The sequence below is a fragment of the Pinus tabuliformis genome, chromosome 2_2 (genome assembly GCF_031772625.1).
Source record: "Pinus tabuliformis cultivar Carrire ecotype Pingquan chromosome 2_2, CPIR1, whole genome shotgun sequence".
Classification (NCBI taxonomy): Eukaryota; Viridiplantae; Streptophyta; class Pinopsida; order Pinales; family Pinaceae; genus Pinus; species Pinus tabuliformis.
Genome location: NC_142300.1, coordinates 870,881,134 through 870,953,222, shown reverse-complemented (window position 1 = coordinate 870,953,222; position 72,089 = coordinate 870,881,134). Strand labels below are relative to the sequence as shown.

The 72,089-nt window shown below is 36.7% G+C and overlaps 1 protein-coding gene across 1 annotated transcript; it reads left to right on the top strand.

Moving 5' to 3' along the window:
- Positions 1-25,624: 25,624 nt before the first annotated feature.
- On the top strand, positions 25,625-27,414 carry LOC149195753 (caffeic acid 3-O-methyltransferase-like). The gene is made up of 3 exons (XM_089408785.1): positions 25,625-26,418; positions 26,610-26,677; positions 26,801-27,414. Exons 1-3 carry the CDS (start codon positions 25,701-25,703, stop codon positions 27,098-27,100), a joined length of 1,086 nt encoding a protein of 361 aa, XP_089264911.1. The 5' UTR covers positions 25,625-25,700; the 3' UTR covers positions 27,101-27,414.
- The last annotated feature ends 44,675 nt before the right edge of the window (positions 27,415-72,089 follow it).

Genomic DNA, 72,089 nt, shown 5'->3' with positions numbered 1-72,089 from the left:
TGGTCATTGACCACAAACCATCGACTACGAAACAAAAATGGTGATCATTGGTGAGTGGTGAGAAATATTTAAATATTATGGTCTTGTACCATGTCACAAAGACTAGTTTTAAGCACTTTAGGTATAAATCCCATCAAATTACTAGTCCCATACATATATTAAGTTTTATTAGTAGAATGGCCCAAGGAATGAGTGACTAGGATGGGAAAGTCGATCGTAGTTGACAATAAAAACCATAGAATCATGGTAAAAAACACTTGGTAAAAGTTCCAAGTATGGGTTTTTGTGTAAAAATGTATTTGGGCATCCAAGGATTGGCGCATACAACAACATCGACTTCTGTTAAAAGAGACAAATTTTTAGATTTAATGAAAGAATTTTTAAGATAGTGGTTACACCATTTGGTTTAAATATTGATTATTCAGTTTAGCCCCTTAGGACGATCTAGTTGGAAATGGAAATGATGGATTTAGCACGTGGTTTTGATGATATGGTCACATTGCAAAAATGTAAGCCTCGGAGGGACAAGCAATTAACTAGATTGAGAAATAAGAACAAGGTTTTGCAATGTAGTTATATGGGCTAAATTGATTAGCCTCCAAGGGTGTCTACGTTGTCCCATCAACCAAATGATATTTGATCTAATCGTACTTTCTAGATGGTCAAACAAAGATTTGTATCAACCCCATCATGTAACCATTGAGCCAAACTCCAAATTTGCTCAGCTGTAATTGGATTAGATATCGATTAACATGTATAAATATGTGGTGTCAAATTTCACTTGATTTATCCATTGAATTGAAAAAGGTGAGTAATCTTGAATCGTGTGTGAAGTCACTAAAAGAGTTTTTTATGGTGTTCCTTAGGTGCAATGGAACAAAGTAAAATATTGCAATGAAGTTTATGGTAGATGTGTAACTGCAAAAAAATTTTGGAGGATGTCTCTGAAGCCACATAAAGAATCTACAATGGGAAGTAAATTATAGAAAATGAGAGAAGTACAAAACAAATTTGTTCAAATGAACACACTTTTGGATCTAAGTTTTAAAATGTTATCTACTAGGTAGGCTAGGTTGGTACTCACTTATAATGGAGTTGGTACTTCCTTCATGTTGGATCTTTTAAAACATTATGGAGTTGGTGCTTCCATTAGGTTAGAGCCTATAAATATGAGGGAGTTGGTGTTTCCTTTAGGATGAAGCCTGTTGATGCAAACGATTTATGGGGTCTGTCGTTTTCAATATTTTTACTAGTTCAATCTTGGGACCTGTAGGTTATGATTCCACAAACTCAATTCATCCTCACCTCCGCTATGAAAAATGAACAATATTGTGGTCTACATTTAACATTAATTCATCAAATAAAGTCAACATATCTATGCATCAAGTCATCAATTCATTAAACCACCATGCACACAAACAAAATTACATAAACGAGGCCTTAAAATTAATTTAATTTCTATGTTATTACATGGTGCCTCAGTGAGTCTAATATTCATTCAATTCATTGTATCTTTTCAATTACCAAAGGCTACAATTTATAAAGTAAATTACAATATTGTGGATCATTTCAAGATCCGTGATCCTCTCCGTAAAGCTCTCAACATTATCCTCTCCACAAAGCTCTCAACATGGATTTTTTTCACATAGCTCTCCACAAAGCTCTCAAGAAATTTATAAGATCCTTCGTGGATTTGATTTTTCAATCTTTTTAACAAATCCCTTGCCTTTTGATGTGAATTTTCTCATTTTTTCCTTCTAGAAGTGGTTCTTGTTAATTTTTCATAAGATGGGTAGATGCTCCTAGAACAAACTCCCACAGTACGAAAATTTATGACCTCCTGGTCACATGATTTCTAGTCTTCTCGTAACATATTCAACTCGTAAGCTGCAACACACCGCTACATTAACAAGTCTCCACCTTTCTATATGATACCTTACCAAACTTTCTCCTGCGTTTGGGCTCTTGGCATCCCCCTGGTTCTTTCCTCTAGAACTAATTGAGCACTATTTGCTCTAGGTTGCTACAAATATTCTCACCTTCCTCTGATGTCACCTGAACAGATAAAGAAAATCTCGTACCAGATATTTAATCAACTTGTACCTTCCTCCATTTCTTATCCTCCACACTATGCATAGGAATAATCTACACTCTGATACCACTTGATGCAAACGATTTATGGGGTCTGACATTTTCAATATTTTTACTAGTTCAATCTTGGGACCTGTAGGTTATCATTCCACAAAATCAACTCATCCTCACCTCTGCTACAAAAACTAAACAACCTTATGGTCTACGTGTAATGTTAATTCATCAAATAAAGTCAATGGATCTATGCATCAAGCCATCAATGCATTAAATCACCATGCACACAAATAAATTTACATAAACTAGGCCTTAAAATTAATTTAATTTCTATGTTATTACATGGTGCCTCGATGAGTCTAATATTCATTCAATTGACCACATCTTTTCAATGCCCAAAGGCTACAATTTATAAAGGAAATTACAATATTATGGATCATTTCAAGATCCATGATCTTCTCCATAAAGCTCTCAACATGATCCTCTCCACAAAGCTCTCAACATGGATTTTTTTCACAAATCTCTCAACAAATTTCTAAGATCCCTCATGGATTTGATTTTTCAAGCTTTTTAACAAATCCCTTGCTTTTTTATGTGAATTTTCTCATGTTTTCCTTCTAGAAATGGTTCTTGTTGGTTTTTCATAAGATAGGTAGATGTTCCTGCATCACCTGTAAAGTTTGAGGATCGGGTCCTTCCTTCAATTAGATGCTTGTAAATTTAGGATATGGGTGTTTCCTTTTGGTTATTGCTAGAGAAACTGATGTAACAATCATATTTAGATAAAAGTTTTGTGTTTTTATGCCCTTATGGGTTCCCATGTACATTTGGTGTCTTTAAGAATCTCTATGTGTTGCTTATATGATTAACTTGTGAATAAGCTAAAATAGTGATTGTATTTTATAATTATTAAAATTGGATATAATTTGAATTCACCCTCACTCAATATTATCGTGGTTTCTTACATTGCATATCCTTCATATGGCAACCTAACTTCAAAATTCAACTTTGAAACCTTGATTTATGATAGCTATAACTAGTATTAGGACTTTATTAATCCCTAGTACATATGTTAGATTTCTTGTTTCACATGACCATTTATTAAATTTACTAATACATCACCATATCATTTTATTTCTTGAAATATATCATTTCCTACACATACTTTATCAGCATTAACCTTCTCATGATAGGTTTTCAACCAATCTCTATTACAAGTCACATGAATAGATGTTGTTCAATCGATAAAGCCTGCATTACAATCATCTATTTCTTTTGTCACGGGTATATTAGAAATAAATAACTTCAAAATTTTGAGGTCATGATTTACCTCTAATTTCCTGTCATCAAAGTTGCCTTATGATCTTCTATATTTTCACACATTAAACATCCTTTCCCTACATTCATAAGCAAGAGCCACTCTTCTTTACACTAGAAGTTGTCTTTATTGGATCCTCATTTTCATAAAGCTTTATGTTACCTTTTCCTCCTTTTGTTCTTTACTCATGGGTTCCCTTCATATTATTAATTTCCATTACCCATCAAAACATTATATGAAATTTGAAATATTTTGTCGAAACTCTTCCTCCATTCCTCTTCTTCCATAAGGATTGCTTCAAGCCATCAAATGAAGGATCTTTCATTCTTTCTTCCAGACTAATGATAAATACTTGATATTCATGTAACATATCATCTAGCGTTAAAATAATTAAGTTCTTGCTAGTATCGTCAAATCTATCTTTTAGATATTTAGTTTTAGATAAATAATGAATAATATTTTTCATTTTCAAAAATATCACTCTATTTGTATTGTCATAATTAATACAAACATTTAAATGTCTTCCATGTATCACTTAATATATTGCATTCCCTTATTTTCAAAATGATAATGTCTCTCATAGAAACTTTCAAGAGATCATTTTTCTTAGTTTTTCTTTTCACTGACCTTGAACTATGGTTGGAGGAGCAGCTAATATAACTTAAATTCTAAATAGAATTTCCTATATAGTGTATCATTTAGATCAAATATTTATTTTAAACTTTCCATTCATATAATCCAACATATAATTCAACATATATAACGCATGTGTTTCATTTAAATAAAAAATTAATAAATTTGACATCGATAAATAGGAAAATAAAGAAGAGAAAATTATTTGCAATAACAATTACCTCACATTAACTAATAAATCTATCACTTCATTTGGATTTGTATTCCAACAAAAAAACCTCTTCTTCGTGGCCATGTTCAAATATCAAATCAAAAATTAAACATGTAACAAATAAATAGAATGTAGATAAAGGTAGTATGCTATTTTGTATATTATTTTTTTATATATTATTAAAAAATAAATATAAATTTATAAAAATAAATCTAGAAAATGATAGATCCCTCCAAATAAAATTTCATTTTAACATATCTATTTAACTTAATACTCTTAATACTAGTTTTTATCAATTATAGAACTTCAATATATTCTTCTTATCTTATAATTATCTACCAACCATAAATTCTATTCACACTTTAAAAATATTCTAACAACTATACATATGAAACGTTTAATACTTCACTCTCTTAAACAATTAATTTATTGGAAAAATATATTATAGTTAACGAAGATAAACTAGAAGAAGATGTAGTTTTGCAATGCAAAGTTTGAATAGAGGAAATGTATTTGAACTTATTTTATAAAAAAAAAAAATTAGTAGATTAATATTAATAAGTTTATATATATATATATATATATATGAGCGAACTAGTTACTTAGTTTATAAATAAATAAATAAATTTATAAATAAATAAATAAGTTTATAAATAAACAAATATGTTTACAAATAAATAAATAAATAAGTTTATGAGAGATTTTTTGGCGTAAATCACATGAAATTTCATTTGTGACGTGTTTCGAACCATTGGTCGCTGCATTAATCAAAGGATTAGTGAGCACACCGTTGACCTTAAACATAGGAGAACCAAGTCTTCCGCTTTAGTAGAACATGCAGAAAAAACCAAGCATCATGTTTGTATTGAGGAGGCTAGTGTTCTTGCTAGAGTTTGGCAGTTCCATCACTGGAAATTTAGGGAAGCCCTAGAGTGTTCTTGCTAGAGTTTAGGGAAGCCCTAGAGATTGAAAAAAGGTTGAGCAATCTCAATAGAGATGATGGCTGGAAGATCAGTAGTTGTTGGGTCCCAACACTCTCTTCCTAGTCGTTTTCTTCCCTTCCTTCCCTTCCCTCATTTATAACTTGTTCTTGTATCCTTTGGCCTTTGTTCTTTGAATAAGGTATTTTAATAGCATTTTATAATAAAGAAAAAATAATTACTTTAATATTGAAACTAATCTATGATTTAACAATTAAATAAACAATTAACTAAATCTAAATATTTAAATTATTATAGTTTATAATATTTATATATTTATATATTTTTTATTAAATAGTTAAGACTTTTTTAACTAACTATTATATATATATATATATATATATATATATATATAATAATTTTTTTTTATAAAATAATTATAATCTTGGTGTAATTTCATATATCCATATATAAATAGTTTCTAATATTTATATATTTCCATTAAATAGTTAAGACCTTTTTAATTGTTAATTAAAAATATATATATATATATATATATTAAAAATTTTATAAAATAGTTATAACCTCTGTGTAATTTCATATATCCATATATAAATATTTTTTAATATTTATATATTTTATAAATAGTTTCTAATATTATATTTATATAGTTTCTAATATTATATTTATATATTTTCATTAGATAGTTAAATGATAATTGTAAGGTCCTTGAGTTTTCACCGAGGCGCGGACGCATAGTGGGCGCGCGATGGGCGATGGATGAACGACGGACGTAAGGCGGGCGCAAGGTAAACGACGGGCGTGCAATGGGCGATGGGTGAACGACGTGCACAAGCTCGGGCAGGCATGCGGCTAAGTGTTGAACGAAGGCATATATACGATGATTAAAAAATATACATGGCAGCCGACTTGTGAACGATAGCTTGTGGACGTGTGTTAAGTGGTTTTGGGGGGTCGGCCATGGGGCTGCACACCCCATGTAATCCCACGTAGGTTGCATATAAGTGTAAAGAGCATGAGGCTCATTTGTTAAACGAACTCGCATCTTCTATACGCACAAGTGCAGGGGTAAAACTTGAGCAGTTTTGGATGGTGTTGCACATAACTCATGCGCACTGTCCAGAAGCAGTTTTGAGGAGTTGTCTTGTGCCAGTTGGAGTGAGGGTACGATTTACCTAGGGTTCGACAGATGTACGTGTGCAGGACTTGGTGAAGGTTATTAGTGACTCGGGTGAGCACTAATTCTTTATGCAAATGGTGTACATGTTGTAAAGGCAGTTCTATGCCTCTGTTGTAAATTATTCTAAGTATAGACTTGGAGTTTTGCCAAGTATACTTGATGATGTATTATTGAGGAAACTGTTATAATATATTGTTGGGCAGACTTTCTGGGAGTTGCCCCTCCCTTTGTACTTGCTTATTGTTGATGTTCTCGGTTTATTGTTCATGGTTAATAATTGAGAATGGTCTTCACAAAAGTATAAAGGATAAAGTTTTATTCAGTTGAAAAAACATAAGCTAAGTATGTTCATGTTGAAGTAGGCGTAGTCCACGGGTGTTAGTATTGTTAAAAAGAAAGCGCTCGGTGGTGCCGCACCTCGCTACAAGCGGTTGGAAGATCACCGCAGGTGTAGGGGCGTGACAGTTGGTATCAGAGCTCGGTCAGAGCTGGTGAGCAAAGGTTGCTTGTGGCAGTGATAAGGGTACTTGCAGGTGAAGGAAGCCGTTTCACACGAAGTGGAACAAGGGTTGGTTCAGGTTGCAGGATACTCGGTGGAATTGTTGAATGGTCGAGACTATATCACAAAGGAAGAAGAAGCTGGTCAAAATGGCAGCTAGGTCTCAAGTCGGGTCTAGTCATGATGAAAAGGATACTACTATTGGGTTCATTGAAAAGGTGGTGGAAAATATAGAGAATATGGAGATTTATTGGAAAGAAGAACTCGATGAACTCCGAACACAAAATGATGAGCTTAAGACACAAAATGAGTACACTGATCTTAGGTGTGCACAACTTGAACAAAGAATCAAAGAGGTCGAGGAATCACGAAATCAAGGTCTTGCAGAGATCGTGAACTTGAAGAAGGCTCTTGAAGATACAAAGAATGAGCTTACGATTGTGAAGAGGGCCATGGGGCATAATTCATTTGGGGGAATGCCTCATATGAAGGTCAAGGAACCGGAATCTTATGATGGAACAAGGAAGGCAACAATTCTTGGCAACTTCTTGTGGGACATGGAGCAGTACTTGGAGCGGTTGAACCTAGTTGATGGTGAGACACAATTCAAGGTAGCTACTCAATTCTTGACAAAGGATGCTAAGATGTGGTGGCGAAGGAGGGTGGACCAGATTGCCAATGGCAGTGCTGATGACATCACTTCGTGGAAAGACTTGAAGAAGGCTTTGCAGACCCACTTCAGTCCTCAGGATGACACATGGGAAGCAAGGACCAAACTCAAGTACATAAAGCAAACAGGAAGCCTACAAGCATACCAGCAAGAGTATTCAAGTGCAGCTTTGGAACTTCATGACATGGCAGAAAAAGACAAGGTGTTCAACTTCATTATGGGATTGAAACCTTGGGCACGCAACGAGGTGAGGAGACAGAAGATTAGAACACTTGAAGAAGCTTTTGCTGCAGTTGATAGGTTGGTGGATCACTTTGAGGAAACTTCTGATGACAAGAAGAAGAAGACCGAAAAGCCAAAAGAGAAGAAGGATGATGGTGCTTCAAAATCGGAGGATGGCCCGAAAATGAAGAACCCTTTGAAGTGTTGGTTATGTGCAGGACCACACACGGTGAAGAATTGTCCCTCTAAACCAAAGGTGGCTATGGTTGCACAGTCTGATGATGAGAGTAATGATGCTTCTGTGGGGATGATGCAGATACTTGGTGCTTCTGCTACTACAGAAGTAGTCTCTAAGAGAGACCCAGAAAGAAACAAGTTAGAGTATGTTCAAATGAAGGTTGGAGGTACTAGTGTACTCACTATGGTGGATAGTGGGGCTTCTCACAACTTCATGGGAGAAGATACTACAAGAAGAATTGGGCTGAAGTTTGTACCGGCAAAGGCACAAATGAAGACAGTGAATTCTCCTCCTATGGACATTCTTGGTATAGCTGAGAAAGTGGACACTACACTTGGTGAATGGACCGGAAAGGTGGACTTCACTATAGTGTGGATTGATGACTACAAAGTTGTATTGGGGGTGGAGTTTATGAAACAATTCGATGCTATGATTGTACCACATTTGAAGAAGCTCTACATTTATGATGGAAGGGAAGATGTGCCCATCGGTGTGCCTACCGTTGGTGCAACAAGACCTTATTATAAAGTGGGAGCAATGTAAATGGAGGATAAGGAAAAAGTGAACAAGTGGCTGTCCACTATTGAGGCAAAGCTTGTGGAGCAGTCAGTGGTCATCAAGACACTTTCAGATAGCATCTTGGACTTAACAAGAAGGCTAGAGCTGGTGGAAGATGATGATGATGATGATGAGGTATATGTGAGACCGGATGTCCAGAAGGAAGACCGGGTTGCTTATCTACAAAGGATGAAGATCGAAGATCCTGATAGGTGGATCGAGTTGATTAGTGAGGGAGAGCCTTCAGGCTCTACTCCCTCTACATCTTCTTAGATGAGTAAGAAGATGGGCTCATTGTTAGTTGCTCATGGCAATGAGCCCTCAAGCATATGGAGCAGGTATGATTGATGATGACATGTTGCAGATGAGATGGATGGAGTTCCATGGACCTGAGCATGGATTGTGGAGATGGATTCTTGATGAGTCAAGGATGTGACAAATGTTTGAGGAACAGCTGATGATGACATGAGGATGTTCACTCTCATGGATTGAGCGTGATGGTTGGATTAGCTACCCAACTAGTTCAGACATTGGGACGTGTAGTGTACAGAGATGTGTTGGCATTATGCTGGAGTATCATGACAGAGGTTCACATGATGACATATGGATCAAGATGACATCTGATGAAGAGCATACCGTTGAGGTGCATACCTTGGTATGGCGAACTTGGTGGCAGTTGGTCACTAAGTTGAGGCATGATGGAGATGAGGTTCTACATATGTTGCAGAGATGTTTGCCTTATGTGGAGGAGTCGACATCATGGATATTGATACTTGGAGGATGACATGTTGTCAAGGACGACAACGAATTCAGGTGGAAGAGGATGTAAGGTCCTTGAGTTTTCACCGAGGCGTGGACGCATAGTGGGCGTGCGATGGGCGATAGGTGAACGATGGACGCAAGGCGGGCGCAAGGTAAACGATGGGTGCGCAATGGGCGATGGGTGAACGACGTGCACAAGCTCGGGCAGGCATGCGACTAAGTGTTGAACGAAGGCATATATACGATGATTAAAAAATATACATGGCAGCCGACTTGTGAACGATAGCTTGTGGACGTGTGTTAAGTGGTTTTGGGGGGTCGGCCATGGGGCTGCACACCCCATGTAATCCCACGTAGGTTGCATATAAGTGTAAAGAGCATGAGGCTCATTTGTTCAACGAACTCGCATCTTCTATACGCACAAGTGCAGGGGTAAAACTTGCGCAGTTTTGGATGGTGCTGCGCATAACTCATGCGCATTGTCCAGAAGCAGTTTTGAGGAGTTGTCTTATGCCAGTTGGAGTAAGGGTACGATTTACCTAGGGTTCGACAGATGTACGTGTGCAGGACTTGGTGAAGGTTATTAGTGACTCGGGTGAGCACTAATTCTTTATGCAAATGGTGTACATGTTGTAAAGGCAGTTTTATGCCTCTGTTGTAAATTATTCTAAGTATAGACTTGGAGTTTTGCCAAGTATACTTGATGATGTATTATTGAGGAAACTGTTATAATATATTGTTGGGTAGACTTTCTGGGAGTTGCCCCTCCCTTTGTGCTTGCTTATTGTTGATGTTCTCGGTTTATTGTTCATGGTTAATAATTGAGAATGGTCTTCACTAAAGTATAAAGGATAAAGTTTTATTCAGTTGCAAAAACATAAGCTAAGTATGTTCATGTTGAAGTAGGCGTAGTCCACGGGTGTTAGTATTATTAAAAAGAAAGCGCTCGGTGGTGCTGTACCTCGCTACAAGCAGTTGGAAGATCACCGCAGGTGTAGGGGCGTGACAGTTGGTATCAGAGCTCGGTCAGAGCTGGTTTGCAAAGGTTGCTTGTGGCAGTGATAAGGGTACTTGCAGGTGAAGGAAGTCGTTTCACACGAAGTGGAACAAGGGTTGGTTCAGGTTGCAGGATACTTGGTGGAATTGTTGAATGGTCGAGACTAGATCACAAAGGAAGAAGAAGCTGGTCGAAATGGCAGCTGGGTCTCAAGCCGGGTCTAGTCATGATGAAAAGGATACTACTATTGGGTTCATTGAAAAGGTGGTGGAAAAGATAGAGAATATGGAGATTTCTTGGAAAGAAGAACTCGATGAACTCCGAACACAGAATGATGAGCTTAAGACACAAAATGAGTACACTGATCTTAGGTGTGCACAACTTGAACAAAGAATCAAAGAGGTCGAGGAATCAAGAAATCAAGGTCTTGCAGAGATCGTGAACTTGAAGAAGACTCTTGAAGATACAAAGAATGAGCTTACGATTGTGAAGAGGGCCATGGGGCATAATTCATTTGGGGGAATGCCTCATATGAAGGTCAAGGAACCGGAATCTTATGATGGAACAAGGAAGGCAGCAATTCTTGGCAACTTCTTGTGGGACGTGGAGCAGTACTTGGAGCGGTTGAACCTGGTTGATGGTGAGACACAAGTCAAGGTAGCTACTCAGTTCTTGACAAAGGATGCTAAGATGTGGTGGCGAAGGAGGGTGGACCAGATTGCCAATGGCAGTGCTGATGACATCACTTCATGGAAGGACCCGAAGAAGCCTTTGCAGACCCACTTCAGTCCTCAGGATGACACATGGGAAGCAAGGACCAAACTCAAGTACATAAAGCAAACAGGAAGCCTACAAGCATACCAGCAAGAGTATTCAAGTGCAGCTTTGGAACTTCATGACATGGCAGAAAAAGACAAGGTGTTCAACTTCATTATGGGATTGAAACCTTGGGCACGCAACGAGGTGAGGAGACAGAAGATTAGAACACTTGAAGAAGCTTTTGCTGCAGTTGATAGGTTGGTGGATAACTTTGAGGAAACTTCTGATAACAAGAAGAAGAAGACCGAAAAGCCAAAAGAGAAGAAGGATGATGGTGCTTCAAAATCGGAGGATGGCCCGAAAATGAAGAACCCTTTGAAGTGTTGGTTATGTGCAGGACCACACACGGTGAAGAATTGTCCCTCTAAACCAAAGGTGGCTACGGTTGCATAGTCAGATGATGAGAGTAATGATGCTTCTGTGGGGATGATGCAGATACTTGGTGCTTCTGCTACTACAGAAGTAGTCTCTAAGAGAGACCCAGAAAGAAACAAGTTAGAGTATGTTCAGATGAAGGTTGGAGGTACTAGTGTACTCACTATGGTGGATAGTGGGGCTTCTCACAACTTCATGGGAGAAGATACTGCAAGAAGAATTGGGCTGAAGTTTGTACCGGCAAAGGCACAAATGAAGACAGTGAATTCTCCTCCTATGGACATTCTTGGTATAGATGAGAAAGTGGACACTACACATGGTGAATGGACCGGAAAGGTGGACTTCACTATAGTGTGGATTGATGACTACGAAGCTGTATTGGGGGTGGAGTTTATGAAACAATTCGATGCTATGATTGTACCACATTTGAAGAAGCTCTACATTTATGATGGAAGGGAAGATGTGCCCATCGGTGTGCCTACCGTTGGTGCAACAAGACCTTATTATAAAGTGGGAGCAATGCAAACGGAGGATAAGGAAAAAGTGAACAAGCAGCTGTCCACTATTGAGGCAAAGCTTGTGGAGCAGTCAGTGGTCATCAAGACACTTTCAGATAGCATCTTGGACTTAACAAGAAGGCTAGAGCTGGTGGAAGATGATGATGATGATGATGAGGTATATGTGAGACCGGATGTCCAGAAGGAAGATCGGGTTGCTTATCTACAAAGGATGGAGATCGAAGATCCTGATAGGTGGATCGAGTTGATTAGTGAGGGAGAGCCTTCAGGCTCTACTCCCTCTACATCTTCTTAGATGAGTAAGAATATGGGCTCATTGTTAGCTGCTCATGGCAATGAGCCCTCAAGCATATGGAGCAGGTATGATTGATGATGACATGTTGCAGATGAGATGGATGGAGTTCCATGGACCTGAGCATGGATTTTGGAGATGGATTCTTGATGAGTCAAGGATGTGACAAATGTTTGAGGAACAACTGATGATGACATGAGGATGTTCACTCTCATGGATTGAGCGTGATGGTTGGATCAGCTACCCAACTAGTTCAGACATGGGGACGTGTAGTGTACAGAGATGTGTTGGCATTATGCTGGAGTATCATGACAGAGGTTCACTTGATGACATATGGATCAAGATGACATCTGATGAAGAGCATACCGTTGAGGTGCATACCTTGGTATGGCGAACTTGGTGGCAGTTGGTCACTAAGTTGAGGCATGATGCAGATGAGGTTCATGTTGCAAAGATGTTTGCCTTATGTGGAGGAGTCGACATCATGGATATTGATACTTGGAGGATGACATGTTGTCGAGGACGACAACGACTTCAGGTGGAAGAGGATGTAAGGTCCTTGAGTTTTCACCGAGGCGTGGACCCATAGTGGGCGCGCGATGGGCGATGGGTGAACGACGGACGCAAGGCGGGCGCAAGGTAAACGATGGGTGCGCAATGGGCGATGGGTGAACGACGTGCACAAGCTCGGGCAGGCATGCGACTAAGTGTTGAACGAAGGCATATATACGATGATTAAAAAATATACATGGCAACCGACTTGTGAACGATAGCTTGTGGACGTGTGTTAAGTGGCTTTTGGGGGTCGGCCATGGGGCTGCACACCCCATGTAATCCCATGTAGGTTGCATATAAGTGTAAAGAGCATGAGGCTCATTTGTTCAACGAACTCGCATCTTCTATACGCACAAGTGCAGGGGTAAAACTTGCGCAGTTTTGGATGGTGCTGCGCATAACTCATGCGCACTGTCCAGAAGCAGTTTTGAGGAGTTGTCTTGTGCCAGTTGGAGTGAGGGTACGGTTTACCCAGGGTTCGACAGATGTACGTGTGCAGGACTTGGTGAAGGTTATTAGTGACTCGGGTGAGCACGAATTCTTTATGAAAATGGTGTACATGTTGTAAAGGCAGTTCTATGCCTCTGTTGTAAATTATTCTAAGTATAGACTTGGAGTTTTGCCAAGTATGCTTGATGATGTATTATTGAGGAAACTGTTATAATATATTGTTGGGCAGACTTTTTGGGAGTTGCCCCTCCCTTTGTACTTGCTTATTGTTGATGTTCTTGGTTTATTGTTCATGGTTAATAATTGAGAATGGTCTTCACTAAAGTATAAAGGATAATGTTTTATTCAGTTGCAAAAATATAAGCTAAGTATGTTCATGTTGAAGTAGGTGTAGTCCACGGGCATTAGTATTGTTAAAAAGAAAGCGCTCGGTGGTGCCGCACCTCGCTACAAGTGGTTGGAAGATCACCATAGGTGTAGGGGCGTGACAATAATAGTTTCAATAATATAAATGGTTTCTAATATTTATAATATTTATATATTTTCATTAAATAGTTAAGACCTTTCTAACTATTAATTTAATTTTATATATCTATCTATATATATATATATATATATATATATATATATATATATATATATATTAAAAGCTCTGTGGAATATATCTCTTTGACTTCTAATTTAATAATTAGATAACTAACTAACATTTTAATTTTCAATTGTTGAATTGAGGCTTCTATGATCCATATTATTTGTAAGTAGAACTTCGGTGTAAATCACATAAGGAGAGACATTTGTCGACGCGTATCGAACCAACCAGTGGGGCTCATCGTCAGGACAAGTTGAAGAAACAGATCCAGCTATGCATGCTAAATCGTCTGAGCAGAGCCTCCAACGGCTAATTTTGACTTAGAGACAGCAGTCAAAAAGTCAAAATGATAATTAAGGGGAGTTATTTAGATTGAATAAAAGAAATAATTATATATATTGATTCTGTTATTAGTTTAATAAGAATAGTGACTTCTATGGGAATTAGTTAGAATTAAGGACCTGACTTTTATATATATATATATATATATATGGTAGTTAGTTATAATAACTATATATTTAAATATATATATAAATAAAAATAATAAAAGTTAGTTGAAAGGTATAATATAAAATGTAAATTAAGGGGAAAGGGTCAATATATAAAAATATATAAGGTAGGCTAGTTAGTTATAATAACTAGAAACCTTTAAAAGAAATAATTTTAAATGGTGATAACTTCTTGGTTGGTTAAAATTTTATATAAATTTAATGGAAATTAGTTAGATAAAGGACCTTACTTTCATAAATATATTTATAAGGTAATTTAAGGTGATAGTTGGTTATAGTAATTATATAGTCATAATCTGCTAAAATAAGATGGATAGCTAACTAAAAATAAAATCGACTAAAACTAATTAAGAACGTGAAAAAAAAAAATTAATAAATAAATAATAATAATAATAATAATAATAATAAATTAAAATAATTAATTAATTAATAATAATAATATATAATAGTTACGATCATATTTATATACTAGTTATGATTAAATTAATATCTATCAGGAAGAAGTAAAAAGCAAGAGCGCCTAACATAAAAAAAAAGAAGGAGAAGGACCAGAAAAGGCCTAAAACAATAAGGACAAACCCTAACGAAAGCAAAGAAGATGAAAAAGGAGGGAGGAAGAGAAATAATAGGAAGAAAGGGCAGGGATCCAAGATCTACTGATCTTCCAGCCGTCATCTCTATTGAGATTGATTGGCCTTCTTTCAATCTCAATAGCTTCCCTGAATTTACGATGATGGAACTGAGCAACTTTGGTGACAACCTTGGCCTCCTCTATACACACTTGATGCTTGGTCTTCTCAACATGCTCTGCCAATGATGAAGATTTGGATCTCCCATGTCTTAGGTCGGCTGCATGTTCGCTGATCCTCTGATGGATGGAGCGCCCTGTTTCCCCAATATAGGGGGTCCCACAAGAACAAGGGATCAAGTAGACACCCTTCATGCCCTTAGGGTTAATGGGATCTTTCACCGATCGGAGGGAATTGCGGATGGTGCTAAGAGGCCTAAAGGTTGAGGGAATCTCATACCTCTTAAGGATCCGAGAAATCTTGTCCGTGGTTCCTTGGACATAGGGAAGATGTACACCTAGACGACGCTCTTTAGGCTCTTTCTTAATTAACGCATTTTCAGAGGCTTTACGGAAAGCCTTCTGACCTAGGTGCCTACTATATCCATTTTCCACAAAGACATCAAGGAGATGGGATCTCCCCTTATCAAAGCTCTCACTATCAGAAATCCTAAGGGCACGAGTAGCGAGGGTGTTCAGAACACCCATCTTCTGAGCAGGGAAATGATGGGAATCTGCATGAAGATACTGCTCAGTATGCGTTTCCTTTCGGAACACAGAGTGGTAGAGATAGCCATCCTTATTCTTGGATATAAGAATATCCAGGAAAGGGAGGCAACCATTAACCTATTTTTCCATGGTGAACTTAATGGTAGAGGACTGGTTGTTGAGGTGATTAAAGAAGTGTTCCAGCTCCTCTGGGCCATGGGACCAGATGACATTAGTGGCATCTACATACCTTTTCCAAAGCTTGGGAAGGAGACGAGCCGAGGCTAAAGCTTTGGCTTCGAAATATTCCATAAAAAGATTTGCAACAATAGGAGAAAGAGGGGAACACATGGAAACACCACAAGTCTGTTCAAAGAACTCACCCTCGAAACAGAAGAAAGTGGAAGTGAGACAGATCTCCACCAGATGCGCAGTATCGGGATCTGTTAGGCGAAAGATCACTTCCAAGGCCTCCTTTATAGGGATGCAAGTATAAAGGGAGACCACATCAAAGCTGACGAGAATGTCCTCAGGGTTAAGCTTAATATCCTTAAGCTCATTAACAAAGGATGCAGAGTCTTTCACGAAGGAATCAGTGCGGCCAACTAGGGGCTTAAGTTTGAGGGCAAGGAACTTAGCCAGAAGATAGGTTGGACCACCAATGGTGTTGACGATAGGCCTTAGAGGAGCCCCTTCCTTGTGAATCTTCGGTAACCCATAAATCCTAGGAGCAATGGGATTGCTTTCAATGAGCTTGTGGCACAAGTAACTCACCGAGTTATTCGATTTGATGGCGAGAGCCACTGTCCTAGAAGTCTTCTTCAGAGGGTTCTTAGGCAGTTTTTTATAACTGCCACTATTGTGAAGATGATCTAACATCTTCCTACGGTAATCATCCTTTTTAAGGATGACCATAGCTCCACCTTTATCTGCCTTCAGAACTACAATATCTTTGTTCTGATTCAAGGATTTTAGGGCAGAGAATTCCTCATTGCTGAGGTTCTTCCAAGGGGGCTTAGCCTTTCTAAGGATGACAGCACAATCTTGCTTAATAGTGTCCTTGATCTTATCCGGAAGATCTCTAATTCCGTACTCCACGTCGCAAATAATGTCATCCACCGGGATATTTCTAGGGGCAAGGGAAAAGTTTAAACCCTTGCTTAAAAGGCTAAAAACAGAAGAGGAGAAAGAAAAGCTAGATAGGTTAATAACTTTATTATTCCTGGAAGAAGGGGTAAGAGTAATAGGATTCACACCAAAAACCTTATTGTTTCGGATGTCAGAATCATGGGTGTTAATGCTAATAAATTCCTTGTCATCATGGGGTAAATTATTATTATTATCATAAAAATTGATATTATTATAGTTATTATTATTAGAACAAAAATTATCTACAATGCTATTATTATACTAGCATGCTATTATTATAATAATAATAGCATGCTATTATTATTATAGTTATTATAATAATAACTATAATAAATTATAATAATAATAGCATGCTATTATTATAATAATAATAGCATGCTGTTATTCTAATAATAATAGCATGCTGTTATTATTATAATAATAGCATGCTGTTATTATTATAATAATAGCATGTTGTTATTATTATAATAATAGCAAGCTGTTATTATTATAATAATAGCATGTTGTTATTATTATAATAATAGCATGTTATTATTATAATAATAGCATGTTATTATTATTATAATAATAGCATAATTTTTGTTTTAATAATAATAATAACTATAATAATATCAATTTTTATGATAATAATAATAATTTACCCCATGATGACAAGGAATTTCTTAGCATTAACAGCCATGATTCTGACATCCGAAACAATAAGGTTTTTGGTGTGAATCCTATTACTCTTCCCCCTTCTTCCAGGAATAATAAAGTTATTAACTTATCTAGCTTTTCTTTCTCCCCTTCTGTTTTTAGCCTTTTAAGCAAGGGTTTAAACTTTGCCCTTGCCCCTAGAAATATCCCGGTGGATGACATTATTTGTGACGTGGAGTACGGATTAGAGATCTTCCGGATAAGATCAAGGACACTATTAGGCAGGATTGTGCTGTCGTCCTTAGAAAGGCTAAGCCCCCTCGGAAGAACCTCAGCAATGAGGAATTCTCTGCCCTAAAATCCTTGAATCAGAACAAAGATATTGTAGTTCTGAAGGCAGACAAAGGAGGAGCTACGGTCATCCTTAACAAGGATGATTACCGTAGGAAGATGTTAGATCATCTTCACAATAGTGGCAGTTATAAAAAACTGCCCAAGAACCCTCTGAAGAAGATTTCTAGGACAGTGGCTCTCGCCATCAAATCGAATAACTCGGTGAGTTCCTTGTGCCACAAGCTCATTGAAAGCAATCCCATTGCTCCTAGGATCTATGGGTTACCGAAGATTCACAAGGAAGGGGCTCCTCTGAGGCCTATCGTCAACACCATTGGTGGTCCAACCTATCTTCTAGCTAAGTTCCTTGCCCTCAAACTTAAGCCCCTGGTTGGCCGCACTAATTCCTTCGTGAAAGACTCTGCATCCTTTGTTAAGGAGCTTAAGGATATTAAGCTTAACCCTGAGGACATTCTCGTCAACTTTGATGCGGTCTCCCTTTATACTTGCATCCCTATAAAGGAGGCCTTGGAAGTGATCTTTCGCCTAACAGATCCCGATACTGCACATCTGGTGGAGATCTGTCTCACTTCCACTTTCTTCTGTTTCGAGGGTGAGTTCTTTGAATAGACTTGTGGTGTTGCCATGGGTTCCCCTCTTTCCCCTATTGTTGCAAATCTTTTTATGGAAGATTTCGAAGCCAAAGCTTTAGCCTCGGCTCGTCTCCTTCCCAAGATTTGGAAAAGGTATGTAGATGACACTAATGTCATTTGGTCCCATGGCCCAGAGGAGCTGGAACACTTCTTTAATCACGTCAACAACCAGTCCTCTGCCATTAAGTTCACCATGGAAAAAGAGGTTAATGGTTGCCTCCCTTTCCTGGATATTCTTATATCCAAGAATAAGGATGGCTATCTCTCCCACTCTGTGTTCCGAAAGAAAACGCATACTGAGCAGTATCTTCATGTAGATTCCCATCATTTCCCTGCTCAGAAGATGGGTGTTCTTAACACCCTCGCTACTAATGCCCTTAGGATTTCTGATAGTGAGAGTTTTGATAAGGAGAGATCCCATCTCCTTGATGTCTTTGTGGAAAATGGATATAGTAGGCACCTAGGTCAGAAGGCTTTCCGTAAAGCCTCTGAAAATGCATTAATTAAGAAAGAGCCTAAAGAGCGTCGTCTAGGTGTACATCTTCCCTATGTCCAAGGAACCACGGACAAGATTGCTCGGATCCTTAAGAGGTATGAGATTCCCTCAACCTTTAGGCCTCTCAGCACCATCCGCAATTCCCTCCGATCGGTGAAAGATCCCATGAACCTTAAGGACATGAAGGGTGTCTACTTGATCCCTTGTTCTTGTGGGACCCCCTATATTGGGGAAACAGGGCGCTCCATCCATTAGAGGATCAGCGAACATGCAGCCGACCTAGGACATGGGAGATCCAAATCTTCAGCATTGGCAGAGCATGTTGAGAAGACCAAGCATCAGGTGTGTATAGAGGAGGCCAAGGTTGTCGCCAAAGTTGCTCAGTTCCATCATCGTAAATTCAGGGAAGCTATTGAGATTGAAAGAAGGCCAATCAATCTCAATAGAGATGACGGCTGAAAGATCAGTAGATGTTGCATACCCGCCCTTTCTTCCTAGTATTTCTCTTCCTCCCTCCTTTTTCATCTTCTTTGCTTTCGTTAGGGTTTGTCCTTATTGTTTTAGGCCTTTTCCGGTCCTTCTCCTTCTTTTTTATGTTAGGCGCTCTTGCTTTTTACTTCTTCCTGATAGATATTAATTTGATCATAACTATTATATAAATATGATCGTAACTATTATATATTATTATTATTAATTAATTAATTAATTAATTATTATTATTATTATTTTATTTTTATTTTTTATTTTTTTTCACGTTCTTAATTAGTTTTAGTCAGTTTTATTTTTAGTTAGTTATCCATCTTATTTTAGCAGATTAGGACTATATAATTACTATAACCATCTATCACCTTAAATTACCTTATAAATATATTTATGAAAGTAAGGTCCTTTATCTAACTAATTTCCATTAATTCTATATAAAATTTTGACCAACCAATAAGTTATCACCATATAAAATTATTTTTTAAAAAGTTTCTAGTTATTTTAACTAACTAGCCTACCTTATATATATATATTTATATTTTGACCTTTCCCCCTTAATTTTATTTTTCAACTAACTTTTATTATTTTTATTTATATATATATATATTTATATATAGTTATTATAACTAACTACCATATATATATATATATATATATATATATATATATATATATATATATATATATATATATATATATATCTATATATATATATATATATATCTATATATATATATATATATATATATATATATATCTATATATATATATATATATCTATATATATATATATATATATATATATATATATATATATAAAATTCAGGTCCTTAATTCTAACTAATTCCCATAGAAGTCACTATTCTTATTAAACTAATAACAGAATCAATATATATAATTATTTCTTTTATTTAATCTAAATAACTCCCCTTAATTATCATTTTGACTTTTTGACTGCTGTCCCTAAGTCAAAATTAGCCGTTGGTTAAGATAGCCGTTGGAGGCTCTGCTCAGACTATTTAGCATGCATAGCTGGATCTGTTTCTTCAACTTGTCCTGACGATGAGCCACACTAGTTGGTTCGAAACGCGTGGACAAATGTCTCTCCTTATGTGATTTACGTCGAAGTTCTACTTACAAATTTTAATTTTCAGTTAAATTAACTTTTTAATTAAGTATGGTTATGCCCCAGGTCCAGTCCAACTAACCGTTTCTTAGTCAAATTTAGTCGTTAATATAGCTGTTGGAGGTTCTGCTCTGATTATTTAACATGTGAAGCTGGATCTGATTCTTCAACTTGTCCTGACGATGAACCACACTGGTTGGTTCGAAATGCGTCACAAATGAAATTTCATGTGATTTACGCCAAAAAATCTCTCATAAATTTGATATGGATCACAGAAGCCTCAATTCAACAAATAAATAGGTTTATAAATAAATAAGTAAATAAGTAAGTAAATAAGTAAATAAATAAGTAAATACGTAAATAAATAAATAAATAATAAATTAATTAATGTGATAAATAAATAATTTTATAAATAAATAAATATTTAAATAAATAAATAATTTTATAAATAAATGAGATAATAATTTTATAACATTTAAATAGTGTAATATGAATTTAATATATTTTATTTAGGAGTTTAGCTGTGATATTTTTACTAGTGATGTAAATGAGTTTATTATTAATTTAGATTTATATGGTTTGTTTTCTTTATTTTAGAATCAAAATTTCGAAGAAATTAACTTGAAAAGTGGTTTTATCATTATATAGTAGTGTGCAAAGTTCATACCTAAAACTTTTTAAAATAATGTTTAGATTTTAAATATTTGGTAGGGCTATACACTTACATAGCTTTCTAAGAGAGCAATAAGTGTGTCAAACGTATTTTATAGGAAATATTATGCTTTCTGCCTTACATAACTTTCTAAGAGAGCAATAAGTGTGTCAAACTTAATTTATATGAAATATTATGCTTTTTACTTATTGTGTTGACCACTATAAAATGAATGAAATGATGTCATATTATCTCTATTAATCCTACATATGGGGTCAGCTATATGTAAACATATATTTAATGATGATGATGATGGTAGTTAATGTGCACTAAGACCAAACATTGGTCTATTGGACCTAAAGAAACAAATTATTTATTTTTATTTAAGATTTTATTCCTATGCTCAAAAAGCTTGGAGAGAAGCCTCCCGAGCTCACTATAATTTTGACATTGTAAAAGACTAGGAAGGTCAATACAAAGATTGTGAAACTGAGATCTAATGTGGTTGTACGGGGGGCACTCTAAGAGGAAGTGGTTTTCATCCTCCATGTTCCTATATCTTTTCCATCCATGGCGTTTTAGGAACACTCTAAGAGGAAGTGGTTTTCATCCTCCATGTTCTTATATCTTTTCCATCCATGGCATTTTAGGAACTGTCCAACTAACTGTTTCACTATGGAGCTCGTGAGAATTAGTTCTAATCTTTGCTATATTAATTTTTTTCTTTGAACTAATTAAAATAGAGAGATACTTTTGATTTTCTAGAGTAGAGTTGATGACCTTCTTATAATAACTTAATTTTATTTATATAAAATATAAAATATACTTTAAAATTTTAACTTTAATTTTATAAATATATCTTTTTATATTGTATTTATATTTAATTAAAAAAAAATTAAAAAAAATATTCATTTTATTTTTAAAAATTCATAATTTATAAATTTTATTAGAAAAATGAATTTATTAGTTTATATATACAAAATAAAATACTAAATTTTAACATTTATTATTATGTAATTTATTTTTTTAAAATCAGAATTTATAATTTTTATTAAAATTGTGAATTTATTAGTTTAAATACACAAAATAAAATACTAAATTTAACATTTATTATTAGATAAGTTATAATATCAAATTTTGTATAAAAATATAAAAGGATTCATTTTTTAAAATTTTAATTATAATATTTTATTAATAATAATATTATAATTTAAATACTTAAAAATAAAAATAAAGTTAAAATTGATATAGTTTAAATATATAAAATTAAATTTATAAATATGAATTAGATTAAATATTGTTTATTAGATTCGATAGGAGAGGATAAGTATAGTATATTATATACGTATTAACAACTGTGGTTTCCCGGCACTCACTTAAGAGCTCAAGTCACCCGGAGAAGGGCATTGAAAGGAGAATGATTGATAGAGAACCGACCGACCGACTAAAGTCGATGAGAGTACCGCCGGGAGAGTGGTTCAACATGGGCTTTTTTCCTTGCTCGGGCTATCAATTCTCCGCAGAAGCTACTAGTAGGTAAGCTTGAAAGGTTGAGTAAAGAAAGGTCCGAAGGTCTTGCGCTTCCGAGAGCAAGGAATGGATGAAACTCGCCCAACATTGTGATGAGGTGTTTATTAAGATATTTTTAGATATTAAATTATAAATTAGATTTTTTTGAGTATTATTCTTGACCATGACCAATTGTAATCACCCATATCAAATTTAATAAAAATTAATAACTATCAAAATCTCACCTACCACACTTTATATGACTAGATTTTTAATACCTAAATTTCGAAAGTTACCTTAACCAAACACCTGACTTTCTATTCTAATTGTCTTCCTATTTCTAATATTCTTTTATCATTTTTTTTTCAATTTTATAAACTTGGTTATTTTATTGATATATATATTTCATTTTATTTTATATATCACTTGGTTATTTTATTGATAAATATATTTCTACGTCACGGTTTTCAATATTGATTTCACTTGGTTATTTTATTGATACATATATTTCAAGTCACTGTTTTCAATATTTATTTTCAATGACTTTCAGTGCTCGGAGAAAATACTTGGTTAATACATATATTAACCAATTGTTTATAACGCGATTTTTTGAAAGTATAACGCGATTTTTTGAAAGTTTTTTTTGGCGGGTTTTTTCGGTCTAAATTCGGCAAGAATTTATTGGAATCACAAGTTTGATAGCTAGTTTCTGCATAATAAAAGCGTCCCAGGGGTTTTTCAGGTGGTGAATCCAAATATGCAGTTAAAAAACCATTTTAACTGCAACAAATCAAAATTTAACCTCAATTTCTTCCGCCGGATTCCATCACCAGAATCTCCAAAAAATCACATTATAGACAACTCCATATATTACGCGCCACTGTTTTCAACATTAATAAACTTGGTTATTTTATTGATACATATATTTCAAGTCACTGTTTTCGATATTGATTTTCAATGACTTTTAGTGCTCGGAGAAAATACTTGGTTAATACATATATTTCAAGCCACGGTTTTCAACATTAATGAACTTTCAATGACTTTGAATGCTTCGAGAAAATACTTGGTTATACATATATTTCAAGCTACGGTTTTCAATATTAATAGACTTTCAATGAGTGCTTAGTATATCGACAAAATCCGAACAACCTGAAAGACAAGTTTGGGTTGAATTTGTTCATGATATGGGGCGGAAATTCATTCATGGTTTTCGCTACTCGAATTTTCAATGTTCGAGTTATGGCATCGAAGTTAGAGTTTAAAATACTAATAAATTTGGGAGTTGTATTTTAGAGTTTAAAATACTAATAAATTTGGGAGTTGTATTTTAGAGTCTAAAATATTAATAAATTTGGGAGTTGTATTTAGTGTGATTTTTGGATTTTTGGGTGTTGTGACTTAAAAAAATTGAGGTAAAATTTTTATTTCTGTTATTTAAATTGATTTTTTCATTGTATATAAATTCAATACCCTGAAAAACCTTTTTGGATTGTGCAGAAATTACCATCAAATTCGTGATAACTCGCACTAAAAACCATAGTTACCAAGTTGGTATCGGCGATTAATTTGGAAAATTCCAATTCGGTACGGTGCTACATTTTTGTCAAAGTCACCACTAACAATGGCCATATGCAAGGTATACCATAAATAGATCTGAAGTTTGATATATACAAATCTACATGGTTGACTAAATATATAAGAACAAGTTTGGAACTGGGCAACCCTAGTGGAAAATTGAAATAATATAGAAAAGCAAAGCTAATGCTAAAATCAATTACCTTTTATAAATTTTCTTATAAGAATTAGCAAATTGGTATTTGTTGTATTCAAGCCTCTATAATCACATAATGAATTAAGCAAGTTGGTATTTCTTATTGGAAAAAATTGCCGATTTTTATAGGAAAAAAAATAAAATCCTTAATTTCTATCTTACCAAATTGATAATTCTTATTGGAAAAAAATAAATATATATAGAGAGAGAAAATAAAAAAAATAATAATTTCTATGTTAGAAAATTTTATAAAATGACAAATTGTAATTAAGAAAAAGATCATTCTTATTTTATAAAAAATTATAAAATAGTAAATTGGTTGCAAATCAATAACTCTTATATAAAACATAAAAACAGTAACTTCTATTTTGGAAAAAAATCAATTTATATAAATTTTATATTTTCATTAAAATTTTCAATATAATGATTATTTATTTAAATTTATAAAAAATTATATATATATTTAAGTATTTGTAAGAGGAGTTGTCTATAATGCGACTTTTTGGAGATTTCGGTGATGGAATACAGCCGAAGAAATTGAGGTTAAATCTTGATTTGTTGCAATTACAATGGTTTTTTAACTGCATATTTGGATTCAGCACCGTGGAAAACCCCTGGGACGCTTTCATTGTGCATAAACTAGCTATCAAACTTGCGATTCCAATAAATTCCTGCCGGATTTCGACCGAAAAAACCCGCCAAAAAAACTTTCAAAAAGTCGTGTTATAGACAACTGCTTTGTAAGATGTATAAGTTCGAATTTAGCGGATTTCGACCGAAAAAACCCGCCAAAAAAACTTTCAAAAAGTCGTGTTATAGACAACTGCTTTGTAAGATGTATAAGTTCGAATTTTTAATGCTAAAATCGAGATAAATTTCCAGATAAATTTTTAGTGGTCCACTGTTTTAGTTTGTCATATAGATGTCATAAACATGTCATAAATAATGATGTCATTATGATGTCATTTTAAATACTAAATCGTCACCTTCATTTTAAATTGAGTAACGGTGTTCAATAATCACTTGAATTTTGAACCACAATCCAATGTGCGACGCAGAAGATTACACGATGCCACCACCCTAATATATATTTGCCATCCCTGTTCGTTTGCATTACACGTCTCCCGCCAGGTAAGTGAAAGGAATATTGGATATCCAAACCGTGGACAAGGAAGGTCTGCTAGAGGTTTGCGATATGGATATTAAAGCAGTGGAGGGCGAAGAGGTGCTCCAGGGTTCGGCCCTAAGCATGGCATTCTCCATAGTAAACCCCTTTCTCCTAAAATGTGCCCTTCGTCTTAAAATCCCTGACATTATCTGGAAAGCCGGCCATGATGTTGCTCTCTCCATCCACCAGATCGCCGCCCAACTCCCCTCTGAAGCTCCCGACCTGGACGCTCTTTCCCGCATTCTTACGTACCTTTCCACAATGGGAATCTTGCGGGCGATCAAGCCAACGGAGGAAATTAATGCGCCCATGAACATGAAATACGCCCTTACCAATCTCGCCAAAACCTACTTCATCTCCCAGGATATTAGTTCGCGAAGCCTAGTTCCCTTCGTTCTTTTGCAGACACACCCAGTTTACGTGACCGCCTGGGACCATATTCACGAACGTGTGCTTCATGGCGGCGATAATTTCAAGAATTCCAGTGGCAATGGTCAAGAATTCTGGAATTTCACAGCCAGCAATCCAGAGTTCAACGCCATCTTCAACGCAGGCATGGTATCCGTCACAAAGGCCACTATGGCAGAGATCTTAGCTGTTTATGATGGTTTCAAAGACATCAACACACTGGTCGACTTGGGCGGAGGGCACGGGGAAGCGTTGAGTCTGATAATTGATGCGTACCCTCATATCCGCGCAATCAATTTTGATCTTCCTCAAGTTATCGCAACTGCACCAAGTCTCCCGGTATTTCTAATTCCCTTTCGCTGCCTCATATTTAGTGGAAGCCCATAAATATTAGTTTTCCCACTTATTATTATATGAATGTATATAAATATTTATATCTAAATCAACCCCCTCCTCCTCATTATTATCATTAGGAGGAGGATACGGTGTTCCTTATATATATATTCGTTGATCCTCTTCTTATTCACTCAGGTGTACAACACATTAGCGGAAGCCTGTTTGAGACCGCACCCTCTGCAGATGCGATTTTTATAAAGGTGAGTAATACTGTTCGGGGTTGTGATGGATTTTGTTTCTACGTTAATTATTTGATAATATTTCTATGCAATACATTAGTACTTTATTTAATTATAAGTTTATTGTGGATTTGTCAATTAAAGAATTTTCTACATATCTGGGACGACCAAGACTGCATCAAGCTACTGAACAACTGCTACCAGGCGGTTCCTGACAAAGGAAAATTGATAATAGCAGAGGCTGTCTTGGATTTAACTGAAGGTTCTGACATGATGGGATCTGCCAGTGTTCTCGATGCTCTGATGTTGAATCTTTCACCGGGAGGTAGAGAGAGGACCCGAAAACAATGGAATGAACTGCTCAAAGCAGCTAGTTTTTCTCTCTCTAAAATCGTGGGGAGGAAGGGCAACTTAACTAAAGTTATTGAAGCTATCAAGTGCTAAAACAATGGAATGAACTGCTCAAAGCAGCTGGTTTTTCTCTCTCTAAAATCGTGGGGAGGAAGGGCAACTTAACTAAAGTTATTGAAGCTATCAAGTGCTAAATGCATAGCTATATATTGAAGCTATCAAGTGCTAAATGCTTAGCTATATTCCTACTGTGTTTCTCAACCGAAATAGATGAAGAAGTTAATCTCTTATCACATATTAATTTCTTGCATTTTTGATATAATTATGTCACTTAGGAATAATCACGTTGTCTCCACCAGAAGTCATGATGTAATCACATAATATCTGAGGTTTAATCTATTATATTATTAACATAATTAAGCTACTTGTGTATATTAGTGGTTTAATCTGAGGTTTCGACCTTAGGGTGTAACGTTTATAATGTAAATGTGTATCTTCAACTATGGTTACACCACTATTACACAATCAACCTATTTCACAAGGCTGATCATAAATATTTTATCAGTGTAGTCCATGTACTACGCGGTATTCTATTTCGGTTTAGAAACGAACGACCTACTTCCCAACGCACAGGATAAATATTTTATCCGTGCAGTCCATGCACTAAGTGGTATTCTCTTTTGTTTGGAAAGATATCTCTCTCATATATATATAACCAAAATATAGTAAGTTCTGAAAATAATCTTATAAAATAAATTGCACTGGTAATATCACTCGACATCATTTGTATAATGCACTAAGTATTCTCTTTCACTTTAAAAGATATCTCATATGTTCACTTTAAAAGATATCTCATATGAAATATGAAATATATATAGTAATAAAATTAGTTACTTATGATGATGATAATGGTGGTGGTTAACGTCCAATGAGACCAAATAATGGTCTATCTGACCTAAAGAAACAAATTATCTATTTTGATTTAAGATTTTATTCCTATGCTCAAAAAGCTTGGATAGAAGCCTCCGGAGCTCATTATAATTTTGACATTGTAAAAGGCTATGAAAGTCAGTATTGTAGCAATATATTAAGCAATATATTAAGTTTAAAATATAATCTTATAAAATAAAATAAAATAAAATTATATATATATATATATATATATGTATGTTAATGTTAGTTTTATAAAAAGCAGTTTAAAATATAATCTTATAAATAAAATAAATTATATATATATATATATATATATATATTGCAAATTGATATATTGTATAAATTTTTGGTGGGTAGTAATTACTACTAAGTTGACATATTTACACTTTTACTCTTATATATTAAAGAATTATTAATAGTAACTATATTTATTTCCATTGTATTTCTATTCATTTTTTATGGAAATACTTGCTTAAATTATGGTGGGCCATATAGGTTATTTATGTGAGTATATCTTATTTTCAAGGATAATATTGCAACTATATCTAGAAATTATGACAAAGAAATCTGAGGCACTTATCTACATGGCATAAAGCTATACCTTGAACATTATGGTCTAATCAAATGTTTGAAAAATATTTTTTCAATAATATTAAAAAATAAATAATTATTTTTCAAAGTTAAACATTATATCATAGATTCATCAATTCTAAACTAATAGTGATCAACACCCAAATCTAGGGACTAATAATAACAGTAATTTATTCAAATATATTATGAATTTTTCACTAAAACATAATAATGAGTGAATTAATTTATGAATATCTTAAAACAAAAACAAATTATGAAGAATAGTTCAAAGTAATAAATATTGTTATTTTTTTAATAATATTGTGATATTTCAAAACATATGTGTAACATCCTTAGCTAATCTCACATAAGATTAATTTTTTTTACACAATTTATGCACATATAACTTTCCAAATTACTATACTAGATTCTTTATTTACCATTAGATAGAACCTTCATCATTACATAAAGTAACTTTAATAAAGGAATAGTAAGTTGAATGATCTTTAACAATCACTATTGTAGCGTATTAACATAAACTTTCTTGTTGGATTCCTTTAACTACATTAGTTAATCACATACTTGATAATATAAATGACATGTCATTCAAGGAAACCTAATCATAAGAATGGCACAATGGACAAACACATCATGGAAACATTGATATACATTGGAAACCCCTTAGGGTGAAAACCAGCAAACGTTTAATTTTATTATTAAATGCTCGTTAGGGTGTTCACGCCTCACTCAATGGCTTTCAAGGGAGACTGTCTCTTAACCATTGTTATAAAATCTTATAAATAAATATCATTTAAATACAACATATCTAAATAGAAGTAATTACAATCATCATGATATCATTTACCCATGAATCATCAATCCCTATGTCTTTTTGGCCTAGCTGTTCTCATTAATGAGTCATCTTGCAGTTGGCATTGCTCAATCTGCATGGATCTTTTATCAGTCACAATGTTAAACATAAACCATCCTTTGCATATGTCAACATCCCCCCCTATCATTTCTATTATCAATAACTTTAATATCATGATTAGTTAAAGTATTAATCTACCAATAAGCAATCCTTATCAGTGATGTTTCAAAATCTATTTGTGTACATATATAAAATATAAACTAGTATCTTGTCATGTCTTCTTCAACATCACTGTGCACACATTAATAAAAACATATAACTATCAAACACATCTATAGATAAATGACACTTTAATTGTTATTCCACATGCACTTGTGTCCACATTCTTTTCCAAATAATAACCATTATTTTGTACTTATTTTTTTAAAGGTATATAGCACACTAGATATGACTTTTCATGCGAATACATAAACTTTTCATACTAGTTGTTATTCCTGCATGCAAATACATAATATTTTCTCAAAACAAAACTAACCTAATCTCACATGCAAATGTGTAACCTTTTCAAAAGAAGAGCTAACATCATTCTATATGCAAATGCATAATTTTTTCTAATAAAGCCTAGCATAACCTTGTTTGCAAATGCATAATATTTCCTAAAAAAGACTAGCATAACATTGTTTGCAAATGCATAATCTTTCGAAGGGATGCTAACATAATCTTGTATGTAATTGCATAATATTTCTAAAATAAATTAACATGATAGTCATTCTTCCCATGCATGCAAACTACATTTCTCCACAGGAGATCTTTTATCACCTAGATTGACCTCAGGCTAAAGGGAGGCAACGCCAGGGTAACCACAAACCAAGCTTAGCCAAGTAGCTAGCCCTACTAGGCCGGGAGAGGGCTCTCTCCATAAGGATCTCAGTCAAGATGACTGGATCAGGTAGAGGATTTTAGGCTAGGTATAGTACCTCGAAAGTTTTAATTGGATTTTGTAGAGGTTTTTCCAGATCAGAAGGAGCTGGGAAATTTAGGTCTGGGAAATTAGGTCAGAAATGCAGGGTGTTCTATGGGGAAAGGTAGGCATAAGCTTTAGCACTCTAGGGCTTGATGAGTTGAGATGTTTAAGACTGGTGAGAAGCTAAGAAGGGCATGTGACAATCATGGATCCTTCCTGGACTACAGAAAACATGAAACGGTGAATGGTTTCCTAAGGCAGAGCACTGATGCAATGAATTCTGCCTATCAAACTTGAAAACATTCAACTAGAAGCAATGAAATGATGGATGGCATACATAAAACATATAAACATATAATCACAGAAGAAGAAACTTTACTAAAACTCCATACCACAGGGATCCCATAAAAATAGCTACAATTCTTATTAATTTTCTGCCAAACTACTTACAAAGGTGTACAATCAAGCTCTGAGCATCCACACTGAGTCCAACCTGTAAAATGACTGAGAAACTACATGATATAGGCCTCAAAACAACTAATCCTAGCCTCAGGGGTCGAATCCATGAGAGGAGGAGCAATTGCACAAAAGACTAAACTGATAACTAAAGATTAGGGTGGTCAAACTGACTCATCCCTAATATGAAGCAAACTAATTCATTACATGCCACTTAGGCCATTCATCTAATGTATCTACCCTAGGTAACAAAAACACACTTTAATTACATCATCATTATGAATTACATCAATGAAAAATCAAAATCCCATAGGTGAAAAGTATTTTCTGAGAGAAATAGTGAAAAATTTGGCTACCTATCAAATGCGCAGTGCCAGTGTCAAACACGCAGCACCTGAAGGAAGTGCGCAACGTCATCTTCAGGGTGAACTTTGACTGCCTTCCTAATGTCCAAATCTAGCTCAGCATAGCTCATTGGAAAGCTTATCGTGTCTAGTTTCCAAAAATGACCCTAGTTTCCAAATTGAGCTTTATTTTCCCCTCCAAAACTACAATCTCCCAATATTTCTCAAATGCACAGCGCCTGGCTCAGAAAATAGGCAGAAACATGATTTTTAGGTGGTTTTTTTCCTTTCCGACCTAGTAGTTTTGAATTTAAAATCTGGAACCATGGTTTTCTTGAGTGTAAATGGTCTTTTGAATCCAATGATGGTGGCCGTTCCTCCAAAATATGCCCCAAAAAAGTGCAGCATTGCGCGTTTGACCAAGGGACTAATACAAAAATTACCTGAAGAAAATAGGAAATGCTAAAAGCAAAAAACTGAGTTTAAGGTCTTCAAAAATGGTTAACATAGCTTACGTTAAATATGACTAAGCATGGAGTGAAGCCTCAACCAATAGGTCAAGATTTTCCTTCTCCTTCTAATGAGTTAAGGCCTCAATTTTTGCATGAGCCCTTTCAAGCTTGGCTCTAGTAATTTTGTTTCTCTTGGCATAGTATTTGGCCATTCTTCTTTGAACCTTCGTATCTCTATTAGCTTTAGCTAACAGGTCTTGAAGATGAGTGTTAGCCCTCTCAAGCCAATATTCCTGGTTCTCATTCACCATTATGCCAAATTGTTCATTTAAGGTGAGTTGGTTGGCAAGTTGAGCTTCTTTTTCTCTTTCAAGCTCCAAAGCTCACTTTAGGCCTCTATTCCTAGGCCTCCTCCTAGGCATTTTTTCCTCCATGGGCTCACCATAGTCACCATAGGCTTCCTCAAGTTCGATTTTAGTCTTTTCAGCTTCCCTTTTAGGTTTGATGAGCTCAACTTCCATAAGCTCATGCTTGGTCTCCATTTGCCTATTTTCCTGTTCATAATAAGATATAATGTATTTTGCTCTTTGTAATTTCACCTGCAACTCACCTATCAATGCTTCTTGCTCTTTGAGGATCATTTTGGTGTTTTCCTTTTCATATTCCTCATCTAAGTCCACTAAGTCAAAATCTTGCTCAGTTTCATGGGGGTCTTCTTCCTGTTTTTGCATTTCTGTTTCAACCATTTTTTCCTTTCCTTTCTGTACCTGCTTTGCTGATGAAGAGAGCAAGGCCCCTCCCACAATCTGTGGGGCAAACACTTGCCTATTTCCTCTCTGATAGGTGTGCACCATAGTACCTAAATTAGTCCCTCTAGGCTTGTTGCTTTGACCCTGATCACTTTGTTCTTTGTCACTATCCTCTTTCCTGTCAGATGAAAGAATAGGTCCATGGAATGGTTATAATGGGGGTGATGGTGGATGAGATGATGATGGAATGCCTTGAACATTTTGAGTGGAAACTTGAGTGAAAATGGGGTTAGTTATAATTGTACTCCATGTAATGTTAAGTTCTTTAAGGTGATAAAGAACTATGATCTTTATGAGGGAATGGTGAAATAAGCTTTTCATTTGATCTTTGTATTCTCTTTTTTGGGAAATTTAAACGATCTTTTCAACACTCCTGAAAATATAGTAGGGTATATTGAGCATTTTAACCCTATTGAAATGCATAAGTAACTGGATGTGTTAAGAATAGGCCCTAGAGAATCTACCCTCACATGAAAAGTACTTTATTATAATCCTCATCATAGGTGCATATCTATCAAGGAGGTATGAGAAAGGGAAATAGCCTTCTTTTTCACTTCTGTACCTAGGTTTGATGTATGGTTCATAAAAATGTTCTTCTATTTCACCCTACTTGAACCATTTTCCCCCAACTTCTGGAATCGCAGTGATAGCTAATATGATGGCAGCAGACAATGTGAAGGTTATGCCTACAAGAGTGACTTGGTTATCTTGAATTTTGGTTATGAAAAGCCTAGTCAACTCAGGGTGGTACTGGACTGCTTGGACCTGCTCACAAAACTCAAAACACCCTAACCATTTGAAGGATGTCACTGTCATAGGAGAAGCTAGGAGCTCTTTGAGATCTGTGGGCTCAAACCTATGGATTTTCCCTCCTTTATGTGGCCTTCTCTGCTCTATGTTTCCCTCTCTGTCTGGCCCCTGTTCTTCACTATGTGGCCTATATCCTTCATTAGCCATGGTGTCTTTGTTATGAAACCCTAAGTAAATGGTAGGGGAATGCAAGTGTTTAGGAAGGAAAAAAGAAAAGGGAAAGGTAGATGGGAGTCCGATGGGTGTAGGGATAGAGGTCTCTGAAAGGGGATATAGGGTATTGATTAGGTATTTTTGGGAAATGGGAAGCTTATTTGCAAAAATTAGGGTTTAGGAGAAAAGCTAGGGTTTTGAATGTGAGACTAACACCAATCTTGATTTCATTCTTTAGACATTGAGGAAATGTAATGCCCCACTTAAATCTTATCCTACAAATTTTGTTAATATTTACATTATCTGAAAATATTGAGAAATATTGGTCTAATATAAATTTATGATTTCCATTATTCAAATTCCCCACTTACCTTCTCAAATTGAATATTATGTGGGATATGGTCTCCTTTCATTATTTCAAAATATATGTATTCATGTCACATTCCCCAATGCACCCTCACATTTACTTGGGAGAAGACATAGTCCTCTCCATCTTATCATCAATATATATTTATTCATTTCACATACCCCAATGTACCCTCACATTTACTTGGGAGAAGACATAGTCCTCTCCATCTTATCATCAATATATGTTTATTCATTTCACATTCCCCAATGTACCCTCACATTTACTTGGGAGAAGACATAGTCCTCTCCATCGTATCAACAATATATATTTATTCATTTCACATTCCCCAATGTACCCTCACATTTACTAAGGAGAAGACATGGTCCTCTCCATGTAATTACACTTCACATTCCCAAATGTACTTTTCAGATTTACTTGGGAGAAGACATGATCCTTTCCCATTAAATTCTCAATTTTATATTCATGTCACAATTCCAAATGTACTCCTAGCTTACTTGGGAGAAGAGAAGTCAACTAAGGATGGATGAGAAGTTGACATTAATGAGAGGTGGTTGAGGAAAGAGGGTATAAAAAGGGAAGGGGGAAGGAAGAAAAGGAGGGAGTTGGAGTCTTGCTTAGGATGGTGGGGGTTGGTTGTGATTGTTTGGCCTTGTTATGATTTTTGGGAGACCTTTGAAACCTGTGGAGGTTTCTTGGGTTTGAGAGGAGGAAAGTATCATTATCTAGTTTTTCACATTCTTCTTGAGGACACACTATATCTAGTGGGACTTGGGCACGGAGGGCTAGGAAACCTTTGGAGGTTTCCTGGGCTAGGAATTTATTTCCTAGTTGGCTGGGAGGTAAATCTGGTTGGGTTGATCAGAAGGACCATTCAGCTGGAGCTATAAGACAAAGGTATCATCATCAACGCCGGAACAGGTATTTTTCCCCGGACTACTCTTGTCAAGTTGATATCAATAAAATTCTCACCTTAACTTATGTTGCTTATGATTAAATGATAAGATGTTAAATGTTTAAAGCTATGTGAGAATACCAACAAGTTCTTTTATTTTTAACTTTTAAACCAGCGGAAAATAGATCTATTAGTGTATAATAGGTTGAGGCTCTCATAATAGGAAACAGGCCCTTACAGGAAATAACTTTGAGCAGAGGGAAAATGATGTTTTGAAGAGGATACTTACTTGTTTTAAGACTGAGGAGGTATTAGGAACGTTGAATAATGAATATGGGCAAAACTGGCCAAACACGCGATGCCTAGAGGAAGTGCGCAACGCTTCTAGGGAGAGTGCAACGCCTGAAGGGAGTGCGTAGCACCAAGAGGAAATGCACAGCACCTCCACTGTTTCTATTGATTTGTGTAAAAAACACTATCGGGGTTTGCTCAATGCGGGGTAAAAGGGAAATAAAGAAGATATGAAGGCAAGAAGATATTTATACACCCTTGAATTTAATCTTTAGCTCCTCAAACCCCCTTTTCTAATGTTTTTTTTGTCACTTTCACCTTTAAACTTTTCTTTAATTCCTTTTCTTCTTTATGTCTTTGCAGTTGGATAAATGCTCAATTTGACTTGAATTTTGCAGTGTTTGTTTGTCTTGCAACAAGGAGAAATGCTCTAGTACAGCTGAGATCCATTATTACATACGAGAACTTAAAATTACATATGAAATACAAGTAAACTTAAAATAATCCGTTTTCACTTCAAAAACATGTTTTTGAGGTGAAAATTACATTAGGTTAAAAACAATAATAACTCAGTAGCTTATGACTTACAAATCATCATGCTCATTTTATCAGTCATCCTCATACCCTTGCTGACCTTTATTTACCTTTTAACATCAAACTTTTGATCTTGGTGGTGAAACCCTAAGACCTAATGAAATCATGACTAAAGATTGATTATGAAACCATCACTGAAGACAATCTGAAGAAGGATAAAAAAGTATACTCTATGAGGGAAAAATTTAGATTTTTTGAAGAGAAAACAACCATCAGTGGATCAATATATCATGACCTAATGGAATGATGCAAAATTTTCAGTATGGGGCCCCTAAAATGAAAATGGAAAGAGTGAATTTTGATCCCTAATGGAAGTATGCAGATACTAACACTAACATTGGCCTTATTGGGGATGGTAGCTCCTTGGAGGTGAACACCGTAGACCAAGTGCCTCATCCATTGGTTAATACGGTCAAAACCAAAAAAAAAGTGAAAATTGACTTAATACAACTGAACACTGACTCTCAACCAAACTGACTCAAAACTTGACTATAAACCAAATTGACCAAACTTGACACTAATCATTTAAACTTTATAGCCTTCACTTCGAGCCCCAAACTCAAATGACAGTGTACTTGAAAACTTGCAAGGAAAATCAAATTGGTATATACAGTTAAGGTGCAGTAACTTCAGGAAACAACCTCAAAAGTAGTAATGCTTCAAGAGCCTACCATTCACTAGCCCTCCTAAACAATCCTGACCATCCATTTCCTTTAACAAAAAGGCGTTTTCTCCTCGATAGGCTGAGATTTTGTATGGTCCTTTCCATAGATTTTCAAACTTACCATGCTTTCCCTTTTCCTCAATCCGTGTATCCCATTGCAGCACGACATCCTCCAGCTGAAACTTTTCTGCTTTTGTTTTGCGGTCATAGATTTTCTTTATCTTCTCTTGCAACCGAAAAGTGTTTTCTCAAACCTCTTCTCTTATTTGTTGAAGGTGAATCATTTGATTAATTTTGCGCTGAATATCATCCTCTTCGCTGCCAGCTTCCTGTAGTAGTCTCATGACTGAGACTGCAAGTGATGTAGGAAATACTGTATTAGTACCATAAACCAACTCAAAAGGTGACATACATATGGATTTCTCACTGCTCACTCTGTCGGCCCACAAGGAATTAACAAGATTTTTATGCTAATTCTTCTTATTTGTCTCCAACATTTTCTTGATTATAGCCCCGCAGGTAGTATCCTGTGGAATGACCCAATGTAATATTGTACTTGTTGCAAAAATCCACCATATTCTTGGACTTAAATACTTCTGCATTATCTGTTATGATCTTGTGAGGACAACCAAAACAAGACAAGAGATTAGATTCTAAAAATTGGATATTTGTCGTATCTATGGCCTACCTTGTTGGAACAGACTCAATCCACTTGGTGAAGTAACCGGTAGTTGTCAAGATCCATTGGTGTTGTGCTGATGATATAGGATGGATTTCCCCTATGAAATCAAGTCCCCACTGCTAGAAAGGTGAATTTACTTCAACTAGTTTCAAAGGAAGAGGAAGCAACTTCCTTTTTCCTTGAAAAAGTTGGCAATCATGTCATCTCATCACTGTCTTATACAAATCTGAAAATAAAGTTGGCCAATAAGATCCTTCTCTCAACACTTTGTTAGCTATTGTTTTCAGAAACAAATGACCGCCACAATCACCTCTATGAAAATCATGCATTACCTTCTAAACTTCTTCTTCAACCAAACAATTAAGAAGAACCCCTCCCGGATCTTTCCAATAAAGAGCACTATTTAAAATGTAGAATTTTGCAAATTTGAGTTTTAGTGATCTACCTTTACTTATTGACATTCCAGGAGGTGGCGAAAGACGCTAAAGAACATAAACTATATCAGAATACCATGGTGATTGGAGAAACATTTTTGAGACTTGAATGAGTGAGCCACCATCTTCATCCTCCGACATTGCTGCAATGAGATTTATTTCTAGAGCATGTAGATTTCATTCTACCATCACTTTTTCCAAACCTTGTACCTTGATCAGTTTAGCGGGTTTAATCTCTAGATCATATTCCAACATTGCTGCTATCCACTTACCTCTTCTTCCCTCTGGATCAATTTGCATCAGAACATCCTTTACTGCTGCATTAGGAACATATGTTATGGTATGTGAATGCAGAATGTACACTCTAAAATCCTTCAATGCTTTTATGAGAGGCAGTGCTTGCTTTTCAATGATATTATACCACAAGGCGGCATCTCAAATAGTCCTACTGAAAAAAGAAAAAAAACAATGGGTTACCTCATCTAATCTCGCTTTTGCATCAATATTGTAATAATGGTGTGCTCGGATGCAAATGAAAATATAATGAAATCATGAGTGTAATCAGGACTAATCAAGACAAGGGCTGTGGTCAAAGCAAACTTTACCAAATTGAATGACTTCATGCCATCCTTGGTCCATTTCACAGTGCTGTCCTTTTTCAACATATTAGTCATTTCATGTAAATGTTCAGCCAAATTGGGTATAAATCTGCGTAAGAAATTCATCTTACAATTAAAAGCCTGAATCTCCTTTTTGTTGGGAGGAAAGTCTATATGCTGAATTACCTCCACCCTTGAAGGATCAATGCGGATACCATCTTTAGAAATGATATGACCAAGGAGTTTACCCTTGTCCATGGCAAAACGACTCTTCTTGGGGTTGAGATAAATCCCGAAATTTCTACATTTCTGAAAGACAATCCTTAAGTGGTGCAAGTATTCATCATCAAAACCAGAAAATACCGTCAAATCATCTAAATAAAAAACCAAGAAAACATCCTTCTCATTAGCAAAAGTGATGTCCATCGCTTGTTGGAAAGTGGCTCCGACATTATTTAATCCGAATGGCATTTTGGCATACTGAAAAGTTCCCCAAGGTGTTGTGAAGGCAGTTTTGTCTTGGTCTTTTTCATGCACCAAGATCTAATTATAGCCTGAGTAACCATCGAGTAGTGACATCCATGATGCTCCATCTACTGTTTCTAGAACATGGTCCATCTTTGGAAGTAGGTAATTATCCTTTAAGGATACTTTGTTGAGGTTCCGGAAATCTATGCACAACCTTATTTCTCCAGTATTCTTTCATACTGGGACCAAATTCGAAATCCAATCAGAAAATCTAATTGGAACAATCATTCCAGCTTTGAACAATCTATTCACCTCTTTCTTGATGGATGGTAGCAGCTTTGGATTGACCCTTCTCAAATTTTGTCTGAAAGGCTTTTGATCTGGCTTGATAGGAATAGTATGCTAAATTATATCCTTGTCATACAGCTTCAAATCTGAATAATCCCACAGAAACACATCAAAAAATTCAGAAATTAATCTAACATATTGAGCCTTTGCCTCGGGAGATAATGCTTTTGATAGCTTTACAAGTTTGGGCTTTTCAGTTGTTCCAATATTGACATCTTCAACTCCTTTGTTGGTAGGAACTAAGCTCAGTTTTCTTGCAACATCATCCTGATCAAAAAGATCCTCTAAAGGTATGAGACCTCTAGGAAATGTTATCCTTCGACTATAATACCTCCATCTGATTCACCTCAATCTCTTTTTCATCGGTATCACAATCATCATCAATGGAAGCATTATTGAACTTTCCTTCATTCTGCAAAAAGGCATTGATTTCATTATCATCCCAAAACACCTACCAATACCTTAAATTATTCGGCACAGCAAGCCGGTGTTTGACATGAATTTCAAACTTGTTGCTCGAGTTCATTGGGATCTTCAAATTGTTTTCTGCAGTGGCGAGTGAATCTGCAATAATGTTTTGAGTCTAGGGTACTGTTGTCAAGGTATATTCAGGAAACATTCTTAAAATATCTAGGACTACATTTCTGTAGGCTCTCATCTACGGATGTTTTGCTTGATACTCTCCCTTTACATGTTTGATCACTAGCTCTGAATCACCATTGACAAGAATCCTTTTTGCATTCAGTTTCTTCAAAATTTCAAGACCTGTAATCAAAGCCTCATACTCTGCTTCATTGTTATAGAAATCAAAAGCCAACTTGTAAGAACATACTCTAACATTAATTGGGACTTTGGTAGGCTAGAAAGCAGGGTTGTGAATTCAAACTCCTATATGAGCACCGTCCTTACCCACAGTGCCATCGAACTCCATGCTCCAAAGGTCAGCTTCATCTTCTAGATGTTGAAATTTTATTTCCATCTCTACCTTACCTTGGCTAATTACTTCATTTTTCTACTCTTCACTGACCTTTTGCTACTGTGTAGACTGCTCAGAAGAACTTGGTACTTTTTATTTTTCTTGATTAAGGACTGCCCTAAAAATTTTCAGAAATTTGTGGTACATTATCTACTTCTACAATCTGAATATCTACATCATTTAATCCACTTTCAGAGTACAAAAAAAATGATTCTAAATCAGTATGCACAGCATTATTGGATTATTCACAGGCTTCTCTTTACTAGTGATCATGTATTTCATTTTCTTCCCCCAGTATAACTTTCTCAATTGACCGAAAACGGGAATGGTAGCATAAGAGAAGTCAAGGTGTAAAGTTCCCTTGAGTTTAGCACCCAACGATCTAGACAAGAGCATACCGAATCAAGGTGGAATATTAGCAACAACCACATCCATCAAAACATTTTTGGCTGGGATTTCATCTAAAGATGCTACCAGATCTTTGATAAGACCAATGCAATGAACTCTACCAGAGTCAAAGGAGTACAAATCGTGATATTTCTAGGTAATATCCAGGCCCAAATTCTCCATAATGGCTTTAGGAATCAAATTATGAGAAGCTCTGGAATCAAACATGGCATTATGTAGAATGTACTCATGCAATCTAAGACTCAAATAAAAGGGAGGAACTTCACTATGTTCAGGCTGACCTTCTAGGGCTTGACCAAAAATGTGTTCAGGATGATCATGTTCGACATTTACCATGTTTGACAAAGGTTCTATTTGAAAATTCTAGATATATGGCGTTTATAATTGCTATTCTTTACTAGCTCAGTCAAAGGAATGGACACATTTAATTTAGAAATTTCACTTTCTAAATTAAAGGATGAAACTTTTTCTACCTCTTTGATAGTAATGTCCTTCTTCTCTACTTTCTCTTTCGCTACATTTTGCTAATTTTTCTTCTCATTTGAAATGATATTTGTTGATGGTACTTTGCTGGAACTCTGATCAGCAGGCTCTTTCCGTTTCTTCTGAATGTTTGAGGAGTAATTCTTTGATTGCAGATCCTTTCTTTTCTGAATGGGATTGATCGGTACATCTCTGCTCCTCAAAGAATACTACCTCTATTGTGTTGTCAAATCCTTCATATAACCTCAATGATAATCATCAGACTCAGCCTCCAAAACTGCATCTTTTGCTAATATGTAATCTTCATCCCTTTGAATGTCTGGAAACTCTGCATATTCTTCGTCTTCCGTCAGAAAAATGGCCATACCATCGAAAGTGAAAAAATGGTTTGCTTCAATTACTGGATCATCGTCATCTTCTTCTTACATTCCCTAAACATAATTCTGCTGTAAAGGATTTATGATCTACTGTTGTTCTGTTGGTTGGTCTAGTGCCTTTTGTTCCCTCTGCTTGATCTGGAATTGGGGCTATTGTTGTCCTCTAAAATTTGGATTCTTGATTGGTGTTTCAGGTCTATCTGTGATCATCAGTCGGTCAACCATCCTCTCCACTGTTCGGATCAAAGTATCCATCTTGACATCTGAGGTAGATGCTTCCTCCTTTATGGTCACTCTCTTTTCAGATCTCATTCTTGCTCTTTTGGCCAGGAGATTTGATTCTACACTTACAACATTATTTTGCATGTCTTCTAGTGTGGTGGGATCATGTTCCCATAATTGATATTCCATATCAGTATCAAAACCGTCTGGAAACTTGAGTAAAGCTAACCCCTCTAGTGGTATAATTTTGGTCGGAATAGCATTATATATTGCGTTAAACCTCACGCAATAATCTTGCACACTTTCACTGACATTTCCTTTGATATTTTCATACTCAGACAAAATTTGGAGTGGATTCTTCCTTACCTCCCATCGATCCAAGAATTTCCTATGTAGGATTGGGAAAGTGATGATAGAGGTTGCAGTTAAAGCTCTGAACCATTTTCGAACTTCACCTCCAAAGCTTTGGACAAACAATCTCATAGTCACATCTTCTATCTCTACCTCATGAAGGTCAAAGAAGTCATTCATTTTATCAACATGTTGTTGAGTTGTAATGTTTTGAGTGGCGTCAAAAAGAGGTACTTTACTTTGCTAATTAGCAGGCATAGCACCAAGATTCTGAGGTAAAACAAGGGGTACATACCGGGCCGCCATGACTCAAGGTGGATTTAAGACAACGATTGGACTACTAGGAGTTGATGGAGTAGTTGATGGAGAAGTAGGAGTAATAGGTGTTTGATAGGATATGATAGGTTGAAGGGGAAGTGCAGGTATAAACGGAGGTTGGGAATGAACTTCAGAGGTTGATGGGAATAATGATGAACTGAGGGTAGTGGACGCTAGTTCAGAAAACTTAGGGATATTAGCAGTAGTAAGGGACGATTGAGGAGAATTTAGGATATACTCATCAATTGACCAGTTTGCCTTTTGAATTTCGAGATCTGAAATAAAATATGGGTCTAGAACTATATCGTCAAGTGCACTTTTAGATTTGGCTCTAAATAGAGAAAGGTCAAATGACAAATCAAAAGGGAGATATTCTAAGAAAAACCACTCATCTAGGAAGGAATCTACTTTTATCGAAGGTGTGAAGATAACTGTACTTTCTTGTCTTTTAAGTCTTCTTGAAATCAAGTTAGGATTATCCACTACTAGGGCCGAATTTGGATCTGGATTGGCCCTATTGTACTTTCTCGAATCCAGTGTGCTCAAATTTCGAAGTTTTCTATATTGCTTTAAAACTTTCTATTTCAGCCTAGTATATTCTAAAACTCATAATCTAAAATTCAAGAATTTAAATGAAAGATATTATCGGGGTGATTAGTCTTTCATCCCCAGTATGGTCGCCACTATGTTATCACCTAGATTGACCTTAGGCTGAAGGTAGGCAATGCCAAGGTAACCACAAACCAAGCTTAGCCAAGTAGCTAGCCCTACTAGGCCGGGAGAGGGCTCTCTCCATAAGGATCTCAGTCAAGATGACTAGATCAAGTAAAGGATTTTAGGCTAGGCATAGTAGCTTGAAAATTTTGATTGGATTTTGTAGAGGTTTTGCCGAATGCGGAGGAGCTGGGCAATTAGATCTGGGAAATTAGGTCAGAAATGCAAGGTGTTCTATGGGGCAAGGTAGGCATAGGCTTTAGAACTCTAGGGCTTGATGAGGTGAGATGTTTAAGGCTAGTGAGAAGGTAAGAAGGGCATGTGACAATCATGGATCCTTCTTGGACTGCAGAAAACATGAAACGGTAAATGGTTTCCCAAGGCAGAGCACTGATGTAATGAATTATGCCTATCAAACTTGAAAACATTCAACTAGAAGCAATGAAATGATTGATGGCATAGATAAAACATATAAACATATAATCACAGAAGAAGAAACTGTACTAAAACTCCATACCACGGGGATCCCATAAAAATAGCTACAATTCTAATTAATTTCCTGCAAAACTGCTTACAAAGGTGTACAAACAAGCTTTGAGCATCCACACTGAGTCCAACTTGTAAAATGACTAAGAAACTACATGATATAGGCCTCAAGACAACTAATCCTAGCCTCAGGGGTCGAATCCATGAGAGGAGGAGCAGTTGCACAAAAGATTGAACTGATAGCTAAAGACTAGGTTCGACAAACTGACTCATCCCTAATATGAAGTAAATTATCTCATTACATGCCACTTAGGCCATTCATCTGATGTATCTACCCTAGGTAACAAAAACACACTTTAATTAAATAATCATTATAAATTACATCAGTGAAAAATCAAAATCCTATAGGTGAAAAGTATTTTTTGAGAGACAGTGAAAAAATTGGATGCCTATCAAATGCGAAGCACCAGTTTCAAATGCGTAGCGCCTGAAGGAAGTGTGCAGCGCCATCTTCAGGGTGAGTTTTTATAGCCTTCCTGGTGTCCAAATCTAGCTCAAGATAGCTCATTGGAAAGCTTATCCTGTCTAGTTTCCAAAAATGCCCATAGATTCCAAATTGAGCTTGATTTCCCCCTACAAAACTGCAATCTCCCAAGACTACTAAAACGTGAAGTGCCTTGCTTAGAAAATAGGCAAAAACATGATTTTTAGGTGGTTTTTTGCCTTTTCCACCTAGTAGTTTTGACTTTCAAATCTGGAAGCATGGCTTTCTTAAGTGTAAATGGTCTTATGAATCCAATGATGGTGGCCATTCCTCCAAAAGATGCCCCAAAAATGTGCAAAACGCCCTAGGTGCTGCGCATTTGACCTAGGGACTCATACAAAAATTACCTGAAGAAAATAGGAAATGCTAAAAGCAAAAAGCTACGTTTAGGTTCTTAAAAAATGGTTGACATAGCTGATGTTAAAGGTGACTAAGCATGGAATGAAGCCTCCACCAATAGGTCAAGCTTGTCCTTCTCCTTCTGATGAGTTAAGGCCTCAATTTTTGCAAGAGCCCTTTCGAGCTTGGCTATAGCAATTTTGTTTCTCATGGCATAGTATTTGTCCATTCTTCTTTGAACCTTCATATCTCTATTAGCTTTAGCTAACAGGTCCTCAAGATGAGTGTTAGCCCTCTCAAGCCAATATTCTCGGTTCTCATTCAGCATTATGCCAAATTGTTCATTTAAGGTGGTTGGTTGGCAAGTTGAGCTTCTTTTTCTCTTTCAAGCTCCAAAGCTCGCATTAGGCCTGTAGTCCTAGGCATCCTCCTGGGAATTTTTTCCTCCATGAGCTCAGAATAGTCACCACAGGCTTCCACAAGTTAGATTTTAGTTTTTTAAGCTTCCCTTTTAGCTTTGATGAGCTGAACTTCCATAAGCTCATGCTTGGTCTCCATTTGCCTATTTTCCTGTTCATAATAAGATATAATGTATTTTTCTCTTTGTAGTTTCACCTGCAACTCACCTATTAATTATTCTTGCTCTTTGAGGATCATTTTGGTGTTTTCCTTTTCATCTTCCTCAGCTAAGTCCACTAAGTCAAAATCTTTCTCAGTTTCATGGGAGTCTTCTTCCTATTTTTGCATTTCTGTTTCAACCATTTTTTCCTTTCCTTTCTGTACCTGGTTCATTGATGAAGAGAGAAATGCCCCTCCCACCATCTGTGGGGAAAACACTTGCCTATTTCCTCTCTGATAGGTGTGAACCATAGTACCTAAATTAGTCCCCCCGGGCTTGCTGCTTTGACCTTGATCACTTTGTTCTTTGTCATTGTCCTCTTTCCTATCAGATGAAAGAATAGGTCCATGGAATGGTGATAATGGGGGTGATGGTGGATGAGATGATGATGGAATGCCTTGAACATTTTGAGTGGAAAATTGAGTGAAAATGGGGTTAGCTATAAATGTACTCCATGCAATGTTAAGTTCTTTAAGGTGATAAACAACTATGATCTTTATGAGGGAATGGTGAAATAAGATTTCATTTGATCTTTGTATTCTCTTTATTGGGCAATGTAAGCCATATTCTCAACACTCCTAAAAAGATAGTAGGGTATATTGAGCATTTTAACCCTAGTCAAATGCATAAGTAACCAGATGTGGTAAGAATAGACCCTAGAGAATCTACCCTCACATGAAAAATACTTCATTATAATCATCATTATAGGTGCATATCCGTCAAGGAGGTATGAGAAAGGGAAATAGCCTTTTCTTTCACTTTTGTACCTAGGTTTGATGTATGGTTCATAAAAATGTGCTTCTATTTCACCTTGCGTGAAACATTTTTTCCTAACTTCTGGAATCCCGGTGGCAGCTGATATGATGGCAACAAACAATGTGAAGGTTATCCCTACAAGAGTGACTTTTTTATCTTGAATTTTGGTTATGAAAAGCCTAGTCAACTCAAGGTGGTACTGGACTGCTTGTACCTACTCACAAAACTCAAAACACCCTAACCATTTGAAGGATGTCACTATCATAAGAGAAGTTAGGAGCTCTTTGAGATCTATGGGCTCAAACCTGTGGATTTTCCCTCCTTTATGTGGCCTTCTCTGCTCTATGTTTCCCTCTCTGTCTGATCCCTCTTCTTCACTATGTGGCCTATATCCTTCATTAGCCATGGTGTCTTTGTTATGAAACCCTAAGTAAATGGTAGGGGAATGCAAGTGTTTAGGAAGGAAAAAAGAAAAGGGAAAGGTAGATGGGAGTCTGATGGGTGTAGGGATAGAGGTCTCTAAAAGGGGATATAGGGTATTGATTAGGTATTTTTGGGAAATGGGAAGCTTGTTTGCAAAAATTAGGGTTTAGGAGAAAAACTAGGGTTTTGAATGTGAGACTAACACCAATCTTGATTTCATTCTTCAGACATTGAGGAAATAACTTTGAGGAGAGGGAAAATGATGTTTTGAAGAGGATACTTACTTGCTTTAAGGCTGAGGAGGTATTAGGAACACTGGAGAAGGAATATGGTGCAGCTGAGATCCATTGTTACATATAGGAACTTAAAATTACATATGAAATACAAATAAACTTAAAATACTCCATTTTCACCTCAAAAACATGTTTTTGAGGTGAAAATTACATTAGGTTAAAAAAAATAATAACTCAGTAGCTTATGACTTACAAACTATCATGCTTGTTTTATCAGTCATCCTCATACCCTTGCTGACCTTAAGGCTGAGGAGGTATTAGGAACACTGAAGAATGAATCTAGTGCAGCTGAGATCCATTGTTACATATAGGAACTTAAAATTATATATGAAATACAAATAAACTTAAAATACTCCATTTTCACCTCAAAAACATGTTTTTGAGGTAAAAATTACATTAGGTTAAAAAAAAAAAATAACTCAATAGCTTATGACTTACAAATCATTATGCTTGTTTTAGCAGTCATCCTCATACCCTTGCTGACCTTTATTTACCTTTTGACATCAAACTTTCGACCTTGGTGGTGAAATGCTAAGACCTAATGAAATCATGACTGCAAATTGATTATGAAACCATAATTGAAGACAATCTGAAGAAGGATCAGCAAGTATACTCTATGAGGGAAAAATTTAGATTTTCTGAAGAGAAAAGAACCATCAATGGATTAGTATATCAAGACCTAATGGAATGATGCAAAATTTTCAGTATGGGACCCCTAAAATGAAAATGGAAAGAGTGAATTTTGATCCCTGATTGAAGCATGCACATACTGACACTAACATTGGCCTTAATGGAGATGGCAACTCCTTGGGGGTGTCAAGAGCACCGTAGACCAAGCGCCTCATCCATTGGGGAATACGGTCAAAACCAAAAAAAAAGTGAAAAGTGACTCAATACAATTGAACGCTGACTCTCAACCAAATTGACTCAAAACTTGACTACAAACCAAATCGACCAAACTTGACACTAATCATTTAAACTTTATAGCCTTCACTTCAGGCCCCAAGCTCAAATGACAGTGTACTTGAAAACTTGCAAGGAAAATCCAATTGGTATATACAATGAAGGTTTAGTAACTTTAGGAAACAACCTCGAAAGTAGTAATGCTTCAAGAGCCTACCATTCACTGGCCCTCATGAACGATCCTGACCATCCATTTCCTTTAACAAAAAGGCATTATGTCCTCAATATGCTGAGATTTTGTATGGTCCTTTCCATAGATTGTCAAACTTACCATGCTTTCCCTTTTCCTCATTCCACACATCCCACTGCAGCACTACATCCTCCAACTAAAACTTTTCTACTTTGGTTTTGCAGTCATAGATCTGCTTTATCTTCTCTTGCAACCGGAAAGTGTTTTCGCAAACCTCTTCTCTTGTTTGTTGAAGGTGAATCATTTGATTAATTCTACGTTGAATATCATCCTCTTCGATGCCAGCTTCCTGTAGTAGTCTCATGATCGAGACTGCAAGTGATGTAGGAAATACTGTATCAGTACCATAAACCAACTCATAAGGTGACATACCCATCGATTTCTTACTACTCACTCTGTCAACCCACAAGGAATTAACAATATTTTAATGCCAATTCTTCTTATCCATCTCCAACATTTTCTTGATTATATTCACCTAGGACTTATTTGATGACTTGGCCAATCCATTGCCCTGCAGGTAGTATGCTATGGAATGACCCAATGTAATTTTGTACTTTTTGCAAAACTACACCATCTCCTTAGACTTAAATATTGCTGCATTATGTGTTATGATCTTGTGAGGACAACCAAAACGAGACAAGATATTAGATTCTAAAAATTGGATAATTACCGTATCTGTGGCCTGCCTTGTCAGAATGGCCTCAATCCACTTGGTGAAGTAATCGGTAGCTGTCAAGATCTATCGGTGTTGTGCTAATGATATAGAATGGATTTCCCCTATGAAATAAAGTCCCCACTACTGGAAAGGTGCATTTACTTCAACTGGTTTCAAAGGAAGTGGAAGCAACTTCCTTTTTCCTTGAAAAACTTGGCATTCATGGCAGCTCATCACTGCCTTATACAAATTTTAAAATAAAGTCAGCCAATAATATCCTGATCTCAACACTTTGTTAGCTGTTGTTTTCCAAAACAAATGACTGCCACAATCACCTCTATGAAAATCATGCATTACCTGCTAAGCTTCATCTTCAACCAAACAATTAAGAAGAACCCCTCCCATATCTTTCCAATAAACATCACTCTTTAAAATGCAAAATTTTGTAGATTTTAGTTTTAGTGATCTACCTTTACTTCTTGACATTCTAGGAGGTGGTGAAAGATGTTGAAGAACATAAACTATATCAGAATACCATGGTGATTGGAGAAACATTTCTAAGACTTGAATGAGTGAGCCACCATCTTCATCCTCTGACATTTCTGTAATGAGATTTATGTCTAGAGCATGCAGATCTCATTCTGCCATCAGTTTTGCCAAACCTTGTCCCTTGATTAGTTTAGTGGGTTTAATCTCTAGATCATATTCCAACATTGTTGCTATCCACTTACCTCTTCTTCCCTCCAGTTCAGTTTTCATTAGAACATCCTTTACTGCTGCATTAGGAACATATGCTATGGTATGTGAATGTAGAATGTACACTCTGAAATCCTTCAATGCTTTTAAAAGAGCTAGCGCTTGTTTTTCAATGATATTATATTGCAAGGCAGCATGAATAGTCCTACTAAAAAAAGCAATCGGTTGCTCCATCTGATCTCAGTTTGCATCAATACCGCAACCATGGTGTGCTCAGATGAAAATGAAAATATAATGAAATCATGAGTGTAATCAGGACTAATCAAGACTGGGGCTATGGTCAAAGCATACTTTACCAAATTGAATGACTTCATGGCATCCTTGGTCCATTTCATAGTGCTGTCCTTTTTCAACATATAAGTCATTTCATGTAAATGTTCAGCCAAATTGTGTATAAATCTGCGTAAGAAATTCATCTTACCATTGAAATCTTGAATCTCCTTTTTGTTGTGTGGAAAGTCTATATGCTGAATTGCCTCCACCCCTGAAGGATCAATGTGGATACCGTCTTTAGAAATGATATGACCAAGGATTTTACCCTCATCCATGGCAAAATGACTCTTCTTGGGGTTGAGAGAAATCCCAAACTTTCTACATTTCTGAAAGATGATCCTTAAGTGGTGCAAGTGTTCATCATCAGAACTAGAAAATACCATAAAATCATCTAAATAAAAAAACCAAGAAAACATCCTTCTCATTAGCAAAATCGATGTCCATCGCTCACTGGAAAGTGGCTTCGACATTCTTCAATCCGAATGGCATTTTGGCATACTGAAAAGTTCTCCAAGGTGTTGTGAAGGAAGTTTTTTCTTGGTCTTCTTCATGCACCAAGATCTGATTATAGCCCAAGTAACCATCGAGTAGTGACATCCGTGATGCTCCAACTACTCTTTGCAGAATATGGTTCATCTTTGGAAGCGGGTAATTATCCTTTAAGGATACTTTGTTGAGGTTCTAGAAATCTATGCACAACCTTATTTCTCTAGTCTTCTTTCATACCGAGACCAAATTCGAAATCCAAGAAGAAAATCTAATTGGAACAATGATGCTAGCTTTGAACAATTTGTTCACCTCTTTCTCGATGGATGGAAGCAGCTTTGGATTGATCCTTCTCAACTTCTATCTGAAAGGCTTTTCATCCGCCTTGACAGGAATAGTATGCTGAATTATATCCTTGTCATCCATCTTCAAATACGAATAATCCCATGCAAACACATCAAAAAATTCAGAAAGTAATCTAACATACTAGGCCTTTACCTCAGGAGACAATGCTTTTGATAGCTTTACAAGCTCGGGCTTGTCAACTGTTCCGAGATTGACATCTTCAACTCCTTTGTTGGTAGGAACCAAGCTCAGTTTTCTTGCAACATCATCCTGATCAAAAAGCTCCTCTAAAGGTATGAGACCTCTAGGAATAATGTTATCCTTCAGCTGTAATACCTCTATTTGATTCACCTCAATATCTTGTTCATCGGTATCACAATCATCATCAATGGAAGCATTCTTGAACTTTCCTTCATTCTGCAAAAAGGCATTGTGTTGTGGGGAAAAGTATCCGACTCGGAATGACCCTATCCCTACTCTAAGGGTGATAGTTCCTTAGCAACAACTGAAAGTAAAGCTTTGATATTTTTCCTTTATGAAAGTACAGAGAAGGAAGAAAAGATTGACCAACCGATATCCTTCGCTTTTGTCGATCTTGTCTTCTCTCTTCGTCCCTTGCTCCCAGCTCCTTGTTCTCTTGCCGGCCCAGCTACACAAAGATCCTGCACAAACAAGAAAGGGAAACTACAAGAAACATGTACTCATAACTGATGCATGGATTAGAGTGAATCAGATATACAAGTAAATACAATACATCAATGCAATACAAGTATATAGGAGAACACTCAAAGCTTTATTGATAGAAGTAAAAGGTTCTGAGAAGGTTACAACCATGAATGGCTCCAATCCAGTAGCACCTCCCTAGCAGCAAGAAATCTCCTCTTCCCCTCTATAAAAGCAATCACCCAATAGCTCTAACTGTAAACCAACAGCACTTCCTCGCTTTGCACAAAATTCCAGCCTCCTTAGACCTCATAGAAGAGCTCTATATATAGGAGATTTGGAGAAAGGATGAGTCAGCTTGAGGTTGGCATAAAGCTGACTAGTGTCCTCTCCCACTTTAGTTAAACTTCAGTTCTTGAGTCCACTTGGAGATCCTTGCTTACACATGGAGATCAAGTACCTCTTACTCATCACAGGGCGAATCCCTTGAACCAAGTGTCAGTTTGGAAGCTTCCTGGGCAATTGACACCTTGCAGAATGACTATGCCACTTGGCCAATCTCGCCCAGCGCAGGTAGCCTTCATTGGAGTTGACTTTCAGCGCAGGTACAAGGAGGAGCAGTTGACATTCAGCGCAGTTGCTCAGTGGAGCAGCTGACATGATCCAAAAATAGCCTGTTTTTGAGTGTTTTCAGGTGGAGAACTGATGGGAAGTGCTGTGGTTTGCTGACCTTGTTCTTCTAGGGGTAAGAACAACATGTTTAGGGACTGAGGATCCCTGTAATTATTGACATTTCATGCTCCATGCTGCGAGGCACAAAAATGTCTATAACAGTTGCCCCCTAAAGTATGAGGTCGTTTATCGGGTGAAATGCTTTATCCAGAGGGTCCGAAGTTCATTCAAGTGCTGAGAGGTGCCCTGTAATACAATACAATACAATACATTATTTTTCATTTTGTTTTCATGATCTAGCTGAGGCGGGCATTCCCATGCTCAGCTTTATATATACATTTTGGTACATAGAACAGACGATCGTCTGATGGTAGACTGATAATTCTCTGTTGAAATTATCATCCTTTGAATAGGATGATCGTCTGCTGCAATGATGTACATGACAAATGCTTTTATATTTCCTGAATATATATCGCAACCCGGATGGATGAAACTAGATCCGGGGTCTTCAAACTCGTTCGATCTTCACTCTAAGTACAAGTCGATCCATGTGAGAATTTCGCTGAAGTCGAACATGGAAAGACATCGCTTGATTACCGGTCAATGATGAAAACCGTTAACAAGCGCGAGAGGAATCACCGATAATGATAATGACCCTCAAGGTACCGCAGTACAATTCACGTGGCGTGAATAAAGGACTTGGCGTCGAACGCCACGCAAAATCTTCTGGTCGAAGGTCATTGATGTATACCTGTCACCGGAAGTGAGAAACTTGCCATTGAGGCATGCAAGCTTCAAAGTACTGATGGGGTTGTTCCTAGATCAACTTCTTGGATAATGAGCTGAAGTCGACAAGAAACGATCCATCAAAGGAGGGCCTTAATGAATCCCACATCAATGACACGGAATGGAGCTAATTATTTTAGTGGAGGTGAAAACAAACTGTGACATATGATTCAGGGTGGCGATCATGAATGGATGAAGGATAATGTATGGCAGTGGATGGGACACGGTTGACACTTTCAGAATGACCTCTCTTGAACACATAACGACACTGATGCGATGGATCGGTAGCATTACCCCAAAATGTGGATGGTTTGGCGAAGACCATGGTGATGAGACCGGTGAATGAAACAACCCAACCCGATGTGGTACGGAGGAAAAGTGTCATGTTCAAGAGCGACTTGCTACCATTAAGCTTTGATGTTCTCCCAATTTTTCCCCAGTCATTTCTGACCATTACCCCTTTATTTTTGTCAAGCTTGAGGAGGATAACATATGCTTGTTCTATAACCTGCCCTTCGGGCAAGCCCATCGCTATGATTTAACGAGCTTAGCAATAGGGAAACTCGTTCTCGTCTAAAGACAAGTTTGTCGCTATTTAATGAATTTAACGAGTCTAACGAAAAGGATAACTCGGTCCTTTTCATTTTTAGAGAGTCTAAAAAGGTACATAAAGTCAGCTCCAGGATTCCTTTTTCGTCATCTAATCCCTTAAGTCCGAAAAAGTATAAAACAATACAGAAGGGATGAATTTTCGATTGCTTTAATGAGCCGAACAAAACAAGCGCTCGATCTTTTTGTGCAATAATCCCTCAGGTCCAAAAAGATTAAAATTTAGAGGAGGGATAGTTCTTCCGGTCGTTTTAACGAGCTGGAAGGCCAAAACTCGGCAAACTTTTCATATTTTACGAGTCAGTGAAAAGAGCTCAAAGAAGACTCGTCTTTTGAGGAACGAGTGATAAACAGGGATAGCAGCAGATTCCAGGTACAGGTTGGAATTTTCCAATCACGGCAGTGTCACAAGGATGGCTAGGTGAAATCACTCTTCGCAGCTGTTCCTCAAAATAGGTAAACACACAAATGGAAGTGAATGATCGGCCAAATGAAAAGTGGAGGTGACGGTGCACAAACACGACCAAGGCTTTTATGGCTGATGAATTTACGATCTCAAAAGTTTATTTACCAGTTCATTTTTTCTGAATGAGCTTGAACTCTAAAGGAATGCCTGCTCATAAACTTATGTTTATTTTTTAACGAGCATGAACTATGTGCTAAAACTGCTCGGATCTTGCGTTTATTTTTTAACGAGCATGAACTATGTGCTAAAACTGCTCGATATACCAGTCATAGAATAAGAACGCCTCCTGTGAGATAGCTATTTTTTAAGGAGCTTTATCTCACAAAGCTATGCTCCAATTTTGGCAAGTTTTTACCTTTGCCCCACAGACTTTCTTCATGCAAGGTCGGAATCGGCTAATCCTACGAGTTTAAAGGGTTAGACCTACAGGTTTAAAGGGAGGACCTAAAAATTTAAAAAAAATAAATAGCCGTCCCTCGCTCACATTCCAAAAGTTTGCATGCCCCCAGGTATAGGATAGAATTTCGAGGCTGCCCCTCCTCTCCCCTACCTCTGCTTTTCTTTGGGTGTTCACAGCTACTTGTCATCTTGCCAATCTAATGTTAACGATACTAGTGTTCTCGTTATTTTAAGGGGTCTTACGCGGTACTCAGTCTTCCCGTCGGCCCGACTTTTAACGAACAACTATTTGTGACAAGAGAAGAACACTACTCAAAGACAAAACATTGGTATTATTGAGGGAGGCTTGTCTCTTTCTTATTATCCGAAGAGGGTTCTATTTGCTGCCGCAAATCAATCTCTTTCTTCGGCGATGTCTATCATTGGGTTACTCAAAGATGGTTACCCTCTGTCACAACAATAGAATCTCTTTCTTTGGAGGCTGCCCCTACTTATCCTTCAAAACATTTGTTTTAATGGGTGAGGCTTTCTTTTCCCCAAAGATGATTACTACTTGTTGCAATAAGGGAATTGCTACTTGGGCATTGCCCACCTTTTTAGACAAAGGTGAATGACTCTTTTGCCAAACACATAACTTTAACAAAAGAATACTATTCCAGAACAACCCCTCTTCCATCCACGGATGGGGTACGGACTAGTCATATTCTTCTGCGGAAATTCTACCTTATACCCAGGGTTTCTTCTGCCCGAAGCAGACCAGGGTGCATGCCCCCTGGGTTCCAGTCTTTCTTTCCGAATCACTCGCATTCATCGGGAAGGAGGACTGGGGTTGGAGGTGAATCTTGAGTGAACAGACCATTTAGGAATGGTATTTGACTATTTGCGATGCGAGATCCCGGAAATGAAAGTTGGTCTACGAGCTTGACCACCCTTCCTTCGTGTGGAAAACACATTACTCTAAAGAGTGAGGAGACTATCGCTCCCATGAAATAAATATAGTCACGTCCAAGGAGTAGGTTATAATCCAAGGGTCCCTGGACGACCATCATGTTCAAATTGACAGTCTTCCCTTTCAATGTGACAGGCACATTGGGGAGGATTCCTAATGGTCGACTGGTTCCTTTATCAAAACCTGAGAGATTTCTTAACTCAGGTAAAAGCGCCGGGGAACCCAGTGCTTTCCAAGAAACAGAGGAAAGGATACTCACAGACACCCCCTCATCAATGATAGTACCAGCCATAATCATTCTATAGATCTGGACAATGATTCTGAATGGTATATTGGCTGGTAACCGGGGTCTGCCTAGTTGATTCCAATCAAAGGATACAACCAGCTTGCTTGGTGGTGGGACCGAATATACGGCCGGGTATGACCCTGATGATGTTCCTTCCTGCGATAAAGGAATGGGCGCATTGCCCTGACGCTCATCGGAGTCGGTGCTAATGAAAAGAACCTGGATGGTGTCATCCTTATTCTCTTCAGTGAGGGTGTCGCATGAAGATGACTCTTCGGCGACGGTGTCATTTGAAGATGGGTCTTCAATGATAGAGTCATTGGACGATGAAACCTCTGAAGGAAGAACCGGGTCAACTGCCGTTTCGACCTTTAGACTTTCGTCTGGTCTGGATTCAGTAGGTTCATTCTCAATGACCGACACTTCAGCTGACCACTTGGGCGGGTCAGCTGGATTTTCAACTATCAAGGGATTAGGCGCGAGTTTTTGGTATCCAGGAGGAAGTCGTAATGGTGAAACCGGACGATCTTCCAAAACTCTCTTTGCCTCATCTAAGAATGGACATTTTTGGATGGCATGCTTGCCTTCACACAATACACAGGGAGATCTTGATCTCCCTCTTCGTCCTTCACTCTCGCTAGTTGATGGACTGCAATCAACATGACTATCAGAGGTTGATGTTACCGGATTGTGAAACCTTGGGGACCAGTCCCTTAGTATCCGGGGAATACAAGGACAATCACGATGGAAGTGGGTCCCTTTGCAAATGACACATGGCGATTTAGGCCCGGTCGGTGCAGTGTGTGGGTTTTTGTCAGCTGTCTTCTGCTTGCCCCCAGTCGCCTTCGCCATAGGCTCCTTCTGCTTCTTTTCTTTCTTCTTCTTTTCCTTCTTCTCCTTGGGAGGCTGACTTTTGCCAGCTCTACCTCGCGAAGATGAAGGATCAGAGGAAGTATTGTAAGAAGTGGAAGGCTGGTGGGTAGTTCTAGACTGTTCTGACTGTTGATTCGACTGCTCAGGATTAGTGGCGATTTGGACTACATTAGTTGAAAAGAGCCATACAGGGAGGCCGATTGTCAATCCTGGAAGTGACAATGTTGCCATATGAGGCGCACCAACATCTCCCCAAGAGGAGAAGAGATTTGGACTTCCGCCAAGGTTGCCTCCTTGGTTGGTGGGCTCCATACTTTTCAACTGAAAGATCAACGTGGGAATAACAGGTGATTTTGTTCCGCTTTAAAATAAATTTTATTAACGACGCTTTTAGACACAAACTTGCTTTTTCATGTTTTAAGAGTCAAGAAAAAGCTAAAGATGACTCTAGTCGCCTTCGATGTATTAACGAGCCCGAAGTGACAAATGCTCGGTTGGACTTTTTCAGTTATAGAGTTTGAAAAAGGCCAAAAGAAACTGCTCTAGAGTTCTAGGCAGAGGGTGTGCCAAACTTTTCGCGAAACCACAGAATACGTTTTACGGTACGGGTGGTCGATCTTCGTGAATGCTGTGTTCACTGCATCGTGATCAGTAGGGCGGTCGACACGGCTTCCTATGGATAAAGGATGATTGCCTATACGGGTCTCCCAAGATATACTCGACGGTACGTGGGAGCACAAGTCCGTATTAGTGCCACCGACTCTCAGGAGGAATCACCCACCTTCGTAGAGATCGACAGTCACTATGTTTAACGACGCCGGAACACATCTCTACCTAGACCTCTAGATGTTTGCGTTATGTTACAAAGCGTTGTTATGTAAATTGGATTTATTTTAATGTTGATCTTGCTTAGCAGTTTGCCTTTAAGGATCACCACGAGATGTATATATACAACTTCCTAAATGCAATCTAAGATGAGAAGCAAAACTTTTCAATCTTTCAACTTTGAAAACCTTAATCTACTGAGGGAAAAGAAAGACATCAACTTTTCTCACAGATCATAGAACACACACTAAATGCACTTTTTCCTAAATCAAAATGCAAACTGTCAATAATGCACATGCACAATGCAGATATTTCTTTTCTTTATCCTTAATGTTGATGTAAGACAAAAAGGAAACTGTTGTATAACTTTGAATCTAATTTCAAGCGAAAGTAAACAAGCTTGTCCAAAATCAAAAGACACCTTAAGATCGACTTGTTTAGACACTGGAAATGTATAGATTCAAACCACAAAATGAAAAACAAACAAACTCAAACAGCCATGAACAGTAATAAAACTAGCTCTTAAGATCACAAAGACACTTTTACAGTTCAGGATCTAAGAGGCCACAGCTATACTGGTTTGCTTTTCACAATGGGAAACTGTAACTGAAACAAGAAATACTGAAAGAACAATCACAGTTTCATCACACAACTGAGACGGAATAATGTCAAGGAAAGTTGGTTTACAGCAAGTACAAATGACAAGCAATCAGCAGCAAAATAACAGTGAAAACAGGGCCAAGACTCAGTGGAAACCTCAGCAAGACACTGGCTAACTGGTCCAGCGCAGGCTCTGGTCTGTCAAACTGACTTTCAGCGCAGTTCCCGAAGGGAGTACCTGCGCTGAAATGCAGACTGCCTTTGGACAGCCTGCACTGAGACACGAGAGTTGCGTTTACAAGGATTTCCGGGTCATAAAAAGCTCAAAAATTCACTGTTTTTGCTAAAATAAAAAGCTATAGGTCAAGTACAAGCTAAGGGATGATCAAGAGGATGAAAAGCTATCACAAAGAGCACAAGAGTCTTTTGTATATCAGCTCTTCAAATCATGAATCTGCTCAGAAAATGAGCAAGAGTAGCAGCCCCTCTACTTCGCTTTTGATATAGTCAAAAGATTTTCGATTCGGTACTCTTTGGTTCAGGAAATGAATAGAAAATATACTACAAATACAACAAGATACTAGCTCCCCAGTGGAGTCACCAGTTTGTTGTGGGGAAAAGTATCCGACTCGGAATGACCCTATCCCTACTCTAAGGGTGATAGTTCCTTAGCAACAACTGAAAGTAAAGCTTTGATATTTTTCCTTTATGAAAGTACAGAGAAGGAAGAAAAGATTGACCAACCGATATCCTTCGCTTTTGTCGATCTTGTCTTCTCTCTTCGTCCCTTGCTCCCAGCTCCTTGTTCTCTTGCCGGCCCAGCTACACAAAGATCCTGCACAAACAAGAAAGGGAAACTACAAGAAACATGTACTCATAACTGATGCATGGATTAGAGTGAATCAGATATACAAGTAAATACAATACATCAATGCAATACAAGTATATAGGAGAACACTCAAAGCTTTATTGATAGAAGTAAAAGGTTCTGAGAAGGTTACAACCATGAATGGCTCCAATCCAGCAGCACCTCCCCAGCAGCAAGAAATCTCCTCTTCCCCTCTATAAAAGCAATCACCCAATAGCTCTAACTGTAAACCAACAGCACTTCCTTGCTTTGCACAAAATTCCAGCCTCCTTAGACCTCATAGAAGAGCTCTATATATAGGAGATTTGGAGAAACGATGAGTCAGCTTGAGGCTGGCATAAAGCTGACTAGTGTCCTCTCCCACTTTAGTTAAACTTTAGTTCTTGAGTCCACTTGGAGATCCTTGCTTACACATGGAGATCAAGTACCTCTTACTCATCACAGGGCGAATCCCTTGAACCAAGTGTCAGTTTGGAAGCTTCCTGGGCAATTGACACCTTGCAGAATGACTGTGCCACTTGGCCAATCTCGCCCAGCGCAGGTAGCCTTCATTGGAGTTGACTTTCAGCACAGGTACAAGGAGGAGCAGTTGACATTCAGCGCAGTTGCTCAGTGGAGCAGCTGACATGATCCAAAAATAGCCTGTTTTTGAGTGTTTTCAGGTGGAGAACTGATGGGAAGTGCTGTGGTTTGCTGACCTTGTTATTCTAGGGGTAAGAACAACATGTTTAGGGACTGAGGATCCCTGTAATTATTGACATTTCATGCTCCATGCTGCGAGGCACAAAAATTTCTATAACACATTGATTTCATTATCATCCCAAAACACTTTCCAATACCTTGAATTATCCAAAACAGCAGACTAGTGTTTGACATGAATTTCAAACTTGTTGTTGTAGTTCATTGGGATCTTCAAATTGCTGACCGCAATGGTGAGTGAGTCTGCAATAATGTTTTGAGTCGGGGGTAATGTTGTCAAGGTATATTCATGAAACATTCTCAAAATATCTAGGACTGCATTTCTGTAGGCTCCCATCTACAGATGCTTTTCTTGATACTCTCCCTTTACGTGTTTGACAACTAGCTCTGAATCACCATAGACATAAATACTTTTTGCATTCAGTTTCTTCAAAATTTTAAGACTTGTAATCAAAGCCTCATGCTCCACTTCATTGTTAGAGGAATCAAAAGCCAACTTGTAAGAACATACTCTAACATTACTTGGGACTTTGGTAGGCTGGAAAGTTGCGAATCCAAATTCCTATACCAGCACCGTCCTTACCCACAGTGCCATCGAAGTCCATGCTCCAAAGGCCGGCTTCATTTTCTAGATGCTGAAATTTTGTTTCCCTCTCTACCTTACCTTAGCTGATTACTTCATTTTTCTGCTCTTCACTGACCTTTTGCTGCTGTGTAGACTGCTCTGAAGAATTTGCTACATTTTATTTTTCATGATTAAGGACTGCCCTAAAATTTTCAGAAATTTTTGGTACATCATCTACTTCTACAATATGAATATCTATCATTTAATTCACTATCAGAGTACAAAACAAATTATTATAAATCCGTATGTGCAACATTTATTGGATGATTCACAGGCTTCTCTTTACTAGTTATCATGTATTCCATTTTCTTCTCCCAGTATAACTTTCTCAATTGACCGAAAACAAGAACGGTAGCATAACAGAAGTCAAGTTGTAAAGTGCCCTTGAGTTTAGCACCCCACGATCTAGACAAGAGCATACCAAAGCGAGGTGGAATATCAGCAACAACCACATCCATCAAAACATTTTTGGCTAGGATTTGATCTAAAGACACTACCAGATCTTTGATAAGACCAATGCAATGAACTCTACTGGAGTCAAAGGAGTACAAATCATGATATTTCTAGGTAATATCCAGGCCCAAATTCTCCATAATGGCTTTAGGCATCAAATTATGAGAAGCTTCGGAATCAAACATGGCATTATGTAGAATGTACTCATACAATCTAAGACTCAGATAAAAGGGAGAGACTTCACTATCTTTAGGCTGACCTTCTAGGGATGGACCAAAAATGAGCTCAAGATGATCATCTTCGACATTTACCATGTCTGACAAAGGGTCTATTTGCAAAATTTTAGATACATGGCATTTCTAATTTCTATTCTTTACCAGCTCAGTCAAAGTAATGGACCAATTTCACTTTCTAAATTAAAGGATGAAACTTTTTCTACCTCTTTGACAGTAATTTCCTTCTTCTCTACTTGCTCTTTCACTACCTTTTGCTGATTGTTTTTCTCGTTTGCAATGATATTTGCTGATGGTACTTTGATAGAACTTGGATCAGCAGGCTCTTTTCCTTTCTTCTGAATTTTTTAGGAGTCATTCTTTGATTGCAGATCCTTTCTTTTCTGAATGGGATTGATTGGTACATCTCTGCTCCTCAAAGAATATTGCCTCTATTGTGTTGTCAAAGCATTCATATAACCTCGCTGATAATCATCAGACTCAGCCTCCAAAACTGCATCATTTGCTAATATGTAATCTTCATCCCTTTGGATGTCTGGAACCTCTGCATATTCTTCATATTCTGTCAGAAAAATGGGCATACCATCGGCAGTGAAAAAATGGTTTGCTTCAATTACCGGATCATTGTCATCTTCTTCTTCCATTCGCTGAACATAATTCTGTTGCAAAGGAGTTCTGATCTGTTGTTGTTGTGCTGGTTGGTCTAGTCCCTTTTGTTCCCTTTGCTTGGTCCGGAATTGGGGTTGCTGCTGTCCTATAAGATTTGGATTCTTGATTGGTGTTTCAGGTCTATCTGTGATGGTCAGCTGGCCAACCATCCTCTCCACTATTTGGATCAAAGTATCCATCTTGACATCTGAGGTAGATTCTTCCTCCTTTATGGTCACTCTCTTTTTAGATCTCATTCTTGCTCTTTTGGTCAGCATATTTTCTTCTACACTTATAGCTTTCTTTTGCATGTCTTCTAGTGTGGTGGGATCACGTTCTCGTAACTGATATGCCATATCAGTATCAAAACCGTCTAGAAATTTTAGTAAATCTAACCCCTCTGGTGGTTTAATGTTGACCAGAATAGCATTATATACTGCATTAAACCTCACGCAATAACCTTGCACACTTTCACCAAAATTCCTTTTGATATTTTCATACTCAGACAAAATTTGGAGTGTATTCTTCCTTACCTCCCACCAATCTAGGAATTGCCTATGTAGGACTGGCAAAGTGATGATAGAGGCTACGGGTAAAGCTCTAAACCATTTTCGAACTTCATCTCCAAAGCTTTGGACAAACAATCTCATAGTCACATCTTCTATCTCTACCTCATGAAGGTCAAAGAAGTCATTCATTTTATCAACATGTTGTTGAGTTGTAATGTTTTGAGTGGCATCAAAAATAGGTATTTTACTTTGGTAATAAACGGTCATAGCACCAAGATTCTAAGGTAAAACAAGGGGTGCATACCGGGCCACCATGACTCGAGGTGGATTTAAGACAACAATAGGACTACTAGGGGTTGACGGAGTAGTTGATGGAGAAGTAGGAGTAATAAGCGTTTGATAGGATATGATAGGTTGAAGGCAAAGTGCAGCTATAAACGGTGGTTGGGAATGAACTTCAGAGGTTGATGGGAATAATGATGAACTGAGGGTAGTGAACACTAGTTTAGAAAACTTAGGGATCTTAGCAGTAGTAAGGGACAACTAAGGAGAATTTAGGATATACCCATCAATTGGCCGGTTTGCGTTTTGAATTTCAAGATCTGCAATAAAATCTGGGTCTAGAACTATATCATCAAGTGCACTTTCAGATTTGGTTCTAAATAGAGAAAGGTCAAATGACAAATCAAAAGGGAGATCTTCTAAGAACAACCACTCATCTGCGCAAGAATCTACTTCTATCGAAGGTGTTAAGCTGATTGTACTTTCTTGTCTTCTGATTCTTCTTGAAATCAAGTCAGGATTATCCACTACTGGGGTGGGATTTGGATCTGGATTGGCCCTAGTGTACTTTCTTAAAGCCAGTGTGCTCAAATTTCAAAGTTTTCTATATTGCTTTACAACTTTCTATTTCAGCCTAGTAAATTCTAAAACTCATCATCCAAAGTTCAAGAATTTAAATGAAAGATATTACCAGGGTGATTAGTCTTTCATCCACAGTATGTTCGCCACTATGTTATCACCTAGATTGACCTCAGGCTGAAGGGAGGCAATGCCAGGGTAACCACAAACCAAGCTTAGCCAAGTAGCTAGCCCTATTAGGCCAGGAGAGTGTGCTCTCTGTAAGGGTCTCAGTCAAGATGACTGGATCAAGTAAAGGATTTTAGGCTAGATATAGTAGCTCGAAATTTTTTATTGGATTTTGTAGAGGTTTTGTCGGATCAGGAGGAGCTAGGAAATTTAGGTCTAGGAAATTAGGTCAGAAATTCATGGTGTTCTATGGGGCAAGGTAGGCATAGGCTTTAGCACTCTAGGGCTTGATGAGGTGACATGTTTAATACTGGTGAGAAACTAAGAAGGGCATGTGAAAATCATGGATCCTTCTTGGACTGCAGAAAACATGAAATGGTGAATGGTTTCCCAAGGCAGAGCACTAATGCAATGAATTCTTCTTATCAAACTTGAAAACATTCAACTAGAAGCAATGAAATGATTGATCGCATACATAAAACATATAAACATATAATCACAGAAGAAGAAACTATACTAAAACTCCATACCACAAGGATCCCATAAAAATAGTTGCAATTCTTATTAATTTCCTGCCAAATTGCTTAGAAAGGTGTACAATCAAGCTCTAAGCATCCACACTGAGTCCAACCTGTAAAATGACTGAGAAACTACATGATATAGGCCTCAAAACAAATAATCCTATCCTTAGGGGTTGAATTCATGAGAGGAGGAGCAGTTGCACAAAATACTGAATTGATTGCTAAAGACTAGGGTGGTCAATCTGACTCATCCCTAATATGAAGCAAACTAATTCATTACATGCCACTTAGGCCATTCATCTGATGTATCTACCCTAGGTAACAAAAACACACTTTAATTACATCATCATTATGAATTACATCAGTGAAAAATCAAAATCCCACAAGTGAAAAGTATTTTCTAAGAGAAACAGTGAAAAATTTGGCTACCTATCAAATGCGCAATGCCAGTGTCAAAGGTGCAATGCTTGAAGGAAGTGCTAAGCGCCATCTTCAGGGTGAGTTTTGACTGCCTTCCTGGTGTCCAAATATAGCTCAAGATAGCTCATTGGAAAACTTATCCTATCTAGTTTCCAAAAAATCCCCTAGTTTCCAAATTGAGCTTGATTTTCCCCTCTAGAACTACAATCTTGCAAGACTGCTCAAACGTGCAGTGCTTGGCTCAGAAAATAGGCAGAAACATGATTTTTAGGTGGTTTTTTGCCTTTTCAAGCTAGTAGTTTTGACTTTCAAATCTAGAAACATCGTTTTCTTGAGTGTAAATAGTCTTCTGAATTCAATGGTGGTGGCCATTCCTCGAAAATATGCCCCAAAAAACTGCGCAACACCGTTTAACCAAGGGAGTGATACAAAAATTTCCTGAAGAAAATAGGAAATGCTAAAAGCAAAAAATTGAGTTTAGGGTCTTAAAAAATGGTTGAAATAGCTGATGTTAAAGGTGACTAAGCATGGAGTGAAGCCTCCACCAATAGGTCAAGCTTTTCCTTCTCCTTCTGATGAGTTAAGGCCTCAATTTTTGCACGAGCCCTTTCGAGCTTAGCTCTAGTAATTTTTTTTCTCATGGAATAGTATTTGGCCATTCTTATTTGAACCTCTGTATCACTATTATCTTTAGCTAATAGGTCCTCAAGATGATTCTTAGCCCTCTCAAGCCAATATTCCTGGTTCTCATTCACCATTATGCCAAATTGTTCATTTAAGGTGAGTTGGTTGGCAAGTTGAGCTTCTTTTTCTCTTTCAAGCTCCAAAGCTCGCTTTAGGCCACGAGTCTTAGGCCTCCTCCTGGGCATTTTTTCCTCCATGGGCTCATCGTAGTCACCATAGGCTTCCTTAAGTTAGATTTTAGTCTTTTCAGCTTCCCTTTTAGCTTTGATGAGCTGAGGTTCCATAAGCTCATGCTTGCTCTCCATTTTCCTATTTGCCTCTTCATAATAAGATATAATGTATTTTCTCTTTGCAGTTTCACCTGTAACTCACCTATCAATTATTATTGCTCTTTGAGGATCATTTTGGTGTTTTCCTTTTCATCTTCCTCATCCAAGTCCACTAAGTCAAAATCTTGCTCAGTTTCATGGGGTCTTCTTCCTGTTTTTGCATTTCTATTTCAACCATTTTTTCCTTTCCTTTTTGTATCTGCTTTGCTGATGAAGAGAGCAAGGCCCCTCCCACAATCTGTGGGGCAAACACTTGCCTATTTCCTATCTAATAGGTGTGCACCATAGTACCTAAATTAGTCCCTCCGGGCTTGGTGCTTTGACCCTGATCACTTTGTTCTTTGTCACTGTCCTCTTTCCTATCAGATGAAAGAATAGTTCCATGGAATGGTGATAATGGGGGTGATGGTGGTTGAGATGATGATGGAATTCCTTGAACATTTTGAGTGGAAACTTGAGTGAAAATGGGGTTAGCTGTAAATGTACTCCATGCAATGTTAAGTTCTTTAAGGTGATAAATAACTATGATCTTTATGAGGGAATGGTGAAATAAGCTTTTCATTTGATCTTTGTATTCTCTTTTTTGGGCAATGTAAGCCATCTTCTCAACACTCTTGAAAAGATAGTAGGGTATATTGAGCATTTTAACCTTAGTGAAATGCATAAGTAACCAGATGTCGTAAGAATAGACCCTAGAGAATCTACCCTCACATGAAAAATACTTCATTGTAATCCTCATCATAGGTGCATATCTATCAAGGAGGTATGAGAAACGGAAATAGCCTTTTCTTTCACTTTTGTACCTAGGTTTGATGTATGGTTCATAAAGGTGTGCTTCTATTTCGCCCTGCTTGAACCATTTTTCCCCAACTTCTGGAATCCTGGTGGCAGCTGATATGATGGCAGCAGACAATGTGAAGGTTATGCCTGTAAGAATGACTTGGTTATCTTGAATTTTGGTTATGAAAAGCCTAGTCAACTCAGGGTAGTACTGGACTACCTGGACCTGCTCACAAAACTCAAAACACCCTAACCATTTGAAGGATGTCACTGTCATAGGAGAAGCTAGGAGATCTTTGAGATCTGTGGGCTCAAACCTATGGATTTTCCCTCCTCTATGCGGCCTTCTCTGCTCTATGTTTCCCTCTCTGTCTGATCCCTCTTCTTCGCTATGTGGCCTATATCCTTCATCAGCCACGGTTTCTTTGTTATGAAACCCTAAGTAAATAGTAGGGGAATGCAAGTGTTTAGGAAGGAAAAAAGAAAAGGGAAAGGTAGATGGGAGTCCGATGGGTGTAGTGATAGAGGTCTCTGAAAGGGGATATAGGGTATTGATTAGGTATTTTTGGGAAATGGGAAGCTTGTTTGCAAAAGTTAGGGTTTAGGAGAAAAACTAGGGTTTTTAATGTGATACTAACACCAATCCTGATTTCATTCTTCAAAGATTGAGGAAATAACTTTGAGGAGAGGGAAAATGATGTTTTGAAGAGGATACTTACTTGTTTTAGGGCTAAGAAGGTATTAGGAACGTTGAAGAATGGATATGGTCAAAACTGGCCAAACGCGCTACCCCTAGAGGAAGTGTGCAACGCTTCTGCAGAGAGCACAACACCTGAAGCGAGTGCGCAGTGCCAAGAGGAAACACGCAGCGCCTCCACTGTTTCTGTTGATTTGTGTAAAAAACACTACTAAGGTTTGCTCAATGCAGGGAAAAAGGGAAATAAAGAAGATATGAAGGCAAAAAGATATTTATACACCCTTGAATTTAATCTTTAGCTCCTCAAACCCCCTTTGCTAATGTTTTTTTTGTCACTTTCACCTTTAAACTCTACTTTAATGCCTTTTCTTCTTTGTGTCTTTGCAGGTGGATAAATGCTCAATTTGACTTGAATTTTGTAGTGTTTGTTTGTCTTGCAACAAGGAGAAATTCTTTGGTGCAGCTAAGATCCATTATTACATATAGGAACTTAAAATTACATATGAGATATAAATAAACTTAAAAATCTCTGTTTTCACCTCAAAAACATGTTTTTGAGGTGAAAATTACATTAGGTTAAAAAAATAATAACTCAGTAGCTTATGACTTACAAATTATCATGCTTGTTTTATCAGTCATCCTCATACCCTTGCTGACCTTTATTTACCTTTTAACATCAAACTTTTGACCTTGGTGGTGAAACCCTAAGACCTAATGAAATCATGACTGCAGATTGATTATGAAACCATAACTGAAGACAATCTGAAGAAGGATCAACAAGTATACTCTATGAGGAAAAAATTTAGATTTTCTAAAGAGAAAACAACCATCAGTGGATCAGTATATCATGACCTAATGGAATGATGCAAAATTTTTAGTATGGAACCCCTAAAATGAAAATGGAAAGAGTGAATTTTGATCCCTGATGGAAGTATGCAGATACTGACACTAACAAGATCTATCTCAATATTTTTCCTTTCCATACATGTAAAATTGATTCCTTTCGAAGGAACCAACTATTATTTCCGTGCATGCAACACATATTTCCCTTCCTAGAATTCCACCATAATTAGTTTTTCTTTTATATAATCAAATACATACTTATTTTTGAAAAGGAAATTAATAAAACTAATGTTCTATGCATAAATATTCTTATTATTTTTCATGATAGCTATAGTCTTCTTTGCATAAAGAGATTTACCACAATCAAATAATCCTTTATATATGTAAATACACATTTATTTTTCTAGAGATATAGGAAAATAGTAATTTTTTGGTTGTACGAGGTTCCTATGTAACCCCCTTTTTTCATGCTGAGTGGCCGCTACATCCACGGGAAAAGATAGGTAGATCGAGTCAAAGGGATCTACCCATTGGCCAAACTAACAAGGTCTAACCCCAAAGGCATCAAGGATATTTGACCCCATGACCTCTCGATAAGTTAGGCACTTAGCAATAGGAACTTGACCAACTAAGCTATCCCTTGGGGCTTGATTCCTATGTAACCCTTATCAATGAAAGCAACTTAGATAATCTAATTTTTTTCCATAGAAAGAATAAATACTTTCCGGGAATTGCAAAACTAGTCTTTTAAGAAAGAAATATATTTAACCTATGGTCATGCATACGATAACCGCATTAACTATCCAAAAGATTTTAACACAATTAGAACATGCAAACACATGTTTTCCTTTTCAAGAATTCAAATGTGTAATAGCTAGTTTTTATTGCATGCAACATATACTTCTTTCCAACAAATTCAAATGGATAGTAGCTAGTTTTTCTTGTATGCAACTTTTATTTTATTTTCACGAAATTACTATTTTTCTCCATGAAACTATGTATATATATATTATTTCCAAGAGATAGTAAAAATAAGTATATGTTATTTTCAAAGGAATCATGGCTACTTATCTCTTACGCCCATGATTCTCATCCAATATTTTCCAAGAAATGACATGGTTTCTCTATTATGTGTAGGGTTCTCATGCGTTATTTTCAAATAAATATCATAGTTAACCTAGACAACTCCTTTCATGCATGAAAAACAGACAAATATTTTTAAGACAATAACAAGGTTGACTTCACTTTTTTTGCATGTACACCATGCAATTCACACAAGTAATCTAGCCATGTAATATTTTTATGGAATTCAAAGTCACATAACTTATCTTTTAATATGCATAGGCTATGAAAACTATATTTATATGCACCTTTTTTCAAGACAATAGCTAGTTTATTTTATTTTAAATATAGAAAAATTCATATGAAAACTCTTCCTTCAAGAAAAATGATAAGAATACTTATCTTTTGTACGCAATAACCATAAAATCCCATGTGCATACCTCATGTTCAAGAATATCTTTCGTTCAACCCACAACATTCCTAACCAAAGTTGTGTCAACAAAAAGACATGCTTTCGACAAAATTTGCAAAGGTTACGTCCACAGGTAGGTTGGAATGAGTCCTGAGCTATGCCACGAGACTTTTGAGCATTATTTTCCAGTGAGATTCCCTGAAGCCATGAGCCTAGGTTGGAGGCTAGTGAATTTGATCTATGCTTGTTAGACTGAGAGTAGTCATCTTCATCCTCTAAATATGGGTTATCCAAATCACCCATTTCAAGGATCTCTTAATTGGGTGCTCAAAAAGGCTGAGATAAAAGAGAATCATCCACGATGGCAGCCACACGATATGGTCGATTGATTCAACTACCAGAGCATATCTTCTTTTTCCTTGGCTTCGTATGTGATGAGTTCAGTTCTGAACATAATGATTTTGAGTCCGCTACAAACCAGGGCTAGTCTATCACGATGTTCTTTGAATAAAATAAAACATTGAATATCACCACACGCATAGACAAATTTCACTCTATAGGCATTCATAAGAGCTTGAACCCCTTTTTCCAATTCAATGAATCTCCACATCACATTAATGAAATGGACAAAGATAATGTCTAAAGTCAAAACGTTGTGTATAGCTTGTAATGAACACTTCACCTCTCCCCCAGAACGAACCGAATTCCTCCATTTAGCATCGATTTTTATGGTCAATAAAGAATGAAGGGAAGTTTACCCAAAAAATTGTTTATCTTATAACTGATTCTTGATACAAGAAAGGTTGTCACATTGTTTGCCAAGAATTCGTAATTTCTTCTTGATTCTAACCACATCCTAAAAATGGAGTAACCAGATGTCCACATGTAGAAACAATAATATTTTTACTTATATAAATGGTAAATACTACTACAAGGTTTTAGAGATATTAAAATTTGATATATTAAAATAAGTATATCATTGAGTAATAAATGATAAATAATATATAAATTTTATAATTTAAATTTAAATATTATGGTAATGGTGATGATTAACGCATGATAAGCTTGGTATAAATTGTTAAAGTTTAAGAAGATAATAATTTATTAGAAATATTTTAACATTTCATTTCCATGTTTGAAAAGCATTAACACAATAGTTTCTCAAGATCACTATGGTGTTCTTAATTTAAATGGTAAACATGGTGATGGTGTGACAAATAGTTTGTAAATTAGATGGAATGTAAATATAAGATGGACAATATAGAAAAAAATGTTTCCATTTCACGATTTTTTATTTTCAAGATTGGGGTTTATCATCTCCTTACAATATGTTAACTTTTTTATCCCTCTAACCTTTTACCACCCTAATATTTCCCTTTAAATTTTGATGGAATAATATTTTTAATATTATTCTACAAAATGATCTACTTCTTTATTCTTCCATACTTTAATCCTAAGAACAATATATACATAATTATTTTATTTATAAAAATATAACATTTTTTATTTTAAGTTATTATTTCAAACAAAATATAAACATACATATACAAATAAATAAATACATAGCAACATAAATAAATAAACACATTAATGTAGTATTTTTATTGGTAACACAGCATTTCACTACCTTTATTTCTAAATCATATATTACAAAACTCCTCTTATGGAATATGAATGCTTATGCTAACTCATGTGTTAATAACTTTTGTATGAACATGCATATCTAAAGCTAAATACATCATCATCATTATTATTATTATTATTATCATCATCCAAATTTAAGGTCATGACCAAACCAAACACTAAATTGGTGTATGATAACCCCTTATTTGTGGGACAAGGGACCCACCATCGAGCAACGATTTGACTACTAAGTATACGAAGGCATACATACTCTACCCCCCTCTGGTTTCGAACATGTGACCTCTTGAGAAGAAACACATGCTCTTAACCAATAGGCCCACTCAAGCTGTATATACATAGTAATATGGTACAATATTATAATTTACATAATAACATCACATATTACTATTATTTATATATATATATCTATATAGATATATATCTATATATATATATATATGTATATATATATATATATATATATATATATATATATATATATAGATATACATATACATATACATATACATATACATATACATACACATATACATACACATACACCTATACATATATGTCAATGACTCTAATTTTGTTTTATAGATATATATACTCATTTTGTGAAAGTGGGTATTAAAATGAATGACTCAACGGGTTTGTCTTCCTCGAATGTTCCCCTATCATCTATGGAAATCCCAATGCCACTTCCTGTAACCTCGTCATCCTCCATCTAGCCTCCCGGAAAATCCTCAAACTAGCCACCCTTTCCCCATTGTTCCCCACGTAATGCCTCACTGAGCTAAATTTCTCACATTAAGTAGAGGACATGGATTTGGATGCGCCCGAAATAAGAAATGCCTAGAAAGGTAAATATCCTTTCACCCACCAAGGGCATCAATTGTGTTTCTTTGCTCAAGCTTATTTGAATTATAAACATGTAGTATCTATTCTAAAATCGAGCATTAGAAGCAATATACCATTGGGGTCCAAACACAGGTTAAAATATACAACAAAGCAATATATGGAGAGAATCCAACATCTCCCAAAATTCACAAAATTAATAATTACAAACACAATTATTATTTTTCTTTAAATATTGCTTACATTATTTACCACAATAAATAACTAAACCATTGATTTTACTTGGAGAGGAACATATCATTAACATTTTAGTATTTATTTTTTATTTCTACAAAATGAACATTATAGATTTTCAATTTTTAGATGAATCCCTAATTAGAATTGGATAAAGTATTTGAATTTTATTTCCCTTATTCCCTAATGCATATATTTATTCACACATACTATTCATTAGACTTTTTATCATTGTCATGTTAGGTCATTGGCCTACAACAAGCCAATTATATTATACATGCTACATATTAGGTTTCCATTATTCAACATATTCAACTATTGAGGTGGCTTCATAGTGGCTATACCACATGTGCACAAAATGTTAATGTTATTAAATCCACCATGATTCCACTTCATGAGCTTGTTATACATATATCTATTGCTTTGAATGTCTAACATTTGAAGTGATTTTGTGGCACCTTGGCTCTTACAATGAGGTTATATGGATTTTATATGGAATATATTCCACCTAATGTTAAATGGGGCCATATGGTAGGAGACCACAACCTAGGCACGTGATTTCATAGCTCAAACGATGGTGATCAATTTTGATTGGATAAATGGTGGGGATGATCCCTTGTACTATTATCGAAACTGTTTGCCCTCAACACCACTTAATTGTGTCATTTGTGTTTTTTCTAGTCATAGAGCTGAGATTTCTAACTATGGAGGATAATTGTGACAAATAGAAGGTAAAGCCATGACTTTGCATGGATACTTCCATGGATTGGTTTGGTTAGAAGGCTTTTGACAAGAGAAATGTGTCTCTATCTACCCATAGAGGTAATGCTTAAGCCAGGTTATCATCGGCACTGTTTTTCCCACCTTTACTCTAATATTCCTTTAGTTATGATTCTTTGCATGTCTTTAGGCGTAGAGTTATTTTGTAGTTCTTGATATTTTCGATACTACAAAAATGGTGGTTTAAGACAATATTTAAGACAATTTTATGGTAAATTGTCTTAAAGATTCTCTTTAAGTGACTGTATTAAATTGTTTTGTTAAAAAATTATCTCTATAAAGACAATATAGATTTGGTGTAGCGGCTACAACCACCCTCCAAAATCTTGCCTATGCTTCGATTTTGGAGCCTCCCTTGATAACCACAGTAGCTCATCTAGCACTGATCTAGGTATTCATACTTCGATTGAGACTTATCTTTTGATTTTTTCTTGTGTTTACTCAATTAGCTTATCTTTCTAAGTCACAAACCGATCTCGCAACTTGGTCTCACAGCAGTTCTGGGATTTCCTATAGAAATTCTGAAATCATGAAGGGCAAGAAACCTTGATGATGGGAATTGTTCAGTCTTGAATGCCAATGAGCCTTGAGCTCATAAAATACGCAATCATGGGAGGTAGCCTAGCATTGAGCCTAGAAATTGTGTAACCCTTACTAAGCTCAAAAATGGCACAGTGCACTGAGCCATAAATTTTCCCAGTTCCCCAGAACTAGGCAGTATTTCGCGGTAGTGTGCATGGAAATTTTCCCAAAAAAATAAAGAAAAAGGAATCCCTAAAAAACAGGGGTCGATTTTTAGTATCCTGAAGAAGGCAGTTGCACTACTTTTAGAAACTTCCACCAAGTGTCACTTTTTCCTTGATTTTAGGCATGCACACCATAAAACCTAATCTGTCCAAATCTATTTAATCATTGCTTCTAGATCTCATTTTCACACTTGATATTGGATCTCTAAAATTCCCA

What these genes read in the sequence shown, in the direction of transcription:
- LOC149195753 (XM_089408785.1), top strand. Translation starts at nt 25,701, where the DNA reads ATGGATATTAAAGCAGTGGAGGGCGAAGAGGTGCTCCAGGGTTCGGCC. An exon ending in CGCAACTGCACCAAGTCTCC is followed by an intron (nt 26,419 to 26,609) that starts CGGTATTTCTAA and finishes TTCTTATTCACT; the next exon opens with CAGGTGTACAACACATTAGC. An exon ending in CAGATGCGATTTTTATAAAG is followed by an intron (nt 26,678 to 26,800) that starts GTGAGTAATACT and finishes TGTCAATTAAAG; the next exon opens with AATTTTCTACATATCTGGGA.